This window comes from Emydura macquarii, unplaced genomic scaffold, assembly GCF_026122565.2.
Source record: "Emydura macquarii macquarii isolate MOO-44397 ecotype Brisbane River unplaced genomic scaffold, CSIRO-AGI_Emac_v2 contig_1790, whole genome shotgun sequence".
Taxonomy (NCBI): domain Eukaryota; kingdom Metazoa; phylum Chordata; order Testudines; family Chelidae; genus Emydura; species Emydura macquarii.
The window spans coordinates 702,657-770,555 of record NW_027131927.1 but is presented as its reverse complement, the minus strand read 5'-3'; the positions used below and the strand labels follow the sequence as shown (position 1 = coordinate 770,555).

General features: G+C 59.1%; 4 protein-coding genes across 4 annotated transcripts in view; 2 read left to right on the top strand and 2 right to left on the bottom strand.

Moving 5' to 3' along the window:
• LOC137158707 (snake venom vascular endothelial growth factor toxin ICPP-like) overlaps window positions 1-5,773 on the top strand; it is a 6,229-nt gene extending 456 nt beyond the window's left edge. The window contains exons 2-7 of the mRNA XM_067556551.1: window positions 1,305-1,335; window positions 1,701-1,897; window positions 2,913-2,992; window positions 3,464-3,493; window positions 3,906-3,971; window positions 4,479-5,773. Of these exons, the coding sequence (XP_067412652.1) occupies window positions 1,305-1,335; window positions 1,701-1,897; window positions 2,913-2,992; window positions 3,464-3,493; window positions 3,906-3,971; window positions 4,479-4,515 (441 nt within the window). The 3' untranslated portion in view covers window positions 4,516-5,773. The remainder of the gene's footprint in view (window positions 1-1,304; window positions 1,336-1,700; window positions 1,898-2,912; window positions 2,993-3,463; window positions 3,494-3,905; window positions 3,972-4,478) is intronic.
• Window positions 5,774-11,247: 5,474 nt separating this feature from the next.
• Window positions 11,248-23,839, bottom strand: LOC137158686 (zinc finger protein 135-like). The gene is made up of 6 exons (XM_067556515.1): window positions 23,811-23,839; window positions 17,375-18,351; window positions 16,488-16,614; window positions 14,779-14,892; window positions 13,938-14,224; window positions 11,248-13,009 (listed from the first exon to the last, which is right to left on the bottom strand). Exons 2-6 carry the CDS (start codon window positions 18,338-18,340, stop codon window positions 13,007-13,009), a joined length of 1,497 nt encoding a protein of 498 aa, XP_067412616.1. The 5' UTR covers window positions 18,341-18,351; window positions 23,811-23,839; the 3' UTR covers window positions 11,248-13,006.
• LOC137159057 (kelch-like protein 3) lies at window positions 22,734-35,703 on the top strand. Its single transcript, XM_067557241.1, has 6 exons — window positions 22,734-22,819; window positions 23,235-23,304; window positions 30,805-30,946; window positions 31,498-31,576; window positions 32,331-32,552; window positions 34,119-35,703. Exons 1-6 carry the CDS (start codon window positions 22,734-22,736, stop codon window positions 35,701-35,703), a joined length of 2,184 nt encoding a protein of 727 aa, XP_067413342.1.
• A 13,800-nt stretch (window positions 35,704-49,503) lies between these two features.
• EXOC3L2 (exocyst complex component 3 like 2) lies at window positions 49,504-65,788 on the bottom strand. The gene is made up of 11 exons (XM_067556557.1): window positions 65,110-65,788; window positions 61,406-62,039; window positions 61,034-61,148; window positions 60,589-60,699; window positions 59,494-59,594; window positions 58,283-58,393; window positions 57,539-57,674; window positions 55,899-56,021; window positions 55,385-55,540; window positions 54,481-54,602; window positions 49,504-50,677 (listed from the first exon to the last, which is right to left on the bottom strand). The coding sequence occupies exons 1-11, from the start codon at window positions 65,786-65,788 to the stop codon at window positions 50,374-50,376; spliced, it is 2,592 nt and encodes an 863-aa protein (XP_067412658.1). The 3' UTR covers window positions 49,504-50,373.
• Window positions 65,789-67,899: the final 2,111 nt, after the last annotated feature.

The window sequence follows — 67,899 nt, the reverse complement described above, 5'->3', positions numbered from 1 at the left end:
CCCATGAGTGGCTCCGGGGTCGCTCCCCACCCCCGAGTTTGGGTTTGGGGGCAGAAGCTCAGACCCCGCCCCGCAGCCCGGCTGCCTTTGGACCCGAGTCCCCGACGAGCCAGCGGGATGCTCTGGAGACTCAGCGCGCCCCCCCCCCCCTAAGTTATAGCCCCCCCCCCCCCAGATCAGCGGGACGAGGTTGGTACGTAAAGCTCTCCTGGCCCGTGAGGGGGAGGGTGGTTTGGGGAGGAGTGGGGGGGGGGAAGAGGTGAGCGTGGGAAGGGGCGGGTGTGGAGAGGTGAAAGAGGGTGGGGGGAGCAAAGGCGGAGGGAGCGGGTGGGGGGAGGGGTGTGTGGGGAAGTGTGTGGGGTGTGTGAGGGGAGGGGTCGATGGTGTGTGTGGGTGAGGTGAGTGGGGGAGGATGGGGTGGGGGAGGAGTGGGGTGAGTGTGGAGGAGGGGTGAGGGGTCGATGGGGTGGGTGGGGTGGGGGAGGGGTGAGTGTGGAGGGGTCGCCCCAGTCTCCAGCTCCCCCCCCCCCCCCAGGATTTTTCTTCACTTCCTTGTCCTAATCTGTTGCTGCCCCGTCCGTCCCCCTCTCCACCCCCCGAGGTGGGGCAGGGATGGGGCCGGGAGCCCTGTTTGTAGGGATCGGGCCCCCGGGCTCCCTGGGGGTGAGAGGCGACTGGTACTGCCTGGGCTGGGGTTAGAACCCAGGACTCCAAGCCAGGAGCTCCCCGGCCTGCCCCTGCTCTGGGTGACCCTGTGCGAGACCCTGTACAATAAGGACCAGCCCCCAGGGATGGGGGGCAGAGCAGGGGACCCCTGTGCCCCCAGACTGGGCACCCGCCTGCCCTCATGCAGTGGGGCGCCCTCTGGTGGCTGACCGGGAATGGCAGACTCCGGAGTTTTCACCGGGACCCCTCTGGGTGCTGCTCCCTTGGCCTCTCCCCTCGCCCAGGGTTTCCCTGCTGCTGCAGCTGCTCTGCTGGTGACAGAGCCTGGGGCTGCAGCCAGGAGGGGCAGAAGCTGTGCACATCCCCCCCCCTCCACCCATCCCTGCACAACTGGAGTCAGGAAACAGGGAGCAAAGGGACCAGCAGCCTTAACTCTGCCCCCTCGGGCACCGTCTGCGGGAGGGGAGGGGCAGACCTCTGCTTGCCCCCTCCAGAGCCAGGAGGTGGAATAACTAGGGGCTGAGGCTTGCCCCCTTTCTGGAGCTGGGGGTGGCTGGTGAGGGGGAACTAGGGGTTGGGGGAGGGGCAGGAATAGGGGGTACTTAGGGTGGTTCTAATGGGCCCTGGTTGTGTTGCAGGTGGTACACGCCCTGGGCCGGACAGCAGCCGGTGAGTGTCCGTCCCCTCTGAGCGTTTGCCCTGGGCTATAGCTATTGCTTCCCTGCCTGCTCCGAGCTCTGCTCCCTCACCTACAAATGCCCTGGGGAGGGGGCAGGCTGGGGGAGCCGAGGGGAGGGCAGGGAAAGAGCTGTGGGGGCGTTGAGGAGGGGCAGGGGACTCAGGGGGTCGAGGGAAGAGGATGAGGGACTGGGGGAGGACGGGGCAGTGATGGGGGGTTGAGGAGGGGCAGGGGACTCAGGGGGTGGGGGGCTAGAGAGAGCAGTGGTGGGTTGGGGAGGGGTCGAGGGTAGGGGAGAAGTGAGGGAGGGGGCAGGGCGTGGCAGCCCAGCGTCGGTAACACCCCCCTCCCGCAGTGATCCCCTTCGAGGAGGTGTGGAGCCGCAGCTACTGCCGTGCCCTGGAGACCCTGGTGGACGTGCTGGGCGAGTTCCCGCACGAGGCCGAGCACGTCTTCAAGCCGGCCTGCGTCCCGCTGCGGCGCTGCGCCGGCTGCTGCGGCGCCGAGGACCTGGAGTGCGTGGCCGTGGAGACCCGCCCCGTGGCCATGCAGGTGGGGCCCGGGGTGGGGGACGCTCAGGCTCTGGCCCCGGCCCATCCGGGTCTGTGGCTGGCAGATGGCCCCCTGTGCTCTATGCCTTGGCAGCCCCCGCCACGCAGAGAACGCCAGCCCCCGGGCAGGACCCAGTCGGCCCAGGGCCCATCTAGCCCCATATCCCATGGGTCCTGCAGTGGCTGGTCCCAGCTGCCTTCGGGAATGGGGCACAAAGCCCCTGGTGGTTAATTCTGAAATCACCTGGCCTGGGGAGCTGGGGGGGAAGGCCTCTGCCCTGGGGCTGGGGGAAGCAATTAGCTGTCAAATCCCCATGAGCCTCCCCTCCCCCCCTTCCCCCTCCACTCACGTAACCATTTGTTCCCATGGGCCAGAGTGACGTCCAGTCTGGTCTGGCTCCTGCCTGGCTCTTGGCCTCGCTGAGACCTTGTGGCGGTGAGTTCCACAGGCTGACGTGGTCCCTGTATGATGGTAGGGCCTAGGGGCCGCGGCTCAGCCAGGCGCTGCTCAGACGCAGGCCTGCAACAGTCCCTGCCCCACAGAGCTGACACCAAGTCTGAGCCAAGGCACAACAGACAGAGGCAGGCAGACAGACAGACAGACGGCCGGGATTTGGATGCTTCCTCTGATTAGTTCTGGACCTGCTGGCTCTGGGTTCCCCCCCCCCACCACGCAGGCCCTACATGGGAGGACATATATTGCTAGTGGGGAGGGGGGGGGGAGCCCAGAATCAGCAGCTCACAGCCCAGGCTAGACTCCCGTCCCTGCGTCTTCTGAGCAGACTGAGCGTCCAGGCTGCAGGGAGGGGGGCAGGCGGGAGGCCTTCCCCGCACCAGCTCCATGTCTCCCGCCCGGGCCCTGGCTTCCCTCCCCTCTGGCCAGCTGGCAGCCTCCCGGGCCAGTGCTTGGCCCTGCTGCTGCCCGGGAGAACTGAGCTTGGCGGCCGGTGGGTGGCATGGGGCTGGCATGGCCGGGCTGGGTGCCAGGGTGCCAGTGAGCTGCCTCCTCCCGCCAGGTCATCCGCGTCAGCCCGGTGCAGGGGCAGAGTCAGCAGGAGGAGATGAGGTTCACGGAGCACAGCCGCTGCGCATGCAGGTGAAGGGGGGGGGACACGGTCGGTGCGTGAAGGTGGGGGGGGCTGTGACTGGACGTGTGCACAGGGGAGGGGGGTATGGCCAGCGTGGGCAGATGGGGAGGGGCACGGTCAGCATGGGCCGGTGGGGGGGGCCATGGCCGGGCACACACACCAGTGGCGGGGGCACAGCTGGTGCACAGCTGGATGCCGGGGAGAGGTGACCGGTACACATACAAGTGAGGGGGTTGTGGCCGGTGTGGGGGAGGGTGGCCTGTAGGGGGCAGCTCCCTGCTGATCCTGGACCCCCACGCAGGCAGGGACTCACTGTCGGTCCCCAGGGGATGGGGCCCCATGCCCTGGACTGGTCGGGGTCCGGGTGTAGGGGGCTCCATTCCCTGCACGCCATCCCCCCTCCCCACAGGGCGACAGGTCCCTAGCTGAGTTCAGCCCCCCCCCCAGCCCCTACCTTACCAGCGTGTCTCTGCTTTCAGGCCTCGGAGGAAACGATTGAAAAGCGAGAGGTAGGGGCCTGGGGTGGGAGAGCATTGGTGGGGGGGGGCTCCCTGGGGGGTGCAGGGAGTTTCTTGGGGGGGGGGCTGGGAGGCCGGGGGGGGGTGGAAAGCTGGTCACTGAAGTGGGGGCAGGGCTCTCTGGTGGTGGGAGATTTGATTAAATGGGAAAGAAACTGGGAGAGATGGACAGAGGTGGGGGGAGAGGAAGGAGCTGAGGGTAGAAGAGATTTGGGGTGCAGAGTGCCACCCCCTCGGTGTCCTGGGTTCCCTGGGGCCCCGGAGCTGGTGCCCCAAGCCTGTCGGGGGGGGGGGCATGGCAGAGCAGCAGGAAAGGGGTGGGTGTAGGGGCAGGGAGACCTCGGAGCGGGGCAGTGGGGCGGGGGGGCTGCCGTGCAGAGAGTAACACCCCCACCTCTTCCAGAGACAGCAAGAGAGGGGCCCGGAGGAGACCCCGGGATCCGGGCCCCACCCCCCTCCCCACCCCCCGGTACGTACACACCAGGGCAGAGGGGCTGGTGCGGGGGTGGGCTGGGCTGTCAGTGAACATGCCGGGGAGGGGATGGTGGGGCCGGTGCAGTGGTGGGGGGGGGGTCCCATCACTGACACGGAGGCTGCTGGGAGGTGGGCGGTGGGGGGGAGGAGACCGTTGCGGTCTCAGGGAGTTTGGCCCGTGGTCCTCGCCCACTCTCCCTCCGGCTGTGTCTGCCCAGCGCCTGGGGACACCAGCCGAAGCCCCCCCAGCCCCTCTCCCTGGGCCCCGCGCTCTGGGGCTCTCCGTTTGCGCAGGTGGGTCCCAGCCGGCTGGGGAACCGGGGTGAGCGGGTTCGGGAAGAGGGGGTTTGTTTGTCCGATGGGGGGTGGGGAGGCACAGCTCAGGGATGGGGTCAGGGGGCGGCCGATGGACCCCAGGGAGGCCCCGCCCCAGCCATGCCCTCCCCTCCCCTGCTCAATCTGGTTCTGCCCCGTGAGGCCGTTGGCTGGGTTCTCCCCACAGATGCCAGCCCCAGTCGCAGAAGGAGCCGAGGAGCTGAACCCGGGGGCCGGGGCGGCGGAACCAGCCCTGCTCCTGGCTGGGGGTCCCGGCGGGCGCTGCCCCGAAGCAGATTGGAGCTGGGACGCCGGCTGCACCAGAGGATGCTCCCAGCCGGCGCCCAGCAAGCGAGCCCACGTGCAAGCGCCCAGGCCGGGGGGCTGGTGACCCCCAGAAGAGGGGCAAGCAGTGGTGCCTGTAGGGCTATGATGGGAGGGGGGCTCGCTCTCAAGAGGCTCTGCCCGGCCTGGCCAGGGGTTCCCAGGCTGATGTTGGAGATGGGCAGGGCGTGAAGGCGGCTGGCTGGGTAATTGAGGACCTGAACTGCCGGCACGCTGGTAGATGGGGGTTTGGTCCCCGCCCCCTTTCCAGCGATGGGAGCCCAGGAGCCAGGCCCCCATCCCTCAGCTTTAGGAGCTCCCCCTCCCCCAATGGGAGCCAGGTCCCCCTAGACTGGAGCAGGAGCTGCCCGTAGCGAGATGCTCCAGGCTGCGTGTTCCTGGGCCGCATCTGCTCGGCTCCTGGGCCGATGCATTCCTTGGGGGCTCCGGTGCCCGGCCTGGCCTGCTCCGTCCTCATGCTGCAGAGCACCCCTGTATGACCTGTGCACAGCTCCGGATACCGACCCCTCAATAAACCCCATCTCCTCCCTGCCCTGCCGTGAGCGTCTTCTCGCCGGGCTGACACCCCCGGTCTGTCTGTGCGCAGGGGGGAGGGGGGTAAGCACCGAGACCGTCTGGAACAAGCACACCTGTGACCCCCACCCAGCCAGGGCCCATGCATGGGGGTGCTGTGACCCGCAGCGCCTGGCAGCAGGCTGGGCGAGGGAAGGAGGAGACAGGTGCGCCGTCTGTTGGGGACCCCGGGCTGGGGTGCTCGGTTGCATTGGCACAGGCCGGGGGGGGTTCCCTGGTTTCACACCCCAAGAGCATTTATTAGATGCCACCCTGGGAACAGAGCCGCCCCACTACTTAGCCCCCTTCTGAACGGAGTCATTGCCCCTCCCCCCCCAGCGTCAGGGGCCCTGTGACGGCGGGGGGGGGGGGGAGCAGCGTGGCCTCGGCTTTGGGGTTCAAGCCCTTCCTGGTCTCCCACAAACCAGCCCCTGCCCTTGCGCCCTGAGAACCAGCAGGCCCTTCCGACGGCGGCTCTGGTCCCAGCGCAGGTTCAGCCCTGCTGCTCCAGCCAGCCCCTCCCCAGAGCAGAACGGCTGTGGGGGAGGATGCGGGGTGGGGGAGAGCAGGATCCGGATCATAGGAGATGCATGGGAGCGGGGGAGGCTGGGGGGGGGCGGGGAGCAGCTCTCTGGCATGGTGGGTGCTGGGCTGAGCGCGGCCCAGGGGACATACCAGCAGCTCGCGCTGCCGCTGAGCCCCACTAGGGGGCGCCCAGAGCAGGGAAGCGAGCCGGGACTGGCATCACAGCCCTTACCTGGACTTAGGGTGCCCAGATGTCCCAGTTTTATAGTGTCAGTCCCGATATTCGGGGCTTTGTCCTATACAGGCGCCTATTACCCCCGGTCCTGATTTTTCACACTTGCTGTCTGGTCCCCCTACCCGGACTCGCCTGCCAGGGGTGCACAGATGGGAGTTGGGGCAATGGGGTGAGATGGGGAACCCAGGGGAGCAGCAGGGGACAGAGGCGATGGAGGGGGAGGCAGCGGGGGCCATGTTCCCTAAGGCAGACCCTGGCAGGGCCGGCCTTAAGGGTGGGTGACGTGGGTGAAGTTTTGAGCCGACCACCTGGACACAAAGAGGGACGCATGCACGGACACACACACAGCGATGGATGGCTGCACACAGAGGGACACACATGAGTGGCTACACACAGAGGGACACCCGCACAGAGATGGATAGATACATGCAGAGGGACACAGGTTGGCACACAGACACAGGGACACACACACACACGGATACACCCAGCGGGACACAGGGGGAGGGACGTGCACACGGAACATTTCCAGCTATTTGGGTTGCCGAAGGACAAGGCAGCGCTTGGCTGCCCGGTGTTGTGCGAAGGCAGCTATGGTCCGTGCAGGAGAGGCCGCGCCTTGAGCTCTGGTTTGACACCATAGCCTGACCCCAGCATGGGGTGTGATGCCAGTTTGCTGCCCCCGTTAGGGCTGGGCAGTTTGTCCTCAGAGCCGTTTGCAGCATTGCCAATCGCTCCGACAGGGTAGGAAAAACTCTTCCCTGCTTCCCTGAATTGCAGATGCTGGAGCAGAATGTCCCCTGTTCTCCCCCAAATCATCCAGGACACCCCAAACTGGGAAAAGGGGGTGGGGGTGCGGGAACACGCAGGAGGCCAGATAAGGGGGTGTAAACTGGGAGGACTTGAACATACGACCGGCCACTTTGGATCAGACCCGTGGCCCAGAATCCTGTCTTGGACAGTGACCGGTGCCAGATGAACAGAGCAGAGCAAAGCAGGATTCATCCCGTCGCCCAGGCCCAGTTTCTGGCAGTTGGGGGTTATGGGACACCCAGAGCATGGGATTGTGTCTTGGCTAACCCATGGCCCTGTCCGCCAGGGACTCATCTCATTCCTTTTTGAGCCCAGCTATAGTTTAGGCCTTGGAACGATTTAAAGGTGCCAGAGGACAGCGTTCATTCAGCCCTGTGTCGACCCTGCGCATCCCTGTCCCCTAGAGCCGCCCTGCGAATTCAATGGGGGCTCCGAGCAGCTGGGGCTGGTAGAGCTCCGGGAAACCAGCAGGGAGGGAGACAGACCCCAGGCTTCTGTCAGACCCTGGATGGGGACAGAGGGGAGATGGTGCCATCTGGAGCCGTTTAATGAACAGAGCATCACTGACCCAACGAGGCCGGATCTCACTCTTCTACTAGGGCCGTTTAATGGGCCCTGCATGAGCTGAGCTGGGGGGGTCTCAGTGTCGCAGAGAAGGGGGGGCCGATTCTGTGACAGACATTTGGAGTCAGTTGATGAAGGGGCACCCAAGACACACACACACACACACACACACACACACACACACACCACACACACACACACACACACACACACCCCAAATGAGCTGCTTTTAACAGGGTCAGATTCTTACAACATCTAGGTGCTGAGGTGGGGAAAACAAAAAAACCAGGCTCCAACCCTCCTAACGTGTGTCTCATTGAACGGGCCCAAGCACAGCTGGTCGGGAGTTCAAGCGTTACTGCCCGGTGATGGCGTTGGTACCTCTGGTCACAGACAGGTCACAGCTCTTGCAAACAACACGCCTCTTGGAAAGCACCTTTCTGAACAACACAGTGAGCCTGGCTCCCACGCAGACTCAAGTGGTGGCTGTGGGACACATACTCCCCTTTGAGTCCAAAGACCCTGGGTCCAACTCCTCTTCTTGGCACATTTGCCTTCCTCTGCAGCTCGGTCCTGTCAAAGCAACCACACGGCAATGAAACCTTATCTACCCGTGTGCCCATTGCTCACCCTTCACTCCTCCGAGCAGCGACAGCCCCCCCCACATTATGACCACTGCTCACATGGACAACGTGGACATGCACAAGTGAGTGGAAAGACACAGCTGCTCAGCTGGAAGACAGACAACCCCACAAGGCAATCCAGGGGATACTCATCCCCTATGCACTTTCCCAAGACGTTCCCACCGCAGAAAAAAAACAGGTCCCGCAGAGCTAGCCGGAGCAGGAGTTTATAGGGAATTCCATGATTTGGTTTTGGTCTGGGGGAAAAAAGGAACCATCTCATAAAATGAAATTTTAAAAAAATGGTTTAGGGTCAATCGAAAAAGTTCATTCTGATTTTGACTTTTTAAAATTAATTTTAAAGAAATAATATATTTATTTTGACAAATGTAAGCATGAAACATCATTGCAAAGTGCCACGTGGAACCGTTCCCTTCTGAAAAGGTTGAACCAGGACCTCGACGTCACTGAAATACTTTGTTTTGGGTTGTTTTGCTCCACAAAATGTATGGAAATCAACACATTTTTCACAAAGGGTTTGAGTTTTGAATGAACAGGATTTTCCCGCTGGTGAAACTGTTCTGTCAAAATGTTTCCCCCAGGCGCAGTTCCCACCCTTAACTCAAACCCACTTGCTCAACTTCGCCACACGATGTCACCCCACACTCACAAATGGCTCACACGGCAGCAGTGTGGGCCACATGCGGGTGGGGACGAGAGACGGTAGCTTTGAGTGAGCGGCACAGAGGTCCCCAGGAGCTACCCCAAGAGACACACAAAGGGGTGGGGAGGGGGGAAGTGGTGGGAGCTGCGTGAGCTGGTGCGGCAGACCTGGGCCCTCACTAAATAAGTCAGGCTTGAAGCAAACTCAGACAGACACACCCCAAACTGCCCTGCCCCCTCCCCTTACAGACACCCTGCTCACGGGGCCAGACGTGTGAGGAGTGCACACTCTGTGCTGACAGGGCCAGGTGCAGCTACCTGCCCGGCTGCTCCGTGTAGGGCGATGTGGGGTCACCCTTCTCAGGACAGCACAACTTTGGACACTCCAGGGCACGCTCCACCCACCTGGCAGCAAGATCTGGCAAGCACATCTTCTGGCTTGGCCAGATGGACGCTGCTTTGACCGTCATTTTTCCAGGCTAACCTCAGGACTTCCCACGCTAGGTTCCAGCTGACCCACGGATGAACCAGTTTTGCAGACGCTGCCCTGGCGTCCCTGCAAACACGGGCGGCGGCGCCTTAGTCCCTGCAGAGCGTAGACGTCTCTGAGCCTGTCGCAGTTGGATTCGCTGGGCAGAGCTCCTGGCGTGAAGCAGGGGGGCTGGAGCCCGAAGGCTCGGTCTCAGAGGCCGTCGGGCCTGGCATGCTGGTGGGTTCTCCCAAGGGACTGTTTAAGAGCCGGGGATCCGGGACAGTAACGCATTAACTTTTGAAGATCCCAGCCAATCCAGGCCTTCGTTTTGGGGGATGTTTTAGGGGTCAGTGGGCAGAAACTGAGTGATTCTGGTGAAAACTGGAAGCCCAGAAAAGCCTTACAACAACGCTGCTCCTTGTTCTCCTAAAGCTGCGGGACAGCCAGCGGAGGGGTGGGCACTGGGAGAGGAGAGCAAAAGAGGTTTCATTGCATCCTCCCTATTAGCACACTGCCTCCCCAAAGCCTGTGCTGTGGGGTGGGGAGGGGAGGGAGAGAGAGCAGGCCCCAGCGGTCTGCCCCTCCCTTCACAGCAAGGGCAGGGTAAGAAAGCTACTGCGGAGGGGGGAGAAAAAGGAGAGACACAAGAGCCACCGGCAAGCGGGGCAATGGAGGATCCGTGGCACTGGGGAGTGGCGGAATGGGGGACACAGAGGCCTGGTATGGGGGAGACACAGAGAAATAGAAGGGATGGAAGAGGAGCCCCCAGGGAGCCCGGCAAGGGGTCGGACTCTTGGAGGGACGCAAGGAGCCATGCCACAAGTTTGGCCAACGGCCGCAATGAAGTTGGTGATCCCCTAGTGTATCTCCACCACGGGCAGAACCAGAACTGTCCCCACTCCTGGACCTCAGGCTGCTGCTGGTGCTTCTGACTCACGTATCACGCCCCGCGAGCTACCGGGCACAAGCGCTCAGGATTTCCTTCTCTGCATGGCACTTCCAGGAGCACAGTTCCCCCGGCACTCCTGCTGGGGGCAGCAGTCCCAGCGTAGGCTCCTGGAGCAGGGCAGCCCTACTGAATCACCCACACCAGGCTGGTAGCACCTGTGTATCTCTTTCAAGTCTCCCATCACACAAGAGAACCACCCCACCCGCGTGCTGAGACCTCCCTGGGACCAGAACCTGGGGAGCAGTCGGTTAATACCAGCCCCCACTTCCAGCATGTATTTGCCAGCTCTTCCAAGGAGTTCAGGGCTGTGGAAGTTCAGCTCCAGGGCACGGCCCCCGGCATGTTCCAGCTTGTGCCGGGCTGTCTGTACATGGAGAAGCTGTTGAGGACACAGCACGTCTAGACACTTTCATGGCAGGTGACAGAACGAGGCCGGGGTGCACCCAGAATTTCCCCAGGTCGCCCATGCTACGTTCCCGATTTCCTCAGCAGCGGCGGTCTCTTGTTTTACACACGCGTTGTGCTCCAAGAGGGGCACTTGCGGGTATGGTGCGTGTCACAGGTACGTTCTCACCATGCCACCGCCTCTCCTTCCAGAGCAGGCCCCCAGGCAGAAGAGGTGGAGGAGGCAACATGAGGAGATGGTGGCCCAGGGTTCTGGGAAGTGGGGAGCTGGGTCCGGGGGAGTCACTGGTGCCACTCCCCTTTCAGGCTGTGCTGGTTTCTGGCAGCTTCAATTGCTGCTTGTTCCTCAACTCCAAGGGCCAGACCCAGGTGACAGAGACTGGCCAGGACCCCTCCCCCATTCCACAGAAATTCTTTCCCCTCCCCTCCCACCAGCAAGACCAGGACTGGTGGGGACCTCTCTCCCCTTCTCTTCCACCAGAGAAACCAGAACCAGCCAGGACATCTCCTCTCTTCTCTCCCCCCAAGAGATCAGAACCTGCAGGGGCTTCTCCCCTCTCACAAGCAAGACCAGGACCGGCCATGACCTCTCCCCCTTCCCACCCCACCAGCGAGACCGGGACTGTGAATGTGTAGTAGATTCTAGGGCCAAGGGGAAGGTGGCTGCCCTCACCCCCTTTGTTGTACCCCTGGAAGAAGGCACTAGCCCCAGAGGTAGGAGGTCCTGGCGGATGGGCAGCTGATGCATCCCAGCCAAATGCCATTCTGAAGAAACAACACCTGAATCCAACCATGCACCTCTTCGATAAACACTACCAGGCGGGACGTTTATTAAAGTCACAGATTAACGATACAGACATTGCTATGGAGAGTACAGGTGCATCAGTGTCTCCCCAGGATCTCGTCTCCCCCTACAAAGCAAGGCTCCAGGCACACAAGGCGGCCCTCATGCCCCTTACTCTCCTAGACCCCGCCTCACCCAGTAGAGGCCACTTCCAGCATGTGTAATGCAGCACGGGCATCGACCCGCTCCTGGTGACATTTCTCACCTGCCTCCTGACGCACTGCGTGCAGCACACCCGAGAACACGCAGGGCACGACCTGCACTGGCGGCACGGTAAATTACAAAACAATTCAGAGAGTGGCTTGATTTAAAGATTGCCGGTTCTGGGGAATCTCTTCCAGTCCTTGGTAAATGGATCCAATGGTTAATTACTCTTAAAAATTTGTGCCTTATTTCCAGTCTGAATTCATCTGACTCCAAATTCCAAACATCAGATCTTGTTAGACCTTTGCCTGCTAGATTGAAACACCCATTGTAAAATTTCTGCTTCAAAGTAGGTACTTATAAACTACGATCAAGTCACCCCTTAACCTTCTCTTTGTTAAGCTAAACAGACTGAGCTCCTTGCGTCTCACGCTGAGGCAGGTTTTCCAACCCTTTCATCATTTTGGTGGCTCTTCTCTGAAACTCTCCAATTATTCTACATCCTCTTGAATTGTGAGCATCAGAACTGGACACAGGATTCCAGCAGCAGTCACACCAGGGCCAAATACAGAGGTAAAAGAACCTCTCTGCTCCTACTCAAGATTCCCCTGTTTATACATCCAAGGATCACATTTGCCTTTTTGGCCACAGAATCACTTGGCAGTTCATGTTCAGCTGATTATCCACGATGATCTCCAAGTCTTTCTCGGAGTCTCTGCTTCCCATGATAGATTCCCTCCTCCAGTAAGAGCGGCCTGCATTCTTTGCTCCTAGATGGATACACTTACATTTGGCCATAGTAAAATGCACATTGTTTGCTTGTGCCCGGTTTACCAAGCGAGCCAGACCGCTCTGTATCAGTGACCTGTCCTCTTTATTATTTACCACTCCTTCAAAGTTTGTTACCAGTAAACTTTATCAGTGATGATTTTTTGTCTTCTTCCAAGTCATTGATAAAAATGTTAAAGAGCCTAGGGCCCAGAACCAATCCCTGTGGGACTCCACTAGAAACACTCCCATCAATGATGATTCCCTGTTGACCATTACATTTCGAGACCTGTCAGTTAGCCTGCTTTTAATCCATTTAATGGGTGCCATCATGTTAATTTCATACTGTTCTAGTTTCTTCATCAAAATGTGGTGTGTTAACAAGTCAAAAGCCTCACAAAATTCAAAATATACTATATTGATGCTATTACTATTATCAGCCAAATTTGCAATCACATCAAAAAAAGATATCAAGTTAGTTTGACAGGATCTATTTTCTATAAATCCATGCTGATTGGCATTAATTGTATTACCCTCCTTTAATTCTTTATTGATCAAGTTGGATATCTGCCATTCCATTTTTTTGCCTGGGATCGATGTCAGTCTGACAGGCCTACAATTACCCAGATTGTCCTGTTTAGCCTTTTTAAATACTGGCTCAACATTAGCTTTCTTCCAATCCTCTCGAACTTCCTCAGCGTTCTAACACTTACAAGAGATCAGCATTAAAGGGTGAGCAAGCTCTTTTAAAACTCCTAGATGCAAGTTATCCGGATCTGCTGCTTTAAAAGTAGGTGCTGTTAACATTCTTCTTAGTTACTGTTGGAACAGAAAGTATTTCTCACCATTATATAACATGAATACATTATCTGGCTTTTTCTCACATGCAGAAAAGAAATATTTATTGAACACTTCTGCCTTTTCTTCATTATTATTGTCAGCTCTACCATTTCCACCTAGTAATGGATAAATACCATTGTTAGGTCTCCTTTTGTTCCCAATATTCTTAAAATGTGTTCTTATTGTCCTTAACTCTGCCGGCCATAGACAATCTCCTCGTGTCCTTTTGCTTCCCGTAGCAATTTCTACAATTCTTAGTGTCGAATTTATATTTTTCCCCATTCGTTACATGGTGTATATTTCTATAGCTGCTTTCACTTCCCCTCTAAGCCAGGTTATTGGGGGTTTTTCCACCTGTGTAGGCGTCTTTCTTGCTTGGGGAATTGTGGCTTTTTGGGCATGTAATAAAATGTTCTTATGCAACTCCCAAATATCATTCACAATTCTCTGATTAAATCCTTTCCCACAGATCACTTGGCTCATAACTGTTTTCAGCTTTGTGAAACTGGCCCTTTTAAAGCACCAAGCGTACATATAATTATACAAGTTTGGACAGTGTTCTGTTTGCACATGACAAATCTAATCAAGTCATGCTTGCTCACACATAAGCAAGGAGTCAATAAGCCCAACATGCTGCTCCTTAATAATAAAATAAAATAAGAAGAACCAGCTCTTCTCTAGTGCTTTTCATCACTAGTCCTTAAAATGTTTTACAAAGGTCAGTAACATTATCTCCGTTTTACCAAAGGGGAAACTGAGGCAGAGAGTGGGGCAGTGACTTGCCCAAGGCCACCCAGCAGGCCAGTGGTGGAGCCAGGAATCCTTCTCTGATTCCCATCCCAATGTCCCCCATTACATGATTCCCAAACAATTAATCACCCCACAACTCACTGCCAACCCCACATGCCTTGAATGATGTGTGATGCAGAATGTGTCTGCTGGGACGGGGTCCCGTGGGCCCAGAGGCCGCAGCCCTGCTGGTTTCTATCCGGTGGGGCATCTCTGATGAGACACCAGCTGTGACATCCCCCACAGTCAGCGCACGGATGGGGTTTCTCTGCTGTGTGCAGCTCCAGAGGGTGCCCACTGGTTCATTCTCTCTCCAGTTGGGATTCCCAGATAAGGATTCTCGAGCTGGAGACACAAACCCGTCATCATCTGGGATAAAGAGACCATCTGGGCACGAGCCATCCCCTGGGATTGGGAAACAGGGAATCACGAGAATAGGAACCGCACATAGGTGTGTCACTGATAAATGTTGCTCCCAGGACACTAACCCCAGAACTGACGGCACAACATTCATCTGCCGAGGGGAGGAGGAAGAGGGGAGGTGATGGGATAGGACATCTAGGAAAGGGAGTAGTGAAGGGAAGGCAACAGAGTGGGGGGCTACAGGAGTCTCTCTCTCTTTATAACCAGGTGCTTGTTTTGGATCTCTGCCGAAGATCCGCTTTGGCTCAGTCACAAGCCACGGGCTGGATGTGGGATTCTCCAGGGGAGGTTCTCTGGCCTGGGTGATTGAGGAGGCCAGACTGGATGGTCATAATGGTCCCTTCTGGAACTCAGGGGGCAACTCCCCCACGGCAGAAAGGGGCTGCCCATCCACACTGCATATCTCCAGCTGAGACCTGCCTCTGCAGCGCTCACAAGAGGAAGCAGAACTGGCGGTGCTCACGCCGCTTTCCTGAGGTCCCAACATTTTATTTCACTCGTCGACGAGTTCAGAGGTGCTTTAACCCATCCCTCACCTGTGTAGATGACTCTCAGGACCTCCGGTTCCTCAAGGCCCTGGGGAGCTGGGACAAAGGGCTCCTCTCCTCGCTCCATGCAGGAGATGATGTCAGGCTTGTGAATGGGAATCCCTGCTCATGGGAAAGTCAACAGGTGAAACCCCAGCCTGCCACGTCTCAGCTGCAACAAACATTCCATTACCTTACCCCCAGCCACCTGTCCCTTTCTGAAAAAAACGTGGGATCCGCAGAGAAGGGGAAATGCCATGGAAGCCTCCTGGGGGAGTGAAGTGTCTGCTCGGGGAGTTGTTGTGCCCCCTGTTAAGACACCAGTACTGCTGTTAAACGCCAACAGACTCCCTATCTCCAACACAGAGGTCTAAACCCGATCCCTGCATTACCACTGGTGCCCCCTCCCCTCCAAGGGCAAGTTCAGTTTCCTTGGGGTGATGCCGACTTGAGTTGGGAAATGCTCAGGCAATGGAATCGAGAGCCAACCTTGCTGCGTGCCAGCTGGACACAGCGAGCTCCTCTGTTAGCGCTGCAATGTGTACTCTGACTCCGGTGTAGCAGGGACACCATTCAATCAGCGAAAAGAGACACGGGCCAGGAATGCAGGGACCCCCCCATCGCTAAGCTGGAGGCTGAAACCAGACGCAATTCATACCGAAGAAAAGGGGATCTCAAAGTTAAACAGGTCCCAGCTGCTCAGGACCATTCCCTGTGGGTCCCTAAAGGATAGGAATTAACCAGAATCCCCCTATCCATCCATCCATCCATCCCAGCCAGGCTCTGACCCTCCCAGAGAATCAGAAAGACCTTCCCCTCCCTCTCACAGCTTTACAGTGCAACCCTGAATATTCACCTTGAGTTCCCACAGCAGCCACCACCCACCGGCTCCACTCCTGACTCTAAGACACGTCCATCTGGGAACATTCAGAAACCCTGATCCCATGATACAGGGCACTTTTCTTTGTGACTGTCCCCATCAGAGATTCTCCACCCCACCCTCTGAGAGGATTTATGACTCTGGCACAGAGCAAGCATTTACCCACTAGCTCCCCACCCTGATCAAAACCAGATCTAGAGACTTTCTGAATACAGGCAGGAGGCAAGATGCCCAGAAGCCTCCTCTTCCATGGACAGTGCTGTGCCCTGGGGACACGTCCTGGAGACCTATAATCCAACCTCCAGCTTCATGGCTTCAGCCAGTTATCTGAAGGGTCAGGAAGGATTTTTTTCCCCCTCTGATGCTCAACTGTAACCTAGAGAATTTTTCCATCTTCCTCTGAAGCATCAGAGATCTGGCCACAGCTAGAGATGGGATCTTGCTTGGGATGGGCTGGTGTTTTGAGGGGGTGCAGAGAATTCTCTTCATAGATGCCTGGCTGGTCTCTCACTTACATGCTCAGAGTCATACTGGAGCTAGATTTGGAGTCAGGAAGGAATCTACCCCCGGGATTGGCCGGAACCATGGGGGGTTTTCACCTTCTGCTGCAAAAGTCAGACTAGACAATCTAATGGTCCCGTCCGGCCTTAAACTCTATGAAACTATGAAAGGTGCCTATCCCATCCCCCACTGCTGTGTCTCTGGGAGTGGGGAGATGACAGCCTTTGGGGACTACAGAAGCTGAGTCCTAGGAAATCTAAGGACGAGAAACCTTGAGACCAGGCCTGGATTCCCAGCCCTCCCTGCTTCTAATAAACATGGAGAAGCAAATCCTTACCCAGAGAGGCCACATTCCCATAGTTCTCCATCATCGTGTCCCGGTAGAGCTGCCGCTGCCTCTCACCCAGAAGGGCCCACTCTGCTGCCGTGAAATGCACGGCTACGTCCACGAATGTCACTGGCACCTGAAACAACAAACGCCCCCTCTCAGTGCCTGCCACTCCTGGGCCTACCGCGCTGCTTGTCCACACACTGAACAGCAGGGGCTTGAACAGTGTGTTCTCCTGTGGACACCTACACGGCTTTGCTTTCTGCTGAGAGGGAAAAGGCAAGGGGCAGCGATGGCTTTGTGGCTTTGGCCTTGGATTCAAGGCACCTGGGGCTCCTTCTAGCCTGGTATCTGGGCTCTGACAGCAGCTGGGACCAGCTGCCTTGGAAGAAGGTGCCCCAAATCCTGCAGGAGGCAGCCATGGGAGCCTTGCCCCCAGGGAAGTTTCTCCTCACCCCCAATAGTTAGAGAGCAGTTCATGCCCTGAGGCGGGAGGATTCTGGCCCTATCCAAACCCTGGTTTGGTTTTAAATATTTATTATTGTACCTGGGGCAAGACAGGCAGAGAAACAACAGAGAAAGAAGCCTTTCTAAGCCCTTGTTTCCATGGACAATTGGTACAGCTCTTATCCCAGAATAAGCATGCTTTATTCCAAATTAGTTTAATCCACTTTTGGATTAAACTAATTCAGAATAAAGCAAATTTATTCCAGAATAAAAGCATCCACACATAGAATTAATCTGAAACAGTTAATCCATTTAAATTCACAGCCTACCTTATTCTGGAATAACATTCATGTGTAGACAAGCTCCAAGACACAGGAACAGACTGCACCACTTGGGGGAGGAGAGTGTCCCTGTATCCCGCCCCTGCCCTGGCAGCTTGGGGGACTCACCTTCCTGCAGTGTCGAATGAGGTCTGTGCCGTGACTGAACCCTTTCCCACACCCAGGGCAGCGGAAGGAGCTCTCCCCCATGTGGACCCTCCGGTGCGCGATCAGGTGCGAGTTCTGCCGGAATCGCCTTCCACACTCAGCGCATTGATGGGGTTTCTCTCCAGTGTGCACTCTGCGATGGGCATGGAGGGAGGAGCTGTGCCGGAACTGCTTCCCACACTCAACACACGCGTGGGACTTCTCTCCGGTGTGGATCCACTGGTGGGTGGTGAACGCAGAGTGGCCAGCAAAGGTTTTCCCGCATTCAGCGCACTGGTAGGGTCTCTCTCCAGTGTGGACCCGCTGGTGGGTGATCAGGTGCGAACTCTGCCTGAATCTCCTCCCGCACTCAGCACATTGATGGGGTTTCTCTCCCATGTGCACTCTCCGGTGCGTGTTAAGAGAAGAGCTGTGCCGGAATCTCCTCCCACACTCGACGCACTGATGCGGCTTCTCTCCGGTGTGGACTCTCCGGTGCGTGATCAGGTGGGAGCTATGCCGGAAGCTTTTCCCGCATTCAAGACACTGGTGGGGCTTCTCTCCTGTGTGCACTCTCTGGTGCGTGTTAAGGGAAGACCTATGCTTGAACCTCTTCCCGCATTCGGTACATTGATGGGGCGTCTCTCCTGTGTGGACTCTCCAGTGGGTAATAAGGTGTGAGCTGTGCCCAAATCTCTTCCCACACTGAGGACACTGATGGGGTTTCTCTCTTGGTTGGCTCTTCAGCTGGCCCCAGTCAGATTTACTTTGTCTATTCCCTGCAGTGTCCCCCTGCTGCCATTGTGTCCTGCTCTGACTCTCAGAGGAATCCTCTTTGTAAGGACGCTGGGAATCACTCTCTCTGAATCTTTCTGTTAGTGCCATGAGGGACTCCACTGCCTTTGGAGATTTCTGAGCTAGCCCGGCCTCCTCATTGTCAGCCCCCATCCCGCTCTCATCTGCAAGAAAAACAGAATCCAGACACTAGTCATTCCCTGGGCTTGGGAGGCAGGAACACTCAGGAAAGATTTGTAACCAAGAAAGCACGAATCATAGGAGTTTAAACCCAAGATGTGACTCACTCAGTCCTTCCCTGGGTGGAAGGGAGTACAGGGAGGGGATAGTAAAAAGACAGAAAGCAACATAAGGCAGGGCGAGCAACTGTTGGAGCTCCTGCTCTCTGCCTCATTTGAAGGCTTTTTTTTTTCCCCTCAGATTGTGACACTCCTGGGCCCCTCCGTGAAAAGAACCATTACCGCCCTTACAGTAACTGGGGATCTCTAAGATGCTGTTGTCAATGTGGGTTCTCATGTAGGTGTGCATGAGATGAGATGCTTAAAAAGGTGTGTCCATCAGAGCCATCCATTCACCATGCACTTCCTTGAGCTCCCATCTGAGAGCTCCATAAAGCATGGAAAAGCTGCAACCATCCATTTGTTCCTTCATTGATTCAGAACCCTATAAGCTGAGGGCTGTACACCGGTGCGTGGTGTGATCCACACTGATAACATCTCAGAGTACCAGCTACTGTAGGGCTTTTTACCCATACCCCTTCTTACCCGTCTGCACCCCCCAAACTCCCTTCCCCCCCAGCTGGGGCTGGGGGCTGCAGCTGGGAGTGGAGCCATGATTGGGGAGCTGTGGTTGGGGCTGGGTGCTGTGGCTGGGACCGGGGCCATGGCAGCCAAGGGCCCTGGTGACGGAGCCAAGCACAGAGCAGAGTAAGGCTAGGTGGCACTCCCTCCCCACCCCTTGTGGAGGCTGGTCTGGGCCTGACTGCGCCACACAGTTTGGGGACCTCTGCTGTAAGATAAGGGACCATTCTCTTTGCAGCACAGTGGATCCCACCGCACGTGGCTGGTAAACAGTGCTCCACCTGGAAGGCGGCTGATCTAGTTGACTACAGCTTGTAGCATGGTTCTTCCAACCTTGCCATCTGACCCTGCAGCTACATGAAGAGTGCAGTGCTTAACAAAGTTCCGAGGCTTACTCCACATAACTGCTTTTCAGAGTTCACATATGGGTATGTTTCAAAAACAAGCAGCTGCTGTTGCTTCAGCTCCAGTGGAGGGAGCCTTAATGGCTGGAGTGAGCAGTCCACAAGCCAGCTGGCAATACATCGATATGCACAGCCTGATCCATTTGGATATCCTCTGGGATGAGGAGCCTGCCTGCCCTTTCAAAGCACATGAGATGACTATGAAGAGACAAGGAGATCAATGGTTTTGATCAATGGAGTCAATGTAGCACTGTAAGTCCACTGAAGTGTCCAGAGAGTGCAGCTTCTTCTCCCCAGAGCAGAGTGGGTTTGGGAAAAGACATGCATACGCCAACAGACTAGCTCAGATGAAATTCTGAGGCCACATCGGGAATAAACTTCAGATGAGGACTCGGCCTCACCTGATCTTAGTGACAGGTTGTGTGAGGAGGGTACGCCATGAGAACGTGGAGTTCAGTGATGCATCTAGCCAATGTGAAGGTGTAACAGAAGGTACCCCTGTACTCACACCCTACATGCTATTGTAATAAACTTTGTACAAAATATGTCTTGTAAGGTATCATTTGAAAACTGCTGATTTGCTGGTCAGTATTATCCTGATAAAATGTGTGTGGCAATATTGTATGTGAAGTTATAGGATTCCACTGTGTGGTGTTATTAACACGTTCCAAATCTAACAGACTAACCCAAACTGTGGCTGGCAAACTGTGGCTGTCTACCCTAAACAAAGGAATGTGTGCTCTGCTTATTTTGCATTTAAGCAGTAAACAGAGTCATCAAACAGGAAGGGAAACAAAGAAAGCTCAAACAAAAGAGAAAAAAGCAGCAGGGAGCATCCTTCCACAAAAATTCCCTCTCTCCTGGTGCTCAGCTGGAAATTATTTTCAAGAGAGGGACTGAAACTATAAAAAGGAAGGACAAACACCTCAAGGCACCCCTCACTCTTTCCCTGCCGATCACATTCACTGCACCTGAAATAGTAAAGGAAGCCTTCGTTGGACTCTTTCGTTGGAGGAGAAGTCCTGACCTACAGGATTTGGTCAGTAACACTGCTGACAGCATCTGGTGTGAAACTTTGCTTGATTCTGATATAGTTTGTTAAATTAGATATCAGTAAACATTTTATCTTTATTTTTCTTACTTTTATGCCTCCTTACTTTTACTCAGTTAAAATCTCTGTCTTTGTAGTTAATAAACTCGTTTTATCATTTTATCTAATCCAGTGTGTTTAAATTGAAGTGTCTGGGAATCTCCATTTGGGGTGGAAAGTTATGTGCCTATTATTTCTATAAGAGAAATAACAGACTTAATATAACTTGTATTGTCTAAGCTGGGCAGGACAGGACATACATTTCTGGGGGAAAATCTAAGACTGGGCATGTATTGGGGTCACCCTGCAGTATAACCAAGCCTGATGAGAACCAGAGTGCAACCCAAGTGTGGCTGGCAGGCTGCAGTTACACAGAGACCCTGAGGGTGTGGTTTGCATATCAGAAGGCTGCTTGAGAGAAGCCAAGGCGGGAGCTACTTCAGCAAAGCATTGTGAGACACCCAGTGTTGCAGGACAGGAGTGACTCAGATGCTCACTCGTCTGCACTGTACCATGGTATGTCACAGAAGGCAAGAGCTGGTTAGAAATGTGTCAGTTTTTTGCCAGAAAAAGTGATTTCAACAATTTTATTTATGCTAAAGCATATCAATTGCAACTACATTTACCAGGGAAAAGAATTTCAGTATAATTTTTTTTTTCATTTCTGAAAATTTGTTTATTAATTTTTTTTACATGATTTCATATAGATCTACAGAAGTAGTGCATAATCAAAATGTCCCTTCTTTGTGTTGTAATTGAATAGTTTTACTCTTTGCCATAAACCCAAAGTGTGTAATGAGAGTTTGACACTTTGTGTTGGGTTTGCGTCTAAGTGCAAAACTATTTCATTACAACATGAATGGGAGATAAGGACGATGAGTAAATGTCCTCATTGGTTGGTGCCAACTTGTACAGTGATTTCAGTGCCGTGATGGGAGCATGCATTGGTACTTAATGTCAAGAATTCTAAAGTGCTCTATCAGCCTGCCTCAGGTCTTGCACATAATCCACCACAAATTACTGTCGAAGGACAGACTTTGGAGACAATCGAGCATTTCTGCTACCTTGATAGCCAACTCTCTCCAAATGCAAAAACCGACAGTGAGATTCAGCACAGGATCCGGCGCTCAAGTGCTTCCTTTGGGAAATTGCTCCAACATGTTTTCACAGATCATGAGCTATGGAAGGACATCAAGATCCAGGTCTATAAAACGACTGTCATCCCTACACTCCTTTATGCATGTGAAACCTGGGTGATGTACCAACGACAACACCTTAGGAGCTTGGAGAGGTATCACCAATGATGCCTCCGGAGGATCCTTAAGATCAAGTGGAAAGATCACCACACTAATACCAACATCCTCACTGAAGCCAATGTTACCAGAATCGAAGCAATGATCCTTATGCACCAACTATGCTGGGCTGGATATTGTGTGAGGACGCCAGAGTTTCACCTCTCAAAACAAGTTCTCTACTCACAGCTTACCTATGGTCAGATTTTATGGTGGTCAGAGGAAATGCTACAAAGATATACTGAAAGCATATCTTAAGAAAACTGATGTGGACATCATAAGTTGGGTGGAGCAAGCCACCAACAGTGATGCCATATTCTTCATCAAGCAGTGGCCCACTTCGAGGAGAAGCGTCCTGCCCTCGAAGCTGAAAAGCAAGAGAAGAAAGAAAAAAAAAAAAAAACTTTCTACCAGCAAGCAGCTGACCTGCTAGGAAATGTCTGTACCTATTGCAGGTGGCTCTGTGGTTCCAAGATTGGACTCCTGAATCATCTCAGGACACATATGTAAAACCGTGGTACAGATCAGCCTCGAACTGAGGGATTGCCAACAACGGTAACGGGGACATCATCGGTACTGGTTCCTCTAATAAGGGGTCTGCTGGTTCCATTCACAACTGTGTTGCTGACATCAATACCAGTCCTACAGATGGTGTTAAGATCGATACTGGGACATGTTTCTCCAGAGCCAAGCTCATGACCAAGAGATATTCACTAACCCTTGCAACTGTAGAAGGCTTAGTGGTCTTCTCCCTCGGGGCTGGTCCTTATCTAGACCTCTCCTTACGGGAGGATGTAGTGTGGTTCCTCGATCCGTTTCTGCCTCTGTGCTCTGACCTCTCTCGTCTCTTGGTGCTGGACTTTAAAACCAGGATCACGAATACAGAGGTCACAGTGCTGGGTCTTTCTCTGGTGCCAACTGCTTGTCCACACTGGTTTTAGAAGTGTTGTGCCGGCTAGCATGGGCTTCACGGGAGCCTGGTCTGATCTAGAGGAAGATCCTGTCTCTTCTGGACCTGAGATGACCCACAAGGATTTCTCCAAAAGGTAAGACTTGAGGCAGGTGTCACAGGATTTTCATGTTCATGAGGAAGAAGAGCAGCACGCTGAGCACTGGTCAGGGGATATGCAATTCCCTGAGGCAAAAAAGTCAGTGGCTGTGGCTATCAGCTAACAGGATGAGTCCATGACAGGATGCCTGTAAGTCCGCCATTGGATGTGGACAGGACGCAAAACAAAAAGGAATTTTTGTTTTGTTTTTAAAATTAGCAGAAAGAAAGAGTAAAACAAAATTCAAAACATTACAATAAGAACAAAATATAGGGTAGGTCTTGACTCAAAGAGAGCTCAGGGAAGAACTGCGACAGGGCAGCGGGCAAACTCAACAGCTCCTCCGTGTTGCCACAGATGGGAAGAGGGAGCCGAGGAACGCTTGTCACCCCTTTGCCCTTTATGCCCTCAGAAGCCCTTACAGACGCTACTGCCCCAGAGGACCCAAGCTGACAGAGGAGGGGGCTCGACACGACACGCAGGCCGGAGCGGACCTGGCGGCTCCAAGGGGGCGCAGGCTCAGTCCAGGGAGCAGCACCATCCCGAGGGTCCCCGGCAGGGAGCCCTGCGCCGCCCCTCGGTCACGGCACAGCCACGGCAGAGACAGCCAATGTCCCCCCACCCCGAACCCGTGTCTGCCCCATCCCCACCTGTCCCCCCTCTCCCCTCGGGGCCCCTGCCCGCCCCATCACCAGGTCCCCAGGCCTCTGCCTGCTCCTACCCCCACCTGTCCCCCCCCCCTCGGATCCTGCCTACCCTTATCCCCACTTGCCCCCCCCCAGGCCTCTGCCTGCCCCCCGTCGCCCCCCCCGACCCGTGCTTGCCCCGCCCCCAGGCCCCAGCCTGCTCCCCAGCGACCCCCTCCCGCCGTTGGACGCCTGCCCGCCTCAGCTGCCCCCCCCCCAGCCTGGCTCCTGCCCTCTGCCCCGCCCCCGTCACGCCAACGCGGTGCTTGACGTCACGGTGCCGCGCACCGCCGCTCTCTCACCTGCGCGAGGGCCCGCGGCCGCGCGGCCAGCCGGCTCCATGCTACGGGGGGGGTGGGAGAGGGGCGCGGCACGCCGCAGCCCCGCCCCTCGGCGCGCTCGGCCCCCAACGGCCACGCTTCTCGGGGGCCAGCTCCCGATTGGAGTGCCCGCCTGCCAGTCAGGCTCAGCCGGGGGCGGGGCTTAGCCCGGCCTTTGCACCGGCTCTTAAAGGGCCAGCGAGGCTCGGCGGGCACAGGCACCTCCCAGCTCCCCTCCCAGCACCACCCGAGAACACCGCCCCCCCATTGCCCCTACCCCCAGAGACACCCACCCCCACAGCCCCAAGACCACACCCCCTCTGCACACTGCCCCCACCGCCTGCCCAGCTCTCCCTGCACCTCCACCAGGTCCACTGCCCTGCACCCCCTCAATGCACCCCCATGCACCCCAATGCACCCCAACTCTCCTACCCCTCCCCCCTCCACAAACCCTGGGCTCTGCGAAGCTGCTGGCCAACCCCGAGCAGTGCCGGCTGCATCTCCTCCCAGTGCCAGGGCCCCATTGGCAGGACCCTATGGCAAGGGCTGCCTGCTCCCCTGGCCCTCCAGCCGCAGCCCCCCCGTTCCAGGCCACCCTGTAGGGCCCCCCAGCAGAGGCCCAGAAAGAGGTTCCAGGGTCCCCGATTCCCGTGAACCAGGCTCCGACCCCTGGTACCAAATGGCTGCGTTTTAAACACACAGACTCCATTAGGGGGTTTTGACGGTATTCTGCCAGCTTCCTCCTTGCAGCAGCAGCGGCTTGTGCCAGACCCCTATTAGGAAAGGACGTTCCGATCTCCAGGCAGCAGACACCCCCCCCCCACACACACACACACAGCCCTTGGAGCAGACACTGGGCCCAAGACCTACAAGGCCCAACGGGGGCAGCTGGCAGATTCCACCAGGGATCATTTCAAGAGACAGAACCGTACTGATATGGGGGACCCCCCTAGGGAATACTGGGCCAAGTTCACCCCTGGTGACTCACACCAGAGATGGATTTGATGCAGTAACTCTTGACCTTCCGAACGGGGGGAGGGAGGCTGGAAATAGACAGGGAGGTTGGAAGAGAGACGCTGAACCAACGTCAGCACATGGGGATGGGTTTATCCTTGGCAGATGCGAGGGGCTGAATCTCAATTTCAAATGCAGCCTCTGGCTCCCAGGGGAACAGACCCATGGTGGAAAGGACAGATATTCTCTACAAGCAGAGAGCATCTGTAGGAAGGCGTTTTAGTGTTGCTGGAGCACATCAAGTTCTCTGCCATGCCGAAAGCCACAGCAGCTATAGGCAGCCTGTGGAGAAGAGGGGGGGTGAGCTTTTAGGGTCTGCACGCTGCCACACACCCAAACCCATCGGTGTCCCTAGCTGTGGAGGAGCCCTCAACCACAACAGGGATGCTATCATATGCACAGCGTGCATCACACGCTCCAGGACTGGTTGTGCCCACGGGACAATTCTGTCCAGCCCCTGAATGCACAAACAGCATGGCGTCCTTGTGTGACCCTAGCAACATCCTAATGCAAGAAGGCACGGGTCTCACTGGTATTGACTAGTGAATTTCAACTGGCCTGACCAGTTCAGTGTTGCCCAACTTAATGTCATAACCTGTATCTAAAAGGTGTCATGTAAGATATCAATAGAAAACTAATATCATACATCATTACACATTACTATTATTGTATGGGGTAGGCACAGAGGACAAATTCAAAATTACAAACATAGTGGAAATTATGCTCTTAAAGTGGTTCTGCCAGGCAGGGCTGAAGTTACTCCACCCTAGATAAAGAAATGTGGTTTGGCCACCTTGCAGGTGCCTTTCAAGATCTATTAAGAGACAAAGGGAATACATTTACATTAAAGGCAAACAGAACCATCACCCTAACAAAGAGAGGAGATCACCAGTCAGGAACATGGCAGCAGAGGGAGACTGCAGGAACAAATCATTTTGCATTTGAGCAAACACCAACAGGGAAGAAGCCAGCCTGGAACTTTCTTCACCAGGCGGCTCCATGTCCCCTTCCTCACAGCTTGAATGAACTTTACTCTTGGAGAGGGATAACTTTCAGAAGAAATCATTTCAAAGTTTCGCTGGGCTCTAAAGGAGAGGGGAAAAAAACCAAAAAAAACAAAACCCAAGTTATCTTTCACCTAAGATGACAAAGGAACAGAGCACTTTGCACTTTGTGGGAGATCCTGAATAAGGAGGTGATCAGCTGTCTTGCTAGAGGTGTGGAAAGACTCTTACCTTGGACCAGGACTGTACTTTTGCTATGTCTTAGTCTCTAGAAAGCGTTTTTCACTTTTACGTGACTGTGACCATTTCTAACTCTGTCCTTGATACCTGAACTCACATCACATCCTGTCTTATTTTTAATCTAAACCAGCCCAGTGCTGTGTTTGAACTGAATGATAGCTAACTCCAGTTAAAGTGATAAGCTGTGCAGTTTGTCTCTTTAGAGGACCAAACAAACCTTATTATTCCTCTGAATAGTCCAGGGGCGTGCTGGACATTGCAGAGCACATGATTTGGGGAAAACTTGGGATTAGGGGGTGCTGGGGTCACTTTGCCAGGTGTAACCAAAAAGCTGGTAAATACTAGATTGTGACTGGGCCATAACAAGCAGACTGCTGGAATCAGAGTTGCTGGTCCAAAGTTTCTTATCACATAGACGCTCAGTGCATCTTAGTCTGTTGGCTGGGAGCATCCGGACAGGGTGCTGCAGCAGCAGAGCAATTTAAGGCACCCAGGGCTGCAGAGCAGGCAATGATGCAAATCGTCACTAGTCTGGCTTGCACCCTGGAATGTAATGCTCTGCACAGCGTGATCTTGCATGGATGGCGAATGTGAGGTCATGCAGTGCAGAAGATGTCATTTTGCAAGCCAATGTACAATTGCATGCCTGACTGAATATGTCCCGGCATGCCACTGGAGAGTTGCCTGGCACTGCGTCCAGCTGGAGGCACCAGGTTTTCCGTAGTACATGGAATTAGAGAATTTGTTATGGTTTCATCTCCCCCCCCCCCCCCCCCATCCTGGCCAACTCCAGGATGGCGTCTGGGGCTGAAAACAGTGTCAGACCAAGAGATCACCAATGGCTCCCTTACCCTTTTGCAGCTAAGAACAGAAGAGCAATAACCCCTCGCTGCTGTGCTGTTACTCCCCACACGCACTCCCCCTCCCCCCCCATGCTGGTGCATTGCTTCACAACTCTCTTGGACTACCTGCCTCTGCAGCCCCTGCTGAGAATCCCCACCTACCCGTGACTGCTGGGGATGCCGTTCTGCCAACCCCTGTGCATCTCCTGGTAACTGGTTTTCATGGACAGTATTTTTTGTAGATTGGAAGGCCGGAAGAGACCATCCACTCTGTCCTCCTGCGTACCAGCCCATAGGGTTCCACCTTCATTCCTGGACCAAGTCCTTAACTTCGGGTTGAAGTGGAGCCCAGCCCTGACTTTGGAATTCAAGTGATGGGGAACCTCTTACGTCCCTTGGTAAATTGTTCTGGTGGTTAGTTACCCTCGCTTTTCAAAAAGGGCTTTTTCCCTTGTCTAGATTTGTTTTGCTTTTGCTGCCAGCCATTGGATCTCATTCTATTTTCATCTTGTAGATTGAAGCGCCTTCGACAGTCAGAATTTCTTTCCCCGTGTACTTACATACTGTGAGCAAGTCACCTTTTAACCTTCTCATTAAAACACGCTCTTAACGATGCAGTTTACACCGCAGTTGTTCTATAATTAGAAGGTCGTGCTGTTCAAGGTTCTGCGTGTGCTGTGGACCTAAAAAATACAACCCAGAAGGCAGGGTTTTATTTATAATATTTAATTCCTGTACAGATGGTGCAACAGATGTCTCCTGCCAACAAACGTCTAAAAATCATAACTCCACTTTGAAGTTTTGTACCCTATGTATTTAAGAAGCAAACGGCTTTGTAATTATGCGGTATCTGCGGCTCTTGGAGGCTTGGGATGATCTGCTCTTGTTTAATAAAACCAAGTGGGTTTTTAGCCCAGGCGGCTGTGACCCCGGGGCTGAGCCAGTGGGGGGAGTGGGGAGTGAAATGGTGGAACAGGGGAGAGAGGTGAGGATTATTGAGGAATACTGGTAGAATTATCAGTAATAATGCAGAAGAGGCAGACGAATAAACATTTAATATTCAATAAATATTTCTGGTCTGTATTGGGGAAAAACAGATTAAACAGTCTCATTATATGGTGATGTAAACACTTTCCATTCCACTCATATCTCTGGAGGATGTTAAACAGCAGCTACTAGAGATAGACATTTTTAAATCAAAAGGTACCGATAACTTGCATCCAAGAGGTTTACAAGAGCTGGTTTAGGAGCTCCCTGGACCATTAATGTTGATTTTCAATGAGTCTTGGAGCACTGGGGAAGTGCCAGAAGACTGGAAGAAAACTAATCTTGTTATTCAAATAACAAATATCACAGGATCTTTTTCAGGGGATAAGGCAACAAGCCACGTTTATTGTTATTCCAAAAACTTTGGTAAATTGTATCAATAATGGAAATACCAGCAAAACAGTATCAACATTGTATCAATATTACAAATATAGAGATTCTTGTTAATAAAGTATACTTCATTGACATGTTTCAATTGGTACTTTCATTCACACACACACTGACAGGCACACACAGACAGGGAGACAGACGAACATACATAGGGGTCTCACAGATGTTATCATTACCAGCCTCTTGGTGCTCATGATAGTCACTGGCCTGGTGACTGTAGCATGAGGGTGAGAAGCAAGGTTCTGCCGATGCACCTCGGTGCTCCTGGCTGGTGTGGTGATGTAGACCCGAACCTCCAGCCTTCATCTTTCTGTCCCATTTTATAGGGAAAAGACCTCATGCAAGTCTATGAGTTTTTGCTCTGTCATGCTGCATCTGCATTTGGTGTGATCCTTAATCACCCACATTGTTGCAAGCCTGATCAGATTTTGTCCTTTGAAATGAGCTGATTCCAAAGTTATCAGGGTGGGCTCCTCTTCCGCCAGTTGAGTGGCAAAAGTTATTATCTTCACTCCTTTCTTCCTCCCTCAGACGTTTGAGGTGAGGCTGGTGATTTCTTCATCGTGTCCCTTACTGAGACCAATTGTTCAATAACTGTCCCTGTCTACACCCACCTCAATTGCTCAGCCATTCACACTCCAATCACTCAGTGCCGACTCCTAGCTGAAGAACTCACATATATTTTAAAGCAAACATTATTTCATTTTTGACTTAAGCACATATAAAATAGGATTTTTACAAATATTCTGAAAGTGGGTAAAATCAACAGAGAAAATGGTCAGTGGAGTGGTTTTACAAACAATCTGAAAACAGATAGAATTATTCAAAGTAAAGACAGACTTGAATTATTACTAAATAATATGATTTGGAACCATGTCAAACTGGTATGTAGGACTTACAGAGAATAGCTGAGACAGAAATCTGGGATCTCTTGTTCCAATGATATGCAGTAAATGAATATTTTGAAAAGACTGAAGTGAACATTTCAAAGGGTAGCACCATAGGAGTCAGTTGAGGTTTTAGGTTTGATTAAAGGTACAGTGTATCAGGCTGAAGTGCCTCTTGGTAGGAAGGGGGCGGGAGGGTGTTTGTGGCTCTGTTCTTTCATGTATTTCATAAAAGCAGGATTGGGCCAACATTATGCCAATATTTAGAAAGGGTACATGGGATGACCCAGGTAATTATAGACCTGTCAGCCTGACGTGGAGCCCAAGCAAGATGATGGAGCGGTTTATGCGGGACTTGATTGATCAAGAACTAAATTGTAATGAATGCCAACCAGCATGGGATTATGGAAAATAGACTCTGTCAGACTAACTTGATATAATTTAGGCCTGCTATGGGGAGGCATCTCCCACTCTGCCGGGGCCCATTCAGCCACACCCTCCTTGCTTTCCTTCCCCTGGGGGGCAGGGTACCTGCTGGGCTGGAGCCACCTGGCCTCCCCCCACCACCACTCTGACCCAGTGGCTGGCATGTAGCCATGGCTCCAAGTCTGGGGGATAAAATGAATTAAAAGCCCTCCCCTTGAGGGAGCAGCAGGTGCTTAGAGCCGGGGGGGCCTGAGCCCGTGGAGCCACCCCACCCACAGCAATCCCCTCTTCAGGGCCCCCAAACCCATAGGGGTGTGAAGCCCCCAGCCCCTTTCACTGAGGGCCCTGGGGAAAGAGGGTGACCACGCTCTCCCCCCCTCTCTCTGCCCGTCTGCCCAGGCTGCCTGGGTCAGGGACATCTCCTGTGGTGTCTGGGCAGTGCCCAGCGATCTCAGCCAGGGGTGGGGTGGGGAGTCCTGTCGCTTTAAGAGCTGCCCCGGCAGCGTGGGGCTGGGGGCTCCATGGGGGCTGTTGGAACCCGCCTGCGACGGGCAGTTACGTCTCCTCCTGCGCTAGAGGGCCGCGGTGCAGGGGGCTGGAGGGGCTGGGAGGCCCAGCCGGGGAAGCATCCCCAGTGCCCCCATTCCTGAGGACGGAGGGGCCTGGACAGGGTCTGGGGGCCCCAGGCGGGGATATGACGCCCGGGTCACACATCTCTCCTGGGACCCGCGTGGACGCGCGTCACCCCCCAGCACCGAGGGCAGTCCAGACCTGGCGACACCCAGGGCGCCTGACTCTGCTGGGACACACCAAACCCGGGCATTTTGCCAGCGTGAGGGCGCGGGGCCTGGGCCCCAAGGGGTCTGGGCGGGTACCAGGCAACAGCATGGCATGGCAGGATTGAATCTGAGCAAGGCCCTGGGCACGGGGCTGTGTCCTGAATCAAAGGGACTGCCCGTTTCCAGGCACGATCCCAGGGAGAGGCTGGGGCGGAGCCCGCGGGGGGCGCAGGGAGTGGTGAGCAAGTTGATGGGATTGAGGAGGGATGAGGGGGTATCGAAGGCACCTGTTGCCATGGCCACCTGGAGACAGGTGGGGTGACTGGACTCTCCTGCCCCATCCCCAGGCAGGACTGGCCCCTGTGCGGAGGGTCCCCCCGAGACTGATCTCGCCCCTGGAGACCCTGGAGCCCAGGCCCATGGCAAAGGTCGGGGACGAGGATGAGCCCGAAGCGACGCCAGGATCGCTGGGGCGCTGGGTGCGGCAGGGTAGGTCGGCTGCTCTCCAGGGCGATGGGAATGGGGAGGGGTCCCTGCTCTGGAGCCGTGTGGTGACGCCCTGTGGGCTCCTCCATGATAGGGGAGAGGCTGGGGCTGCGGCCGGCACCCGCAGAGCTGCTGGGAGGGGAACAGCATTTCCAGAGGTTGTTTCCCCCCTCGACCCAGTGCTGAAGCCAGCCTGAGGGCCCTGGAGGCCAAAGGGCTCTGGTACAGACAGGAGAGGGCATGTGTGATCCTCTCCTGGCCTGGCCTCCCGTCGGGGTGCAAGGGGTGCCTAGCCCTGGGCTGCCAGTAAGGGGGCACTTAGTGCCACTGGGGGATGGTGGTTTATGATAGGGATCCCTGCCCAGGGCTGAGGCACCCCCAAACTCATCACACACATGGCCCTTTGGATGGGAACGACCACCCCTGGCTCCCCTGAGGCAGTGATGGCACCATCCTTCCCTCTTACCAAGATGACTCGCTCCCCCACCTCCTTAAACTCCTCTTGATGGTGCAGGTCTAACAGCAACCTGGGCTCTGTCTCCCCGTCCCTGCAGGTTTCCAGGAGCTGTACCAGGCCCAGCAGCTCTGCGATGTCACCTTGGTGGCTGCAGGTCGGAGCTTCCCCTCTCACAGGTGCGTTCCTGCTCCGTGTTCCCCCTTGCTAGTAGGAGCTGGGCAGGCAAGCCAGAAATCCCGTGTCAGCTCCAGGGCAGCAGGGACTCTTTGCCTGGGGAGATGGTGCAGAGAGCCCAGAGCAGCACGGAGAGGCCCAAGGATGGCAAGGGTCCTGGAGGGATTGCTTCACCCAGAGCGGAAATGCAGCCACCTCTGGGGTGCAGGGTAGCAGCTGACGGGTGCCAAGCACTCATCAGCCCTGCCATGGCAGATTGTCTCAGTGTGCTTAGCTAAAATGTGGGATCTGTGATATCTGTGCAAGGCAGACAAGGGGCTTTAGCTTTTAAAGCTAAATTCTGCTCTGAGAAGCACCTGCCCTGTGGGTCCCCAGTAATTCTGTCTATTTGCTGGTGCAATTTGCCCCATTGACAAGGGGAACTGTGGAACGTTTTCCCCCATCTGCCCGTGCCACAAACGACACTGGGGTCTGAGAGCGAAGTTGGTTCATGCCTCATCAGCTGGGGAGATGAGGGGATGGTGGTTTATTTTGGTGAAATGATTTCACCCCAACACACTATGCACTAGGAGTCCCTGCATCTCCCCCACCTCCACCTCGGCTGTTCCTGGGGGGGGTTGAGGCTCTCTGGGGGATGCCAGGCCTGCTGAGCGTGTACTGTGACCAACACACAGAGGCTCTGGATGGTAACCACGCCAGCAGTGACTCCCAGGAGCGCTGAATGGGAGCCTGTAGCCTTCGCCTCTCTCCCTGCAGGCTGGTGTTGGGCTCGGTCAGCCCTTACCTACGGGACATGATGGCCTCCGAGGAGTCCCAGGGCAGGCAGGTTCAACTGCAGGGTGTGTCGCCCTCCGTCCTCCAGAGCATCCTCAACTATCTGTACACGGAGGAGCTGGCGCTGACGGCCGAGCGCGCCCAGGAGCTGTTCGTAGTGGCCAGCAGGCTCCAGATCCCCCCGCTGCTGGAGACGGTTGGCAGGTGACGCAGGAGGACCAGTGGTGGTGGAGGGTGGGGGGTGAAATCTGTGGGACTGGGCCGGATGTGTTCCCTGGATACGACGGGCCAGACCAGAGCCAGACCGCAATTGTTTCCATTAACGTGCGGCACCAGCACAAAGGGTCCCTGCAGCCGCTTGGCTGGGGGCTTGGGGACAGAAGGGGCCGCGGTCCAAGACCCTCCAAAGCAAACAGTGGTTCTGGAGCCCGGCTTCACACAGCTCGAAGGGGCCTGACTCGGAAAATGCCCTCTGAGAATCAGGCCCTTCGTGGGTTCCAAGCTGGGACCCCAGTCGCTTGGGAAATCCCGGCCTTCAGCCTCTAGCTCCCCCGTCAGAGACTTCTCATCAGCAGCGCTTTGCTGGCCTCTAGGGAAAGGGGCAAGGGGCTCATCCCAGCTCTGAGTGGGACTGGTGTGCGCACCCCAAAAACCTGCCCAGCGTGGAGACTCACCATCGCTGTTACAGCTAGGAGTGGGCTCAGGCAGCCAGGGCCAGGGTTGGGGAGGTATCCCGCGGTGCCTGGGCAGAGGCAGCAGGTTTAAGACAAATAGAAGGAAGGACTTCTTCACCCAGTGCCCAGTCAACCTGTGGAACTCACTGCCAGGGGGTGGCCAAAAGTATCCCTGGGCTCAAAAAAGATGGCTGTCTGCCAGAAGCTGGGAACGGGCGACAGGATGGGTCGCTTGATGATCACCTGTTCTGTGCGTTCCCTCTGAAGCACCCGGCACTGGCCACCGTCGGCAGACAGGATACTGGGCTAGCTGGACCACTGGTTTGACCCAGTCCGGCCGTTCTTATGGTCTTAGGTCTGTGGATAAAAAGGGAATGTCAAAACAAACGAATGAACGGGAGACCCGCTGTCTCAGCACAGATTCGCAGCCCTGGGTCGGATCCAAGCCGCCCCGCAGAGCCCTTCTTCTACGGGCAGAGATGGGAGCAGCCCCTGTAATTATGGTTCCCCAGCACTTTCCATTAGAAGACCCTGTTTTCAGTTGTTTGTAGCTTTACCAAACTTGAACTCCTTGGGCTGAGATGTCCCCGGCCAGCCGCCTGCCTTGGGGTGAGATATATTTAAAGCTCTCAAAACTGAGAAGTTCTAAGCGTCTCCCTACTCCGGAGCAGCACAGGAATTGCAATTTTTGCAGGGCGCTCGCCGGGGCGCAGGGTGGCGCCTTTAGAAAATCTGCCCACGTCTGGGCAAGTTCTACAACTCTGAAGAGCTCTGTTTGCACCTGCTCGGGCTCCGGGAAGTAACGAATGACTCTCCTCAAGCTCAGACCCAAGGGGGTTGACCGGAGGTTGCACGGCCGCCCCAGTTCTGGTGTTTCCTAGCTTTGGAGGGCTCGATTTTGCCCCCTGAATGTTCTGTTAGCATCAAATGTTTCTGGAGTAAAGAGAGGGAGCGGGACCCCAGGACGAGCTTCGGAGAGCCCAGGCCGACGGAAGGGCCCATGCTGCCCTGTAGATCTAATCTGCACTCAGCAGCTGTTCGCTGGGCTCTGTCAGGGGCTCCCCATGACAGGCGCCCCCTTGCCTCTCCCTGCCAGGTTCCTCATGGAGACCATTTCCCTGGAGAGCTGCCTCACGCTGCACGCGCTGGCTCAGGCCCACAACCACCCGGCTCTGCTCCAGGCGGCCAGGAGCTACGTCAGCCTGAACTTCCGGTCCCTCTCGGAGCACGACGCCTTCCTGCACCTGGCCCCCGGCGCCTTGATCAGCATCATCTCCTCCGACGGCCTGGCGGTGCCTTCCGAACTGGCCGTCTACCGGGCCGTGGGGCGCTGGGTGAGGGCTGCCCCTGCTGAGCGCCTGCCGCTGCTCCGGGAGCTGCTGGGGCACGTCCGCCTGCCCCTGCTGACGCCCGAGGAGCTGGCCGAGGCGCAGGCAGACGTGGCGGAGCTCTCGGGGGCCCTGCGGCTACGGTGGAAGGGTGCAGCTGGGGAAGGGCGGCTGCGGGCGAGCGGGGGCCTCCGGCAGGGGATGTACGAGGAGGTGATCGTGTGCGTGGGCTGTGCGGCGGGCGAGGGTTTGGCGTCTCCCCTGGACTGCTTTGACCCCCGCACGGAGACGTGGGAGGCGCCTCTGGGCTCGGTTCCGGTGCGGTTCCCCGGCTTCGCCGCCCTGGGCCACAAGCTCTACGTGGCCGGAGGCTGCGGCCCGGACGGCGGCTTTTCCACCCGCCTGCACGAGTACGATGCCTGCCGCGGGCAGTGGGCAGAGCTCCCCTCCATGTCCCGGCCCCTGGACCCCCACGGCTTCCTGGTCTGCGGCCGGCGGCTCTACGCCGTGGGGGGCTGCGCGGAGGCGGAAGGCAAGCTGGCGTCTGCGGAGACCTTTGACCTGGAGCAGAAGCGATGGGCTCCTGCCTCCCGCCTGCCCTTTCCTCTCAGCTACTTCGCCTCGGCCACGCTCAGCGACCAGCTCTACCTGATCGGCGGGAAGAAGCACGTGGGGGGGGCCATGGCCGCCCACCGGGGGCTGCTCATCTACCACGTCAGCTCGGACACCTGGGAGCAGGTGCTGCTGGGCGTGGGACTCTGCCATGCGGGTGCTGCCGCCACGGCTCACGGGATCTGCGTCGTGGGGGGCTGCAGAGACGAAGGCCTCGGGGAGGACGGAAAAGTGGCTTCCTGTCCGGAAAATTTCCAGGCCTCCCGGGTGTGCTTCCTGCTGGATGAGGACGGCCAAATGAGGCAGGAGGTGGTCATCCCGGCGCTGCCCAGGGCCATCGAGTCTGCGGGGGCCGTCTGCTGGCAGGGAAGGGTCTACGTGGTGGGCGGCGAGGATTCAGCCCGCTGGCTGAACACCGTGTACTACTGGGAGCCCGGCGCCACCGCCTGGACCCTGTGCCGGGAAGGACCCGCCACCATGGAGCGTGTGGGCTGGTTTGGCTGTGTGACGCTGCGGATCCCTGTCAGACCCCTCCGGGCACTTTTCCAGGAGCAACCCACGGCCCCGGCGGCAGTCGGAGTGATGGGCCGTCAGCAGCTCTCCTCCCTGGAGCCCAGGCTCCCGTGCCGAACCTCTGCAGCGGCAGCAGGCTCAGATCTCTGCCTCCAGTCAACTGCCCCGGAGCAGCTCTGGGTGCAGACAAGGGGGCTGCACGGACCCTCCTGTCCTGACAGCCATTGAAACCAAAGGGTGATCACAGAGCACCTGGGCCAAGCACATCCCAGCAGAGCGGCACTAGGGAGAGTCTGGTCTAGGGGATCTCCAGGGGACCAGGCCGGCGCCCCAAATTTTCGACGGAGATGCTGGCTTGCAGAGGCTCCTTGTTGCAGTTTGCTCCCTGCTCGTCCCGTCACTCAGCCCATGAGACAGTACCTGCTCCTATCGCCCGCGGGGACGCCCTAGCCCTTATCCAGCCCTTTCCTTGGCCATGTTTCTTCCCGGCTGCTTTTCTGCTCTCTGATAAAGGTGAAGACAAAGAAGGTTTTAAAACAAACTTAGTTTTATTGATTAAATCTGAACCTGAATCCTTCCCCCACTGTTGGATATTGCTTAGGGCAGGAACAGGGCTCCGCTGTCCGCATCTAGCCCAGGGCATCCTCTGTGTTAAGTCCCATAAGTTTTCCATCTAAGCACAGTTCGACAGAGGGCTTCTCTCGCTCAGCCCCTTTGCATGCCCTTGTTGCAGCTGCTAAGGGCTCTCCCGCCATGGCAGATGCTCCGACTTCCTTCTTACCACGCAGTCCCTCCCCTTTTCCGGATAGCAACTCTCTGCCGGATCTCAGCGTCTGTTGGAAATAAAGCTGAGTGAATCACTCATTATTCAGTGAGCAAACTGCAAAATCCCAGGGAAATGTTTTGGCTCATCCTAAAACAGAGATTTTTGTTCGTTTGTTTTTCATTTTCTTTTCGGGTGGTTTTTATACCTTTTTTTTTTTTTAAGTTGTTTTTCTTTTAAATAAACCCAGCTCAATGTCTAAATCAGGGGGTCTCGAACTGGGGGTCGCAAGGTTATTACATGGGGGCTGTGAGTACATGCACGAAACAGAGAGCAGCTGCTATAAAATATATCATTTAAATCGAGCGTTTTAGAAAATGACACCCACCTCTCCACTGCCGCGGAGGGTATTTATTTACTGCAGAGAGCGTTGCAAACGTACAATGCAGCGATCGCTGTGCCTAAACTAAAGATCTATTTGTATTAGCCCCGCGTTAAAGAAATTGGACTCTGGGGTTTGCAGTACTGTGTGCGCAGGTTGGTCGTCTTGTGACTAAAACGGCGGGACTGAGACAACGATAGAGGACTTGGCTGTTCTCAGTGATCACTAGAGGTGAAATTGCCAGTAAAGCCTGGGCTAACACTAACGCTAACAGCTCAGCGGGATCCCAGCCCTTAACCCTCTCTATGTTGGCTGCTCACGCTGGCCACTTCCCTCCCACTCACCCACTTTCCCTGTGCTCTCGGCCAGCTGGCTGCCCCCGTGACCCCTGGCCTGTCCCCGGCCCAGCGGCTGCAGAGCACGCCTACAGGAGCGGACCCCGCTGGCGAGACAGGTGCTCGCCTGCCTCGAGTGAGAATCCTGCTCTAGGGATTTGGCTTGAGCTCCAATCGCCTCCATAGCTGTGGGGCAGCGTCAGCGCCGAGGTGGTTTAGGAACTTCAGGGCCATGGGGAGTTAGGCACCGGTGCAGGTAGACAGCAGCTTCGAAAAGGTCAGGAGCGCCCACATGGCGACCGTAGGGCACCTAAATCCCTTTAACAATTTGGCTCCAGGCTGCAGACGAAGCCTGTGTCAGAGCTGGGCTCAGTCCACACTGCATCTCTCCCCTTGTAGCCACTTGGGCTGCGGGCCTGGTCAACCCTGAGGCCCTTTTGTCTAGCCCTGCGTTACCCTGAGCGGGCACTAGATGTCACTGGTGCCCTGCCCTGTGGGGCTGGCTCAGCTGGCAGAGGGATGAGAAAGCGGGGAGCTTATTCCCAGCATGGTTAGCGCCAGGCATCAGCCCTGGGCCCAGCCTGGCCCAGCCTGGCAGCGCGGGTGTGCCGTGTGGGCCGAGGGTGATCAGCAGAGACAGCGGGCAGGGGTGTGGGCAGGCCAAGGATGATTTCAGCCGATGTGGGGTGGGGAGAGAGAAAAAGTCGCTGCTCATCCCTCTGCCCAGCCCCCCTTCCCCCTCCCCGTGGCGTTAGGAGCCGAAGGGCATGGACGCAGGGCCTACTGCCCCTGCACAGGGATGAATCTCCCCCATTTGGGAACCGCCTTCGCCTGGGCCCAGAGACAAGCAGCTGCTCAGCCCCTCTGGCCTGGCGTTGCAGCCAGGCAGGCCGCACAGAACCACGGGATTTTAACAAAATGCTCACTGGTGGGGCGTCTCCATCTCCCTCCTGTCTCTGAGCCTGGAGCTCACCCCGGGGTCAGTCCTGCAGGATTCCCCCCCTTCCCCTCCCCACCGCTGCGGCTAGACGCCGGCTTTTTTAATTTTCAGTGAAGCGGAGGGGCTCCCGGATTCACGTGACTCCAGGAGCTGGGGCTTTATAGCTGAGGCTAAAAGATCACCAGATCCGGCCACAGCCGGACCCTGCCACGCTCCCTGGGGCGGGGCTCCCTGGGCTCAACAACATGAAAGTCAACAGAGCTATTGTAGTCAATGGGGCAAGGCGGATTGACACCGGCTGGGGATCGGGCCCCATGTTTTCACATTCTCTGCTGTGTCTTGGCTTTTACCTGCCGTTGCCAATCCCATCCTCCCTCACCTCCCCTCCATTGGCTCCCACGCCCTGAACCCGCCAAGGAAAAGAAACAAAACAGGAAGCAGGAGCTGCAGCCTTTCAGGTCCCGTCTAGGGTGTGAGTTTGGACAGCAGGAAGCCCTGGGCCTCCGGCTGCTGTACGGGGGTGAGGCAAGGACAGCCCAGCCCGAGTGTGGGGCTGGGGCATGTTGCAATCAGGCCCAGAACCCTCCCTCCGGTTCGGCACAAAGACACCACCGCTGACACCGGGGCAGAGAGGTGTGAAGTGCCACCGTTCTGATGGGGGGCATTCTGCACCCGCTCAGCACTGGCGTCAGTGGCAGCACAAGGAAGCCAGCAGAGAAGAACGGGACCCTCGTGCCATCACACCATCCCCTAGAACAGCTTGATCACGTGCCCAGCCCTACCCATCACACCGCCTGGGGGGGAACCTCGACCCGCAAGCAGAGTCACATCCGCAGCTGGAGTGGGGAGCTGGCCCCATGAGGATTGTGCCGGTGAGGCTACACCTGGGTAAAGAAGGCCTAAGAAGAGATGTGGCATGCTAAGGGGACACAATCCAACAGATACACGCTGCACAGACAGGCCCTAGGGCTGCAGTATCTAAGGAGCTCAGCTCCCACTGGGGAACCCTGGTGAATCCCCCTCCCTCACTAGGGACCAATGGAGAATATCCCTCCCTACACACACACACTGGGAACATCATTACAGATGATCACTTTCTAACCCACCAAGTCAGCCCCCAAGTCGAAGTATTCCTATGTGAAGCACATGCTGGCTGATACAGGTGAACTGGTCACTGAGCTAAACTCTCCTGGTTGCCTGGCACACATGATCAGAATCCAGTTTCATTGGCTCTGTGTAAACAGAATGACGTCCCAACCAGTGATGCAGAAACTTGGCGCTTCCCAAGGGCCAACGTCCCAAAAGCTGAGATCCAACCTGAGTGGGAGGAAAAAATGTAAACTTTAAGATCTGAATAATCATTGGGGGGTGTTTTAGATGATCCAAAAGTACACAGTTCCACAATCATGAAAGACTTCTTTGGTTAAAAAATCAAGAGGAGGGGTGAAAGCAATAAAAAAAAAAACACAAACACAATGTATAACAAATGGAAAATGGGGAAGCTGAAAGCAATAAGTTCAAATCAGCTGGTAGGATGTGCAGACAATTGATGAGGGAAGCTAAAGGTATCAGTAAAGGATATGACCCGTGGGGCTAAGGACAATAAGAAGGAATTATTTAACCATGGGGGGAGGAAAATCCTAGCAATGGGATAGATCCAGTACTAGCAAGGGTGGAAAAAATATCAGTCATAGTCATGCAGAAAAAGCAGAAGTGTTCAATAACTATTTCTGTTCTGTACTTGTAAAGAAGCTAGATGGTGTATCCCCATCTCACAGTAACAAGGAGACCGTTTCTATTGCATCAGTCACTAGAAAGATGTTATCCAGCAGCTATTAAACTTTAAAGTGAAACATGTTTAAATCAGCAGGACCAGATAACTTGCATTGGAGAATATTAAAAGAATTGGCCAAGGTGCTCTATGAACTGATTTCTAACAAACCTTGGAACTTTGCAGAAGTTCCAGAACTCCAGGAAAACGCCATGGTTGTGCCAATATTTAAAAAGCGTAAATGGGATGATCAGGGTAACTATAGGCTGGTTAATATGACATCAATCCTGGGTAAAATCTTGGGAAGGCTGGTCCAGGAGTGTGTTTCAATACAGCCCATGCAGGATCATTTTACCATGACATCAAAGTGGTACAGTCCTTATATCTGGGGCCTAAACCACACTGATGAGCCAGATAAAGTCATTTTCACATGAGCCGCAGGATGTCTGGGGCTCTAAGCCAGAGTGTTCCTGGGCAGCCTGGCCTCAGAGTAAATGGGTGGCCGAAGGGCGCATCCCCAGCACACAGGCACTGTGTGTTTGTCCTGCCCTTCACAGCTCTCTGAGGATGGGTGTTGTGCGCATTAGTTACTCTCTGCCTCTGTTTGGCAGGGGCGGGGGCTCATCTCTTAACCCAAAGCTTCTGGGTTAAGAGATGAAATTTCAAAGTGCTCCCCTCCCCCCCACACAGGTTTTACATGACATATTTGGCCAAGACAAACAGCACTAATTAAATAGACGGGGGTTGAAAGACGCTGGGAAGCAGAAGCATTCGGGGGCTGTAATTGTGCCTTGTGCTCCTTCCCCATTTCCTGAACGATGGGACTGAGTGTGATCAAAGAAAACCAAGTAGCTGCGACTCACCGCTGTTGGCATGATCCCAGGGGTTGCTGAGAAATAGGAAATGTACCCAGAATAGAGAGTCTTCTTGTAAGGAGCGAGGCACGGTCAACACCGACTGATGCGGCACCCGGGTACTGTCCCCAGCCCAAATATAGAAACCACCCCCAAGCCACTCACCACACAAAGGACCAGCTTCCTCCAGGATACAACCAACTTCCTCCACAAACTCTGCAACGTTAGCAATTTCCCTCAGAACACCATCCGTGCCACACCAGTGATGCCTCCCTACACACCAACCTCCCTCCCGATGACGGCCTCGCTACCTGCCTCAGATATCTACAAGGCAATGGACAACCCTCAAACACACCGCCAACCGCCTCTCTTGCATCCTCACCCATCACAATTTGACATTCAACAACAAACACTTGGTCCAAGCCATGGGAACAGCCATGGGCACTAGGGTGGCTCACCCATATGCCAGCCTCTTCATGGGGCATCATGGAGATGAATTTCTGGACAAATGCACCACAAAACCAACGACAGACCTGAAATACCTCAATGAGATTTTCATCCTCCAGACGGACGACTTAAACTCCCTCATAGGTTTCCACCACAACTTCAGCCACCCCGCCCTGGCCTTTAAACTCTCTCTGGAACAGTCCCACACCAGCATCAACTTCCTGGACCCACCATCCGCATCAACACTGGAACCCTACAGACCCCACGGGTCAGCTGCCTTCACAGATCCTGTTACCACCTCAACACACCAAGAAATCTGTTATCAACAGCCACTTCCCCTTGAATGGTCCCTTGAAACGTGTTAACTCCTTATGCTAAATGATCTGTTCCACCTTCTCGGAGTACCTTTCCCAGCCCTGAAGAAGAATTCTGTGTCACACAAAGCATGTCTCTCTCACCGACAGAGGCTGGTCCAGTAAAAGATATTACTTCGCCCCCCCCTTGTCTCTCTCTCAGTCCAAACAGCAACTTACATTCATCATGACAAATAAGCACAAAATAACGTGCAGCTTCCTGCAATAATTCATCCAATCTACACCCACCAAGGGGTCACACTCCCCGTGGCAGCCCACAAAATGCTGGTGCTCTTGGGAAAGAGGGGTCCAGAGGAAATGTTAGACCAGAACAATGTCAGTTGCAGGGACCCGTTTTAAAACAGACAAACCAATGTTGGTGCCTGGAGCCAGGCGGAGCAGGGAGTGGAATGGAAGGTGGGGGAGGGGGTTCAGGAAGCCCCTAATCAAATCATGCCCTGCTCACACAAGCACCAACTTCCTCCGAAAACCAGGGACATGCACTGCCTAAAACTTTGTCAATGCAGCATTCGAGGTGCCCAGCACTGCCCCAGGCCTCTGCCCTGCCACCCCCACTCTGCCCCCTCCTGCCCCGGCAGATGTCACTGCGCTCTGCCCTTCCCGGGGACATGGAGCCCAGCAGGGTTGCGGCCTGTGGCCACCAGGGGAACAGTCGGACCTTGTCCTCGCTAGGGTCAAAGCCTCATCTTCAGTGAGCACCAGCGGCTACATCTGGTCTGGGCTCGAGCGCGTCAGTGGCTCTGCACAGCTTTGCCAGATATTCCCCATCCCTTGTCCTAAGGCACCTCGACTGCCCTTCCCTCAGCCCTGCCCGGCCATGGCAAGGCTCTCAGGTGTCCGTAAATCTCCAAGAACAGCCCCTTGGGCTCCTCTCCGTACATGGGGGCAACGGCAGGATGGCTCGGAGCCACCAATGGGCAGCGATGTGAGGACGACACATGCAATCCTAGGACAAAGAAGTATCGGGCCAGGTACGGGTCAGGAGTCTCAGCTCCCAGCCATCTCTGCTCTAACCCACCAGAAACCAGCACTAACTGCCCCTCTTACCCCTCACTGGCTGTCTCAGCACCAGGGCTGAGCATGAACTGGGCCACGGAGTGGGAATGGGCCTCCCCAAGGGGGGAACTGCTAGGCTGGTGTGTGGCCGGCTCGCCAGACGCTGTCCTCTCCCTGCCTCAGGCCCCACGGGCCGGGCTCTCAACCGGGTAGCACCAGACACACTGACGCAGCCACACAGTGTGCCCTCGGGGGCACAAATGGGACCCTGAGCAGCAGAGGCCAGGATGAGCCCATGGGGTCCTAGCAACGGCAGAGAGACGGTCACCGTGGCACCCTGGGGACCATCCGCCCGGCCAGCAGCCTGTCACAGACCACCTCAGAACACCTGTGGCCAGAGAGAGAGAGAGAAAGATGGGCAGATGGACAGAAGGAGCAGAACAGACGGACGGCGGGAGTGGGACGGATGGACGGAGCGGGACAGGCGGACGGATGGAGGGAAGGAGGGAGCAGGACAGATGGACAAATAGATGGCAGGACACTGGCCCTAAACCCCTTTCTGCCCCTCCCTGAAATTGGCTGTGGCGCCCAAAGGCGACACTAAACCCTCGGGGTTAGAACGGAGGCGGGGGGCAAAGATTCTGGCACCTCAGGGCTCCTGTGTGTCAGACCGACACGCAGACCAGGCTGCAGGGCTGTCGCTTTGGTGTCTGAGCACCGAGGTCAGGAGAGAGGGGCCAGCCGAACTGTTGCAGGCGTGGGCAGAGAGGGGCTGGGCACGCAGGGGGCTGCGGGTCAGGATTGAGGGGCACTGGCAGAGCTGGGGGGGGGGGTTCCTTGTATCCCTCTTGCTCCCACACCCTGTACCCCAACACACCCGGTGCCCACCCCGCCCACGTCAGCACTCGCATCCGGTAAAGGGCTTCCCGTCTGTCTCTCTTGTTCCCCCGCCTGGCCTGTCAGCCAGGAAGACGTTCTCGTCCTGCCTGGCGTCACTGGGAGACCAGCCTGGGTCTGATTCACCCGGGCAGGGCCAGTCGCCGGGGCCTGGCAGGTTAAAAATAACACCTGGTGGGGGAAGGGTGACCTCATGGCTCAGCAGCTGGCCCGGCTTCGATTCAAATCCTGGTGACCTTGGGCAGGTCCCTGTGTCTGTCTGGGCCTCAGCACCCCGGCCGTAAACTGAAGGCGAGAATCCTTCTTGAGTCTGTCTGGTCTATGCAGACTGTGAGCTGGCTGGGGCAGGGGCTGAGCCTCACAATGTATCCACGCAGCGCCCGGCGCGACAGGACTCTGATCTCGGTCACCATGTGTCTGTGCAGCGCCTGGCACGACGGGGTCCTAATCTCGGTCGCCGTGCGTCTGTGCAGCGCCTAGCGCGACGGGGCCCTGATTTCAGTCACCATGCGTCTGTGCAGCGCCCGGCACAACAGGGCCCTGATCTCGTCTGTGCCCGCACTTTGTCTCCAGCACAACTCCTGCCCACCTCTTTAACCCCTGAGAAGTGAAAGGTTCGACACACTGTGTCCACCCCCACCCCTGCTCCAGCGCCCTGAGAGCTGGCATCTCCCCCAGCGAATCCAGGCTGATGCTTTGGCATTTGGGCTGGGTCCAGTTCGGTACCAATCAGCAACGGGGAAGTTGAAATGATTTCCACAGAAAGTGTGAGAATCCCAGGTAATTTCCTCCTGGTCCCGGGCTCTGCAGGGCCAAAGCCACCCTGCTGACGAATTGCTCTGGACCCAGAATCGTTCAGCTCAGGTCGCCGGGGTTCAGAGGTGGTAGCCCCAATGAAATGAGTTAGGGGGCACTTGATGGAAACTCACGGGTGAAATTACCCTAACCTGAGGGGGTGGGAGGGTGTCACAGACACTAAGGCAGGCAGCAGAGAAATGAAACCAAAAGAAACAGGAGAAGGAAAGAACAAGTTGAATGACAGGGGCTGTGGGGCGAGATTGAGGGGCAGCAGGCAGCAGGGTTGGGAGTGGGGGGCGACCCAGGGCTGGGCTAGCAGGGGGCTGCAGGCTGGGAGTGAGGGGCACCAGCAGGGTGGTGTGGGGGGAAACCAGGGCTGGGCTAGCAGGTGCTGCAGGCCGCAGGGCTCCAACCAAAGGATCCCTGAGATACAAGGAGCCACGGGCACGTTTGTGGCCTCAGCAACTTTTGGGGGACGCAGAGGCAGGCCAGGGGTGTCAGCGTCCCCTGCTGGGAGAGGCCGGGGCTGGCGTAGCCGGGGTTTCCCGCAGGCAGGGCCCCTCCCGTGCTGCTGCCCGTGTTGTTTTGGAGGAAACGCGGCCGGAGCAGCAGCTTTTCCTGTGCTGCCCAGAGGACAAACATCCCCTGACCCCAGGGCCGTGGGCCAGGCCACGGAACAGCCGGGGTGGGGGGTGGGGAAGCACGGGAAGACTCCGCGTTTCCGTTCCCTGCGCTGATACCCTGTGACCCCCCCCCCCCCACACTCCTGCCCCATGACCCCCCCAGGGCCCTGTGATCCAGCAACCCGGTGAGCACAGCCCCAGGGGAGCCGTTCCCCCCCCGGGCCACGCAGGGGACAGGTATTTATAGCCCCAGCTCCTTCCTCCCGAGGGCGTTGTGCCGCTTATTATAGCCGCGTCGTCTGCCTGCCCGCCCGCAGCGCCACCCGCCCCGTGACATGCAGGACCAGCAGGGCAAGGGGTGTGTCTCAGCTCCCCCCACCCCCCTGGCGGAAGCTGCCCCCCAACACCCCTTCTTGACCAGGCTCATGGTACTGAATGGTTCATCCAGGTGGGCTCTGCAGAGATGGTCTGGCCTGGTGGGGGTGTCTGGAGGATGGTGTGGTTTAGTGTGTGGGGCTGGTTCTGGGGGGTCAGCCTGGCTTGTGGGGGTGGCTCTGCAGGGACAGTCTGGCCCAGAGCGGGAAGCGGGGAGAGCCCACATCTGCCTCTGGGTATGACGGACTCTGAGGCTGCCTGGGCTCCGTGGCGGGGAAGGACTAGGGTCTCAGTGAGGTCTCCCGGGCCCTGCCTGGCCCTGGGGGGCTCTGGACTGGGCACTGCCAGCCCTGCCCCCGAGCGACAATTGGGGGGCAGCTGTGGCCGAGGCCTCCCGTCTCCAGATGGTTCATCAGGTGTCAGCCGGGGAGGCCTGGGGGGAGATGGGGGTGCCTTGCCCAGCTCCCTGTGAGCCCCCTGCCAGGACAGGGCCTGGAACAGCACGTGCCCCTCTCCAGCAGGTTCAACAGCTGAACACGTGCTCAGGGACCAGACTTTAACGGAAGGCTGGCGAGGCGCCGCCAGCTCCGAGCCGACTGCTCCCACTGGTAGCCCCCAGCGCAAGGTCCTACGGATGGGCTCGCCTCGGCACTGCCCCTCACCAGCCAGGTAAGGAGCACTGCAGAGGGCGAGCTGCTGGGTTCCCACAGCAGGGGCGCTCCCAGGCCCATCGGCACCAGAGCAGCCACGGTGGCCCATGAGAGGAGAAGGCAGCTGAATTCCTCCCCCCGGCTGAATCGGCAACTCACAGCTCACAGGGGAAGACGTAAAAAACCCTGACAAGGAGGAAGTGGGGCCATAAGCAAAAAAATCCCCGGGCTTGGTCCCCAACAGCCAGAGAGAGCACGCTGATTCTGGGAGCTTCTCTTTCCTTTGGAAACCTACGCTGGGAACTCACCTGTGTGTCGATTCCCTGCTTTAACCAGGTTCTGAACGCTCATTTCCTTTCCCTCGTTAATAAATCTGTAGCTCGTTTACTGCAGGATTGGCTCCCAGCATGGGCTCTGGGGGGAGATCTCAGGGGCGCTTGACCTGGGGTAAGTGACTGGCCCTGGAATGAAACTGACTATTGCTGTGATTTGTGGTGCCCCGGACCAGCTCTTCTGAAGGCCGGCGAGCCAGATCAGGGCATCCCAGGGCAGGCTGCTATAGAGGCCTCAGGCGTTTACACTGTCATGCGGGCTGGCTTGATTGGGGGGGGCATTTAGTATATTGGGTGACATCAGTATGGCAGAATCATAATAATCCATGTGGGATATGCCATGTCAGGTACTGTTAGGAAGGTTATAATGTGCTAAGTAAGATAGCCCCTCTTACGGGGCCACAGCTCATCCCTGATCACCCCACATTCCCCCCCACTGCATATCATCCCCAGATGCTATATTACTGTGCTTTTTGAACCTCGACTATTGCTTTATTGTTTTTTGCTTAAACATTTCCTCTAATAAAACGTTTTAATTTGAAATGGAAGTTATGGATGTATTTGAGATATCTGTATTTCAAATTGTTCTGCCCGGGCAACACCCCAGATAGGAAGGCTGCAGAACAATGGCCTGCATAATGGCCCATTAAGGCATTCCCAGGTGCAAGGGGCCCTGAGGGAGAGGCCAGCATCACCAGAACCTGCTGACGTGACTCTGGACTCCATTGCAGGCAGCCTACCTGATGAAGCATCAGGACTGTCCCATGTGACTATGGACCCCAGGCACACCGGAGGAGTCACCAGGATTGGCCCATGTGACTATGGACTCCATTTTGGGTCTTGTGACTGCCCACAGGCCGCATGGCCGGAGGAGGGGTTTATAAGATCAAGCCAGAGAAACCATCTTGTCTTTGTTCCTGTCCAGTCTGCAGACATACACCTATCTCTGGACCAATTCATCTTGCAACTGAACCGAAGGACTTAGACCGATCCAGGTACTGGATGTGAACCAGAGCGAACTGCACAAGCCTGCAAATCCACATTTCTTCCAGAAACCTGAAGTATATGGACTTTTAATCATTTGTATATCTGTGATTTACTTTAACCCTTTAACATTTCTCTCATGGTTTATTTCTTTCTTTGTACAATAAACCTTTAGTTTAGATACTAAAGGATTGGCTGACAGCGTGGTAGTTTAGGTAAAATCCAAACTTATATTGATCTGGTGCTGTGGCTGACCCCTTGGGGTCAGAGGGAACCTTTTTAGCAAAGAGCAGAGAGTTCTAGTAACTGGTCTCTTTGCTGGACCTGGTGCTGATTTGGGAGCCTGGAGCTGAAATGCAGTGAAGGGGGCTGTGGGCATTTGTGGACTGGCTTCTTGATATCCAATGTGGGGTAATCAGAAGCAGTTCATGGCTGGTTGGAAAGCCAGGCTTCAGTGTCACCCACCAGCGTGGGGAGAATCTGCTCTCCTTTTGCAGCCCGCCCTGACCTTGGCATTATCAGCTGGCAACCCTGGGCACGGGTCGTATCACATACACTTCACAAATGGTTGGCGAAGACTAAGCATCAAGCTCACAGCCAGCGAGGGGCATAGGGCCTGCTTCGTGCCAGGCAGCCCCGAGATGGGTACCCACGTTCCTGAGCCGCTGCCGGCCACCCTGAAGCCTCCCCAAACCCCTGGGGAAACCTCTTTGCATTGGTGGGTTCTCGGGCTCCGGCCGGTATCAGCAGGAGCCATCGGGGCTCAGCCCAGGGCTGTGTGCTAGGAAATATGGTACAGGGCCAGGGCCTGGGACCTGCCACTTACAGCTGGGTGGGAGAAACCTGGCCGGGAGCAGTGTGCTGGGGGGAAGGGGACCTGGCCCGCTCCCTGGCTATTCTTCTGCTATCAGAACAGTTTACATTTGGCAGGATGAATGGGCCGCTCTTCCTCGCCATGTTTACATGTGGCCGGGCCGGGTGTCGGCGCGTCCTGCGGCCGTGCTGCACTGATGGATGTTTGTGTTTCAGGCCAGATCTCAATGACTCCTGGAGCACGACATCCCAGCAGCTGCGCACGCCAGGGCCAGCCACCCCCCCGGCCCCTTGCTGGGGTGAGCTGGTGTCAGGGCACAAGGGCAGAGGGGAGTGTAGCGGCCCGGGGAGGGTTACTGCTGTATTGGGACTCCTGAGAGGCTGGGGGGGGAGGGCTGCGTGAGGGGCACTGTGTGGGGGAGCCCAGGGCAGGGATAGCAGCGGGCTGTGGGGTGGGCGTGAGGGGCACCAGCAGAGTGGGGGGGGGGGGGCTGGGAGCAAAGGAGATTTGCCTTCCACCCCCTCCCCCACACCTGGCCCCCACCTCAGGTGCCCCCTCACCCAGGCCTGTCCCAGGCCCTGCTGCCTCCGGCCCCCCTCCTCTGGCTCCCCATTGCCTGGGCCTGGCCTAGGGCCCTGCTCCCCCTCGGATTCAGATACTGGCACGGGGCAGGTCCCCCCCCCCCCCCCCCCAGGCAGGGCTGGCAGCGCGTGGCCTGACGACTTTCCCAGCCTCGCTCCCCTCACACACAGGAATTTCCTTTCTCCGAGCCCCAGCCGCACTCCACCGGCTTCCCTGGAGCAAGCCAGGGTTGAGGGGGCCCCTGGGGCGCAGCCTTCAGGAAGGGGGGGGCACCGCATCCCAGATTCCCCCTTGGCAGGGGTCAGGGGTTGATCCATGTTGCCCCCAGGCGGTGGGAAGAGCCGAGCCCCCCCTGCCCTGCTGCCGCGCCAACTCGCGTGCACCGAGCCCCGCTGGGGCCAGCCGGACTGTTCCTGGAAACCGCCGCCGACTTGGCCAGGATGTGGGGGGAAGGCGGGGGGGGGGGTGTGTCCCAGCCAGGCCGGGCTGGGACAAAGGGTCATGCTGTGCGTGTGAGCCGGGGCCGGGCAGGCACCATGGGGGAGACACACGCTCACCTGTGCCAGGCGCTGCCCAAGGCACGGGCAGGGAACCCGCTGCCCTGGCACCAGCCAGTGAGCTGCCCCGAATGAACAGCCCAAGAGAGACAAGGCAAAGGGGTCAGCGGCTGGGGAATGGGAGGGAAAGAGCCCCCAGCTTCCCCCCCCCCACTCCCCGGCAGCCCCTCGGGAGCCCAGTTCAGGGCGGACGAACCCAGACACCTGAGCGGGACCTTTAAATTAACGTGTTTATTCCTTATCATACAGTTACAGACTGAACTCCACCCCCCCCCCCGCCCACCTGTGCCCCCACCCCACGGCTGGGGTACAGCTGGGGGTCTCGGGCCACTGGGCAGATACCCTCTGTGGGGCAGAGGGCTTCCCCCTGGTGAAATGAGCTCTCTCTGCCCCCATGTGCGGTGGGGGGGTTATATTCACAGATGCCAAAGTCCAGCCCTGGCTTTCCCAGCGCTGCCCCCCCCCCTCAGCACACCCCTCACACTCCTCCCCCCCCGCCCCCAACACAGCAGCAGCACATGCTGCTTGCACACTTTCTTTTTTAGTAGGTCCCACAAAAATGGTGGCCATTTCTTAACCCAAAAAAAAGTGCCCCTCTTGGGGGGGACACTGGAGAACCAGGACCCTGCCTCTGCAGCCCCATCCCTCACCAGCTTTGCTCAGAGCTCGACTGGTGGGTGGGGGGGCACCACAACAGGCCGTCGTGCCCAAGGCTCAGGTGTGCTCAGGGCGTCGGTGGTGGCTGGCACCCATCCTGCCCCTCCTCGGGGGTGCTGGGGGTCCGGAGTTATCCCGCCGGTGGGCAGCCGGAGGAGAGGAGGGCAGGGCAGATGCGGGGGTATGGCTGGGGGGGGGGAGCACTGCTGAGTCTCCTCCCCCCCCAGGAAGAGTGGGGCAGAGAAGGGAGGGGGGCAAAGGGTCAAACCCACCCTTGGCATGTCTGACCGCAGGGGCCGGGCGACTCTTTGTTGGACACCTTCACGCCCGTTCCGCCCCACACGCTGGGCACGGAGGCGATGCCCACCCCCAGCTGCTGCGTGGAGGGGCCCCAGTGCGTCTCTCTAGGGAGGGCTGCCCCCTGCCCTTCCTTCATCAATGAACAGCCCAACCCCCTGCTGTGGGGCAGCGCTGGGCACCAGCCCCTCAGGTGCTAGGGGTGGGGGCCTGCGGTCCAGAACGAAAGCTGCATCCCCCCCACGGCAGCACCGGGCATCACGCCCGGGGGCCGGAGGGTCGGGGTGCTGACGGCCAGCCCCTCGGCGGCTCTCGCCGGTCTTGGCTCCCAGGATCACGCCGGCACAGCGGACGAGGGCGAGTTCAGGATAGACGCGCTGGGGCCGGAGCGGGGCCCGCAGGGGTTAGGGCCCGGACGGGACCGAGGCTCCCTGTGTCCCGGGCGCTGGGTTCTGCTGGAGGGGCTCGGCTCACACCCGGGCCTCAGCCTCCTGCTCTCTTGGTGGTGGCTGGTACAGGCCGGGCGTGGGGCCCGGGCGCCAACAGCGCAGCCTGCCCAGGCAGGCGAGGCGTGCGGGCGGCAGGCGGGGCAGGGCCCCGGGGAAGCAGCGCACCTCGCGGGTGGCGGGGATCTCCGAGAAGAAGGCCCGCTCTCGGCACAGCGGCGCCTCGCCCTCGCTCAGCTCCAGGTCCTTCAACACGGCCAAGATCTCCTGGCGCTGGGCCTGGTTCCGCAGACCCCGCACGTCCAGCAGGGCCGCCACGTGCTTGCTCCTAGGGAGACGAGGAAAGGGGCGCTGCTCAGAACAGCCCATGCGCTCCTGGGCACCCGGCCACGGAGGCAGAGCCATGCCCACACCCGTGGGCACACAGCCATGGGGGGCACAGCCACGCCCAGAGTCTGCAACCAGGGCAAGCCCGGAGACAGGAGAAGCCACTGAGACTGACCCCCAGGGAGCAAAATCCCCTCCTCCCAGCCAAGGAAGGACCCCATGTGAGTGGGGCTGGGGACGCAGCTGCCCCCGTCATGGGGCAGTGAGGAGAGCACCCCCCAGCCCTGGCAGCCGTGCCCCACCCGGGGCAGAGAGACATTGACTGAGGGGAGCTCAGCAAAGGGCCGCAGAGCCGGAGGGAAATCACTCCCCACAACCAAGTGGAGTCTCCCCTCCCGGCGATGTCAGCAAGCCAGGATCAGCCTGCGGCCGTGGGGATCCCCCTAATCAGAGCCCGCCCCGGCGGTGTCAGCCTGCTGCCCGCTGGGATCCCCCAGCCAACACCCGCCGTGTGAGGGCGGCAGGCCGCACCGCGGGGCAGGAGTTTATTTAAAGCCCGGGAAGCTCCGGCCAGCACTTTCAGGATGTTGGCAGAGCGCCCGTGTAATCAGCACAGCCCCGGCCCGCCGGCCTCCCCCTCCCGAGCCTCCGTGCTCCCAGGCAGCTCCCGCGGAGGGGCCAGCCTGGCACTCCTGCCACGGCCCAGAGCTGGTTCTGGAGGACGGCCCCGCTGGGGTCAGCTCTGGCACCCCAGGCTGCTCCTGGGCCCTGGCGTGAGCTGCCGGCGGTGCCAGAACGTGGCGCACACATCCCCTCTCCCCAGCGAGCTCCAGGAGGGAAGATGCACCCGGCACAATTGCTACACTTCCTTCCTCAGAGCTGTCTGCAGCCGGGAACATGGAGCACCGGGAGGGGGACGGGGGGGGACGTGACCTTTTAATCCCACTGCTGGGAAGATGCAGCCGGCTGGTAGGGAGCTGCTTTTAGGGGGAATCTTCTCCAGAGGCAGGTGCTCTGGATCCACTCGCAGGCAGCTCCTGGGTCAGAGGGCAGGGCAGTGCCAGGCCAGCGGGCACTGGGATGGGTGGGGGAAGGTTTGGGGAGAGAGGCAGCATGGGTTGCATGCAGGGGGGGTATACAAGCCTGACGCCCCACCCCTCAAATTGGAGCCCTCAATGCCCGGCTCCTTCCCCCCCCCTCCCCCCGGTCTCCACACCCCCAGTGGCCACAAAGGCTAATTGCCCCAAGTTGGCTGCCAGCGGGAAGTCGCTCCCGGGCCCCTTCCTGTCTGAGCCCAGCCGCTTGTTTTTCCCCTCCGGCCTGTCTTTAACCACCACGGCTAACTGCCCCGCCCTGGCCGGCTGCAGGAAACGGCCCGCGGCCACACTTCGCAGGCGATCTGTCACCTCCCAGCACCGCGCCCGGATGCAATCAGCGGAAGATGGAAAAAGAAGCCGCTCCAGGAGCACGATAACCCCCCTTTGCCCCCCGAGTGACGCAGGCGGCCGTGGCAGAGCCCAGCGCTGGGCAGCGCCACGGGTATTTTTATCTCCCCTCATCCTGGGAAGTGGGTTGTTAACTCCGAGTTCCAGGAAAGCGGTGCTGGGAGCGCGGAGGAAGGGGGCGGCGTTTCACGTCCAGGAGCCCGCTTCGCTTGCTCCTCTTTCTAATTCTGGCCGCCAGGCCAGGGGTCAGGCTGGGCCGGGGGGTGTCCTGGCAGCTGCTGCCCGTGCGATCAGCCGGTGAGCTGGGGAGGACGCGCCGGGGGGTGCCGTTGCCCCGGATCAGGGCTTGGCTCCTGGAGGGCGAGCGCTCTGGGGCCGGGACTGACCCTGGTTACGCACTTGTGCAGCGCTTGGGGACCAGTTGCCGCTCTCTGCCACCTGGGGTGCCAGCCACCCTCTGCCAGACAGGGACTCGCCCCCACCCGCGCCGGCCTGCTCCTCTCCCTGCTTGGCCGATTCTCCAGCGCCCCGCTCTTTGGAGCCTCCCACGCCGGCCGTACGTGGTGGGAGCAGCGACCCCAGGCCCAGGGCAGCAGGCAGAGCCCCCGACCCCAGGAACAGGAGAGGGACAGGAGGAAGTGCGGGGAGGCCCGCTGAGGAGCCCGGGAGGCACATTGCTGAAGGCCTGGCCTGCCCGCCCCTGACACAGCAGGGGCCTAGTGCCATGGGGAGGACTGGCACGCCAGCACCGTCCTGCACCTGCCAGCGTGCATCAGTGCTGCCTCCTGCTGGAGGGAGCATGTGGGGCAGGGTCGAACAGGGCAGCCTCTGGAGAAGTGGGGCAGGAATTTGATCCCTGTTGGACCAGGGCAGCTGGGGAATCCCTGCAGGGGGCTGCCAGCATTCAGCTCCGCTGGCGTGTGGGGAGCATCTGGGGAGTTGCCCCAGGGAGCATCACCACTGGGTTGCGGTCGCTCCCATGGCTGCTGCTGGCGGGGGGTGGGGGGAGCATGTGGGGCACTCTCCCCTGTCCCAAGCAGCAACCCTCCCAGTGCTGGCAAAGCCATTTGCCCTTTTCCCACCCGGCCAGAGTGGCGAGTTGGCACCCGCAGCTGCCCTGGAGCCATTTGACCCTGGTCAATCTCCTGGCTCAACAGGGATGACCTGCGGAACTCACTGCCGCAGGAAGCATGGAGTCCCACGCTGGGCCTGGCCCCAAGAGCTGGCTGATTTCAGGGCCAGGAACCAACCCCCAGTGGGGGAGGGGGAAGGACTGTGGACCTCATGCTGCTGGCCTTCTCTAAGAGCACCAGATACTGGACTAGCAAGCTGCCTGCTGCCTGGCAGAGCGTGGCCCAGCGCCCCCTAGAGGAGAGGTCACGGGGGAGGCGAGTGGGGTTCTGGGACTGTGCAGACCCACGGGAGCTGGGAGTCACGCGTGCTGCCCCAGGCGAAGCGAGGGGTGGCCCCTCTCCACCACCCCCAGCCCTCGGGCTCCTTCCCCAGCGGCAGCGCCCATCTGGCTCATCCAGGGCTTTGCCTGGGGCCGCGTGGCTGCCACAGCCTGTGACAGCCCAGGTCCCTCCCGCACGTGGCGAGCACCCGAGTAACAGCCCCACTTCAGCTCTGCTGGCTTGGTTGTGTTACGTGGCAGCTCCCAGCGGCCGTGGCCGCGGAGCTTGGGGGCAATGTCTGGGCCGCAGCCCGCCTGGCTCTGCCACGCCCAGGTGGGCAGAAAGGAGCGAGAGCCGGCTGAGTCTGGCTGGGCAAGGGGGGAGCGGAGAAGGCAGCACAGCTGTAACCCCTGCCGGGTCTCAGAGCTCCCCAGCACCGCAGAGCGGCCACGTCTGGGGCGAGCCACGGCAGCTAACACGCCCCAGCGGCAGGGCAGAGATCCCCGGTGGGGCAGGAATGGAGGGGGATTCGTGAGCTGAGCTGCGATTCAGCCGAGAGACCTTTAACAGCCCCGAGAGGCCACGAGCTCCCCACAAAGTGCCCCTGCCAGCAGCACGGTGCCCCCTTGCCAGTGCTTTGGGCACTGCACAGGAGATTCCACCCACCGACCCCCCCTGCACACCCTTGCTGAGGGGGGAAGCCAGGCAGGCCCCCCCAGCCCTGGCAGCAGGAGCGCAGTTGAGGGCACCATGGAGCTGGCCCCACCCTGCCCCACAGCTCGCTGGCATTCCCCAGAGCCCCCCTTCGCCCTGATGATGGAGCTACGCTGGGGGCTCCTCCAGAGGACTGAACTGGGGATGGAAGGATTTGGGGTACTCTGCTGGGGAAGGTGCATGGGCAAGGGTCCCACCACAGCCCCCCACAGTGCCCCGAGCATGGCTCGGCACAGGTGCGCCCCACTCACCGGACATCAGGGAAGTCCTGCGCCAGCATGCCCACTTCCATCTGGATGGAGGGCGTGTCCTCCAGTTGTAGGATCTCGGCCAGGTGAGGCACCACCGTGTTCAGCCAGGACGAGGTCGACTTCTGTGTGCAGGGGGGGCAGTCAGGACAGGGAGAGGGGACGGGGCAGGGGCCAAGGAGAACCCCCCGCCCCGACTGTGCCATTCAGAGGCTGGCACTACCAACGAGACGTAGGGGATGAACCAACTGGAGCTCAGGATTTGGGAGGGGCGCACACAGTCCCCCCCCCCCCCCGACCCCACAAGAGAACCCCAGCAATGGGGCTCAGCCAAGCGGGTGCACAACGCCCAGCACAGCATGGCACAGCTGGCAGGGCTGGAGGCTGCTGCTAATCCCGACTCTGTCACTGCCCTACTGAGGGAGCCTGGGCCCGTCACCGCGCCTGCTCCATGCCTCAGTTTCCTCTCCCAACCCATGTCCGTTCACACGGGGAACTCCACGGGGCAGGACCCCTCTGGCTCCGTGGCTGTGCAGCCCCCGACACATGGCGACAGTTCATGCTGGGCGCCCCCATACCTCCGGGCTAGGTTTCACCCTCCCTCTTTTACCCCCATTGTCCAAGCCAGGCCCAGCTGGCTCTCCCAGGCTCCGCCCTCCGCGACAAGGGGTGCACCCACCCTTCTTCCTGCCTCTGGGACTGCCCAGGAAGTCTCCTCCAGGCAGCCTGCAGCTGAGACTCCCTCTCCAGAGGCCCTTCGGGGCAGGCCCCCGTGCCAGCCTACAGGGCGCCCCACGCTGAGCAATGGTGGGGATTCAGGCCCACTGGGGATCCCCGCAGGGCCGCCCGCCCCCACCCCATTGCTCAGCTACAGGGCCGGGGCCCCCGCAGCCTCCTTCGGGCTCACCAGCCGGCCGAAGAGCTCCTGCAGCTGGCGGCCTTCCTCCTGGAGCCGAGCCGCCACCTTGGCTCTCATCTTGGCGGAGCTGCAGATGAGCCGGACCTGCAGCAGGGGCCGGACATACTCCATCAGCACCCGCCGGTGCACCTCGGTCACCAGCGCCTGCGGCAGACACAGCAGCTCAGCCGGGCAGCGGAGGGGAGAGGCAGAGCATCCGGATCAGCAGCGGGGGGGGGAGGTCCCTGGGAGGGCCGGGGCGAGGGCAGGGGGCAGGACTGAGGCCAGAGCCGTGGCGCTGGGGCAGGAACGTGGGAAGTTAAGCAGCAAAAGATGCGGGGTCAGGCCCGTGCCCGCCCCAGGGCACAGGGCAGAGGGTGGCGGTGGAGCCGTCTGGGGGCAGGGGGCGTCTGGGCGGCAGTGCCCGTTCTCCCTTCTGCCCAGGCGGTGGCAGAGAGGCAGGCTGGCGGCCCCATCCCTGTCCCGTGCGGCGGCTCCTCCCGGCGCCCCCAGCAGCGCCCACCTGGTACGGCTCCGGCTGCATGTTCCACAGCTTCTGGGCATAGTCCGTGAGCAGCGCGACGATGGCGTCGAAGGCCTCCGAGCTGTTCAGCCACTTCCTCTTCATTAGCTTGTGGAAGTAGGGCTGAAAAGGGGAGGCCAGGCTTAGCACCGGGGCAGGGGGCAGAGCCGGGCACCCCCTGGGGGGGCACACGGGGACGCCCCACTCCTGTCTGCTGTTGCAGCCGGACCAGGAGCAGGACAGATCTCAGCAGCGCCCCCTCTGACAGGCTGCTGGCTTGACCCTGCTCACCCCTGCCCTCCCCTCCATTTGGATCCAGAGGGCTGGCAGTGGGGGCCGAAGGGGAAGGGGACCCCAGGTTTCCGTGAAGGACAGCAGCAGCAATCCTGCTCTTCCAGGGCTCAGAGATGGCTGTGACCCCCCAGAAACCCCCGGGGGGGGGGGAGCAGAGATTCCAGGCTAGTCCCCCTAGGAGAGTCCAGGACAGCCCCGAATCCTGTCCTGGGTGCACCCCCTGCTTTGAGTGCCCCGGAGAGCTAGGCATGGGCTACCAGATGCAGGGCACCCCGGTGCACCCCTCCTCCGGCAGTGCCCAGCCCTCTGCCTCCAGAGGCAGCCCCCTTCCTTTCCTGGCAGCGCTCATGTCTGTGCTGGGGCGAATGGGGGCCTTTGCCACCTTGCCCTGTCCCCCCACCTCCCAGCTTTTTCTGAGCATATGCGCGATGTGCCTCAGGTGGTACGTGCCCAGGATTCATCACTGAAATCGGTCTGTGGGTTGGATCCCTGGCCTGGGCGGGGAGCGCGACGTGAACCCTGACCCCTGCCCCACGCCCCCCAGATAGGAACATGAGAATGGCCACCCCGGGTCAGAGCAAGGGTCCGTCTAGCCCAGCGTCCTAACTCTGACAGTGGCCGGTGCCAGGTGCTTCAGAGGGAATGAGCAGAACAGGGCAATTATCAAGAGATCCATCCACTGCTGTCTGCCTGCCGGAAGCAGGGAGTGGATATTTAGGGACACCCTGAGCACGGGGCTGTGTCCCTGCCCGTCTTGACTAATAGCCACTGATGGACCTATCCTCCACGAACTGATCTCATGCTTTTTTTGAACTGAGTTATAGTGTTGGCCTCCGCAACATCCCCTGGCAGTGAGTTCCACAGGTTGACGGTGTGGCGTGTGAAGAATTCTGTTCGTTTTAAACCTGCTGCCTGTTAATTTCCTCAGGTGACCCCTGGTTCTCGTGTTATGGGAAGGGGTAACTAACAAGTCCCTATTCATGTTCTCCACACCAGTCATGATTTTATAAACCTCTGTCATACACCCCCCCCGCTTTTCCAAGCGGCACAGTCCCAGTCTCTCTAAACTCTCTTCCTAGGGAAGCTGATCCATCTCCCCTTCTCTGCACCGTTTCCCAATTCCAGTCTCTCTGTTTTGCGCTGGGATGGCCAGAGCTGCCTGCAGTACCCCATGCATGGAGTGCGATGTATTGATATAGTGGCGTCATGATATTTATTGTCTTATTATCTCTCCCTTTCCTAAGGGGTCCTAACGCTCTGTTCCTCAGACAGACCCACATGCCCCCCGCACACGGACCCGGCCAGAGTCCTGCGGGTGCCCCAGCCTGCCCCCCACATACACATACCCTGAGTTCCTCAAAGAGATGCTGGGCCAGGACGCGGTTGCAGAGCCGGGTGACCCGGTCCAGGGCGGCGCTGGCCTGGCGCCGAGGGGCTTCGCTCTCGGGGTGGCCAAACCGCGCCAGATCCTCCACGTAGTTCCTGGGGGAACGGCGTCCATCAGCAAGCCGGCCCACAATGCACTGCAGCAACACCCCCCCCCCCAGGCAGTGGGCGCTGGGCCCCAAAATCCAAGCCCTGCCCCCATCCCCTTGGCAAGGGTCTGCGGGACAGATCTTGCCACGCTTTCCAGCAAGGAGGTCTTGGGGTACAGCTGGGGGCCAGAGGGCACAACTCAGCAGGGGTATGGCTGGGGGGGTGGGGGTGGGACATCGCAAGGGAGTTTTGGGGGACACAGCTGTGAGATATCCCAGTGGGACACCCTGGGGAGGTACAGCCAGGGGGAGCCCAGCATAGGGTCTCAGGGGAGGCACGGCCGTGGGGGGGGAACCCAGTGGGGTACCTTGGGGAGGCATAGCTGGGGCTGAACCCAGCAGGGGGCACCAGGTGGGGGGCATGGCGGGGGGGAACCCAGCAAGAGGCCTTGGGCAGGGGACACGGCCAGGAGAGAACCCAGCGGGGGGGGCACAGCCATGGCAGGAGACACAGCGTGTCTGCTACAGGACATGGGCTGGTTCACCCCAGCACCCAGGTTTGGTGCTCCCCAGCCCTACGCAGGCAGAGGGGATCCGGGGGGGGGGGGTGCTCACCTGAAGGGGGGGCAGCAGTTGACCTGGGCAATGGTCCTGCCCAGATAGCTGTCGGCGGGGGGGCCGCTCTCACCCAGCGCCTCATGGAACCGCTCCACCTGGCTCTGAAAGCTGCGAAGGGGGAGAGAAGGCACCTGGTGAAGGGTGTCCTCGGGCCCCAGGGGATCCCCGGCCTCCCATACCAAGGACAGCCCTGTGGGGGGATCCCCACCCCTCCCTGCCCAGCGAGGGCATCCTTGCACCCCCAGGCACATGCCCCATAGTACTCTCTCTGATGGACCCCAGGGCTCCAGCGGGAAGGACCAGCACCCCCACGGAGGCTCCCTGGGCTGGCCCCGTCTCCTCCACTCAGCTGTCACCTCGTTGGGCCCCATCCTCCCTATTTCCCAGCCTCACACATCCCCCCCAGACCAAACCCCGCACGGCACGGGGAGGGGAGAGAAACCTGTCGCCCAGAAGTCCTGGAAGACAGCAGCCAAAGCAAGGCAGCGTAAGCGTAGCTAAGTACAGCAGGCTGGTGAGCTCTGCACAGACCAAGGGTCTAATTTTTGGGGGGCTCGGACAATGTCCCTGGGAGACACTGGTACCCAGCACCCGCAGGAACAGGGGAGCAATAACCGCAAACCAGCCTGAGCAAGATAATGGGCGACAATGGGTGGAACTGGCATGAATCATGTAACACCCCCGGAGCAAGGACACCTCGCCGTTCTGTCGGCGACCCGGCGGGATCGGGGGCCGGGAAGGCTGAGTGAGAACATGGAGATCCCTGCTGGCGCGCCGGCCCTGGGCAGGGCAAACCGCCACGGGGAGGGGGCTCGTTAGTATTTAGCTGGGCTCCATCCTCACGGAAGAGCCTGGCCCGTCGGCCTGACTGGCACGCTGGAGACAAAGCCGCTCCTTTGTCCGTACCGCCAGGCCCTCCGCACAGCCAGGCCCCGCGCCGCATCGCTTGCACCGGCTCACGCGGCTGGGAGCTCGCTGGCTTTTGCGCTGATCTCAGCCGAAGTCTCCAAGAGTCGCAGGTTTTGCTTCGTGCCCCATGGGAGCATCCTCGTTCCCTCCCCACCCAAGGCTCCCGACAAGATACTGAACTCACGGGCTTGAACTTATGGAGCCCGATTCCCCGCCCATGGGAAGCCCTCTTACGCTCTGCTCCCCCGCTGGGAATCCGCCCCCCCCCACCTGCCTTCCCCCACAGGGAGCCCCCTCACCTCTGCAGGAACTCGGCCAGACCAGCCAGGCAGCAGAGCACCATCCGCTCCCCGAACTCCGGCGTGATCTGTGGGGCTCTGTCCACGTGGGTCTTCAGCAACTGCCGGGAGAGGAGCAGGCCGCTGAGCTGCCGGGGGGGAGCCGGGAGTGTGCCCCCCCCTCCCCCGAGCCCCCTCTCACTGGGTGCATGGACTGGGGGGACCCCAACCTCCAGCAGGCACGACTGACTCGCCCACGACAGCGACAAAGGGGGCGCCCCACAGGCCCCGCCCAAGCCCCGGCAGCAGCAGACCTGGGCCATGAGCTGCCAGCTCAGGGCAGGTCCAGCCAGGCCCCAGGCGTTCGGGTCAGAGCTGCTGTATGATGTTGGTAGCTTTCTCCTGCAGAGCCGGGAGAGGCCTTTCCCCTGGGGAGGGGGCGAGACGGGCAGAGCTGGGATCCCGGCCGGGTGAGCCCAAGGATAAGCTTAGAGCCCTGCCCTGGCTCTAGGGAGATGGGCACATGGGACCCACTCTGCACCCCGGGTCCCAGAGGAGCTGGGAGAGCCAGGCCACCAGTATGGCCCCAGGGAGGAGAGGGGTGGGAGGCCAGACCAGGTCCCAGACTGGCCCCAGGCTCCCATGGAGCACGCTCCCTCGGCTGGGACACGGACTGCGCCTCTACCCCGGCCACACCAAGCACCCCTGGGCCCAGCGGGAGAACTCCCGGCCCCGTTCAGCCAGCACGACAGGCCTGAGGCCGAAGGGCACCAGTGCCCAGCGGCGTGAACTGCTAATTACATGAATGATGGGGGGAGAGAAATGAGGGGGGCATGTGTGTGGCAGGGGCAGGCCAGGGGGAAGGGCATGAGGGAGACATGGGGGGCCAGGCAGGGTGGGCAGGGTTCCCGGGGGTTAGGCAGGGCAGGCAGAGTTCCCGGAGGCCAGGCAGGGCAGGGAGGGTTCCCGGGGTCCAGGCAGGGCGGGCAGGGTTCCCGGGGGCCAGGCAGGGCGGGCAGGGTTCCCGGGGGCCAGGCAGGGCGGGCAGGGTTCCCGGGGGCCAGGCATGGCGGGGAAGGGGCGCGCACAGGTGCAGACACCCTGCCCCAGACGCACCGAGATCACCCTGCTGGACAGTTCCAGCCGACCGTCCTCTCGACTCAGCTCCTGCGCCCAGCGCTTCTCCTCCTCCCGCAGCTCCCAGCTCATGTCGGTCGCAATCTTGGTCTAGGTGCAAACAGCAAAGATGTCACGGCAGCCGGGGGGGAGGAACCACCCCTCCCTACAGCGCCCAGCCAGCTGGCTCCCAGACGGGCCCTGGCACTCGGCAGGACTGTGCTCCCCAAAACCCCCCTCGATCAGCCCCCCGCCACCTGCTTATTAAAGGACTGACACCCACAGCCCCCTGGACTATCGCCGGGGGGGGATCACCCACTCCCAGCTCGGAGCCACCACGGGGAAAGGGAAAGGGTGGGTAGGTGCCCTGGGGTGGGGAGGGGGTGGAGTGGGGAGGCGCCGTGGGGGGTGGGCACCACCTGCCGAACCCGGGCTCCCCTGTTACCTTCACGGCTGCGACGCAGGCCTCCTCCAAGCGGCGCTGGGTCTCGGGCGGCAGCAGGGGCTCCTGCTCCTGGGCACTGAGCAACGGGGCAATGTCCAGCCGCCCCAGCACCTCCCTGGGGGCAGAGACAGCTGTGAGGGCCCCCCGCCATGTCCGCCCTGCGCAGACTTCAGGGGGGCTCACGTGGCCCTCTCCTGGAACACCTCACACAGCCCCAGGACCAGCTACGAACCCATCCCGCCCTCCCCAGTGCCAAGTACCGACCCCAGAGCCGGTCCCGTCCCCCCCCTCAGCTCCAGGAGCCAGCCCCGCCAGGGAGCACCGGCCCGGGGGACCCCAGCCGGCTGCGGCCCCCACGCCCGCCCCCCTCACCTGCGGTAGGTGTTGCTGTGCCAGTCCAGGAGGAAGTAGAGCTCGGCGATGGAGAGGTTCCTCTGGACGACACCGCCCAGCAGCTGGGCCAGCCCCTCGTGGTAGCTGCGGGCGTAGACCGCCAGGGCCTGGTACTCGGGGGGATAGGCCGGCAGCAGGTGGCTCCTGACGGCGCCCAGGTCCTCCACCACACGGCGGGTCAGCCGGTCCATATGCCCCGCCAGGGGGCCGCCGCTGCCCTCCGCGCACCGGCCCAGCCGCTCGCACACCGCCCCCTTCACCGCCTCAGCCCACCTGCGGCGCATGGCTCGGGGCCGGGGCCCGGCGCTGCCCCCCTGCCCGTCCTGCCACCGCCGGTCCGCAGCCTCCTCCTGCTCAATCACCCGCACCACCAGCTCTAGGGGCGGGTAGGTGCCCTTGGCCTCCAGGGCCTCGGCCAGCACGGCCCAGAGCTGCTGCATCAGGGCATCGTAGAGCAGCGCCACGTCCTTGGTCTTGCGGCTGCCGTCTTTGGTGCCCTCCCCGCCCTCGCTGCTCGGGGAGGCCTCCCGGCTGCACTCTGCCTCCAGCTCTATGATGTGCTCGTCCGCCGCCGGCAGGTCCCGCTGCTGGATCAGGTTCAGGATCTCCAGCACTACAGGGAGCGGAGCGGAGAGGTCAGCAGGAGCCCCAGGGAAAGGGGAGACCGGGACGGCAAGGGGCTGTGGGTCACAACTGAGGGGCACCGGCACAGCTGCGGGCGTGGAGGGGAGCCCAGGGCTGCCCCAGCGGGGGGCTATAGGCCAGGATTGAGGGGCACCAGCAGACCAGAGGTGGGAACAGAAAGGCTGTGGGTCGGGAGTGCTAACCCCACACGTGCTCCGGCTCTGCCCATCTCCCCAGATGCCATGTAGAACAGCCGGCGTCGCTAGCTGCCAGCTCCACTGGGCGGCGAGCGTCTCCGTTGCAGGCTGAATGGGGCGTTCTCTCAAGTGAGGGCTGGGCCTCCTGAACCCGGCTGCCAGGGGCACGTGTGGGTACCACCAGCAGCTCACCTCTCAGCCAGGTGGGGATACGCTGCCCTGACCGGTGGTTCCCATCGGCAAAGCGGGGCGAGACGCTCCCTCTGCTGGAGCCCACTGGCTGCTGGGTCAGCGTCCGGGGGAAGCCGGCAGCAGAAGCCATAAATCAAACAGCAGCTTGGCTGGGCTGGGTGGGGGACGGCCCCAAGCGCACCCACGAGCCCATGTCACTCTGGCTGCCCTGAGATGAGCTGGCCACGGTGCCCTCACCCTGGTGTCCAGCCGCCAGGCTTTGGGGCACAGCACACGGCTCAGTGTTGGGGGGGAGGCACGGCCCCGGGTGGGGTGATGGGTACGGCACATGGGCCAAGCCCTGGGGGACACAGCCCTGCAGAGCCCTGGGACCCACGGCCAGCCCTGGACCCGAGCGGGGCTGGTGACACGGAGCATGGGCCTGCTGGGGGAGCAGACAGTGACGCCGTTCTCCTCCCCTGCCAGGGAGAGGCGCTCGACCAGCGGCAGAGCACAGGGGCGGGAGGGGCAGGGGGTGCTCTCAGTCCCTGGGTGCTGTCTGTGGACCCCGGAGGGCCGTGTGGGGGGCTGGGCAGCCAGGGCAGATCCCAGGGGCTCCCCTTTGGCTTAGAATGTTTCTTAAAATAATATTCTGCAGCTATTGCTCTGCGACCCCCACCCCCACCTGGGACCTCTGACCCCCATATGTGACCTACAAGTGACCTTCGCCCTGCAGCAGGACCCTCCCGGCAAGGAAAGGGGCACTGTGCCCAGAAGTGCCCCCCGTGGCCCTGGCGAAACAAAGCAACAGGGTCACCTCTTCCTTCCCCCCAGGCCGCGTGCTCCGGGCACAAAGTCCGACCGCCGGGCTCCCCGCCGGGCCAGCGTTTGTGCCCGCCAAACCTCGCCTCCAGCAGGCAAGATCCTGCAATGGGGCGGTGCCGGCCGAGCCCCGCGGGACGCCCACCCCGGGTGGAGACAAGGGGAGTTTTACTCCACAGTCTCCACGCCCCCACTCCCGGCGCCGTGGCAGGGGCAATCTCCGCTGGCATTCGCATGGAAACGTCCCATTCCCAGCCCTGCTGACGGCAGCTGGGAATGTACCAGGGGCAAGGAAAGCCACAGCACGGCACTACTGCAGGGTTTCTAGGCCCATCTCGGGATTATTTTTAGCATCTGACTCTGGGTTTTCCAAGGGTTTTTGGAGGGGGAGCCCCAGAATGGCCCCTCCAGTCCCCCACCCCAGGGTGCCCACAGGCAGAGACCCCCTCCCCCCCCAGGGCAGCATGCGGAGCTGGGCGCACACCCTGACCCCCTATGTCTGTATCAGTCCTTACACCTGCCCCTCACCGCAGCGTCCCAGGGTCTCCGCCCAGGGTGTGAACTCCCAGCACCTGGCCTGATCCCCGGGAGGGAGCCAGGATCAGGCTGGTTTTCAAGCAGAGAGGGCTGCAGGCGGGATATTTGCACCTCAAAGGATCCTTAAATCGGTGGGTTCTTTGCTCTCCACGCCCCGGGATGAGACAACAGGGCCTGTCTGGGGAGGGGGGCGTCCGCCACAGACAGAGCGGCTCCAGCCACCTGATCCGTGGGGGCGATAAGGTCTCTGCTCAGAACTGGCTGTTCCAGACCCGGGCGCCCTGGGGCAGCCGCTCCCAGGGGTTCACTTTAGGGTCCAGTTACCTGCCTGTTCCCCATGGGGGCCTCGCTGGCCCCCTCCCTCCCAATTGCTGGCACCCCCCCACCTTCCCAGGCTCCCTCAGGCCACGGGCGGGGCACACAGACAGGTCCCAGGTCAGGCTGGGCCCATCCCATGCCGCCGGCTGCATCCTGTGCTGTGTGCTGTGCACCCACGGCACCTCTGTGCTTTGGGGGACTTTGCCAAGGACCCATAGCAAGAGCCCGGCTGCCCCATTGCGGAGCCAGGAACCCCAGCGCCCAGGGACGGGGCTCACCGCATGCACAGCGATGCGCTAGTCAGCCCAACTATGGGAAGAGCCCATGGTGCAGATGGGGAAACCGAGGCAGAGAAGTAAATGGACTCACACGCAGCCAGGAGAGCCAGGGATAGAACCCAGGAGTCCTGACTCCCCTCCTCCGCCGGGGGGGGGGCGGGGAGTCCTCCCTGATCTAACCACTAACCCCCACTTCCTTCCCAGATCCAGGACTAAACCCGCACAGGTCACGGCTGGCAGCAGGGTGCCACTCTGCACGCAGCATGCCCTGCCTCACCACGGCAGCTCCTTTCAGCACCGGGAGCCGGCCGGACCCAGGAAACAGGAAGCAAGGAGCAAGGTGGGGAAGGTAGGGACTCCTGGCGGGGACGGTGAGGGGGGCGCCCTCGTGGCTGAGGCTCCTGGGAAGGGGTAGCTGTAGGGGCTTATGGGGCAGGCTGCTGAGGGGGGGCTGCCTGAGAGGGGGAGAGAGTCAGGCACGGGGGAAAATCTATCCTCCCCCACCCCTGCCCAAAGGGACACAGCCCTTGACTGGCAGGCCCCATCCCCGGGATGGTGCATTAGGACCCTACCGGGGCCCACGCTCCCCCCACATCCCCTCGGGGGTCCTTCCCCAGGCCTGGAAACCCAGCTGCAGCTCCCCGCCCAGCCTCCTTCCTCCCGCAGCCCGCCCAGCAGGGAGGGGGAGCCCGCTGGGGTGACGGTGCCCGAAGCCCATGGCCGTGCGCCGGCTCACCTGACAGAGGCTCCTTGGCCTTGGCGACGGTCTCCACCTCCTGGGCGCTGGGCGCCGGCTCCGGGGCCTCGGGGGAGCTGGGCTTGTCCGCCAGCAATGCCCGGTGCGCCCGGCCCCCCAGGCCCAGCTTGAGGAAGGACATGCGCTTGCCGGCCTCGGCGTCGCGCTCGGCCGGGCAGCTCTCCGGGCTGGCCGGGCTCTCCTTGCGCCGCCCGTTGAAGCGTTGCAGGAGGCTGATGTCCTCGGAACGGCGCCGCGCCTTCCGCGGCTCCCCCTCGGCCAGCGGGAGGATGCGGCCCAGGAAGGAGCGCCGCTCGGGCCCTCTGTCCCCGTTGGGAGCCTTCTCCTTGCCCGCCCCTTTCTTGCCCTTGCCCAGGCGGAAGGGGGACAGGCCCACCAGCCTCTCCAGCGTCGCCCGCCGCGGGAAGTGCTCCTCCAGGGTGCCATTGAAGAGGTTGCGTTCAAAGCCACCGCCCTCCTCCTCCTCTTCGTCCTCCAGGAAGGGGTTCCTTTCCCCGGGGGCGACATCCCCCAGGAAGGAGTCCCCCGAGTTCTCCTCCAAGTCCTCCTCGAAGGGGTTGGTGCTGCTTTCCTTCCCCAGGATCAGCTCCCCGGCACTGCTTGGCGTCCCGTTGGCCTTGGCCATCTTCAGCTTGGAGGAGTTCTTAAGGACCGGCATGGCCACGGCTGACCGGGACCTGGCAATACAGGGGACAGGGGTCAGCGCCAAGTGGGGGTTGCTGGGGGGGGACCCCCACACACGAGAGACGTGGAGGTGATCCCAGGGCTACAGGAGAAGAAACAGCTTGGGACACGTAACACCCACCCGCAACCTAAACAAGGTATACCACCGTCGCACGCCTGTACCCCCATCCCACAGTGTGCCCCGTCGCACACCTGTATCCCCATCCTATAGTGTGCCCCATCGCACGCCTGTACCCCCATCCCAGTGTACCCCATTGCACACCTGTACCCCCATCCCACAGTGTACCCTGTCGCACGCCTGTACTCCCATCCCAGTGAACCCCATCGCATGCCCTGTACCCCATCCCACAGTGTACCCCGTCGCACGCCTGTACTCCCATCCCAGTGAACCCCATCGCATGCCCTGTACCCCAACCCACAGTGTAGCCCATCGCATGCCCTGTACTCCCATTCCACATACCCCGTATCACACACACCCTGTAACCCAACCCCACACCGTGTACCCCTCATCGCACCATGTACCCCATCCCAAATGCCACATACCCTGTATCGTACACACCTTGTAGCCTCACCCCGCACCATGTACCCCACTCCCACACACTGTATCCCTTATCACCCAGCATATCCCCAACCCACACCATGTGCCCCCATCACACATCGTTTACCCCCAACCCACGCCCACCGCACCCATCCCACACCGTGAACCCCCCATGATCCGCCATGCACACCCATCCCACCCCATGTACCCCCACCCCATACAACTTCACACACGCTCCGACTCCAGGAACCCCCCCGATACACCCTGGCATGCCCCGCAGACACACCCTGTCCCGCACAAAGCACAACGTTCGTTCGGTTGATGGCAAGCCCTGGAAAGCGAGGAAAGCCCAGGCTCCCTGTTGCCCCCAGCGTGGGCACTCAGCAAGGCAGGGTCTTGGGGGGAACAGAGCCTCTGTGATCGGTGATGGCACTGTGGTGCCGGCGTCGGGGGAGAGCTGGGCAACTGACACAACTCCACAGAGCTTCTCCTCCAGCGTCTCACAGACCCCTAGACTTTCAGGCCGCACGGGACCGTCATGGCCATCTCGTGTGACCTGCTGCACATCACGGCCCCAGAATCTTGCCCCCCACTTCTCGCCACAGTAACCCAGACCCTCGGGCTGAGCCACTGACGTCCTCAGGTCTCGAAGGAAGAGTGCACGTTTCAGAGGATCCACTGTAGACGCTAATTGGGACCAGCAAGTGATCCGGGCCCCACCCTGCAGAGGAAGGCGAAAACCTCCAGGGTGTCTGCCAGTCTGACCCAGGGGGGGAATTCTTTCCTGAACCCACCTCTGGTGATGGCTTGGACCCTGAGCATGCGGCTCTTGTCATTCCGCAGATGGGGAAACTGAGGCACAGAAGGGGGAAGTGGCTTGCCCATGGTAACAAAGCAGGCCAACGGCAGGGCCAGGAAGAGGAGCGAGTCGATCCACGAGGCTCTGCTGAGCTCAGCGTCTCAGTGTATCCTTGCTGCGTGCACAGCGTTTGTCCCAGTGCCAGGACGTGGGTTACGGGGCTGGTTTTTACCAGCATCGTTAGCCCGGTGCCACCCCTAGCGCGGGTGCAGCAATACTGGGGCAAAGGGGCCATAGACTCAGAGAGCTCACTCCCCTTCCGGCATGGCAACAGCTCCCCCGGGACCAGCACCGTTCTACCAGGATAAATGCACCCAGCCCAGCAGAGTGGCACCGCTGTCTGGGACAGTGACACCGGGACAAGTCTGTGTGTGGACAAGCCCGGGCTTGTGTTGCTGGGGAGTGGGGAAGGGGGTTGAGCTAAAGCAAATACAGGTGCTCCTACCCCCGCGTCAGCATCCGGGCCGGGGTGGAGGCTCCGCAAGGGCCATTGTGGTCAATTTCCCTGGCTAGGCAGGGCCTAGGTACACCTGTAGAACTGGTCAAACTTTCCACCTAGACAAGGGTCCGTCTGGCTAAGCAGCAAAGATTCTGCTGCAAATTCTGGGGTGGGGAGAGCTTCACGGAGACCAGGCCACAAGAATCCTTTATAAAGGAGTGAGTGAGATACACCGACAATCCACAGCCC

What these genes read in the sequence shown, in the direction of transcription:
- EXOC3L2 (XM_067556557.1), bottom strand. Translation starts at nt 65,788, where the DNA reads ATGCCGGTCCTTAAGAACTCCTCCAAGCTGAAGATGGCCAAGGCCAAC. An exon ending in CACAGCAACACCTACCGCAG is followed by an intron (nt 61,149 to 61,405) that starts GTGAGGGGGGCG and finishes CTCTGCCCCCAG; the next exon opens with GGAGGTGCTGGGGCGGCTGG. An exon ending in AGGAGCTCTTCGGCCGGCTG is followed by an intron (nt 54,603 to 55,384) that starts GTGAGCCCGAAG and finishes CCCTGCACACAG; the next exon opens with AAGTCGACCTCGTCCTGGCT.
- LOC137159057 (XM_067557241.1), top strand. Translation starts at nt 22,734, where the DNA reads ATGGGCTTCACGGGAGCCTGGTCTGATCTAGAGGAAGATCCTGTCTCT. An exon ending in CACAAGGATTTCTCCAAAAG is followed by an intron (nt 22,820 to 23,234) that starts GTAAGACTTGAG and finishes TTATGCCCTCAG; the next exon opens with AAGCCCTTACAGACGCTACT. An exon ending in CTGCTGGAGACGGTTGGCAG is followed by an intron (nt 32,553 to 34,118) that starts GTGACGCAGGAG and finishes TCTCCCTGCCAG; the next exon opens with GTTCCTCATGGAGACCATTT.
- LOC137158686 (XM_067556515.1), bottom strand. Translation starts at nt 18,340, where the DNA reads ATGGGGGCTGACAATGAGGAGGCCGGGCTAGCTCAGAAATCTCCAAAG. An exon ending in TCATTCGACACTGCAGGAAG is followed by an intron (nt 16,615 to 17,374) that starts GTGAGTCCCCCA and finishes TTGTTGTTTCAG; the next exon opens with GTGCCAGTGACATTCGTGGA. An exon ending in CCTGAGAGTCATCTACACAG is followed by an intron (nt 14,225 to 14,778) that starts GTGAGGGATGGG and finishes TCCCAATCCCAG; the next exon opens with GGGATGGCTCGTGCCCAGAT.